The sequence below is a fragment of the Phoca vitulina genome, unplaced genomic scaffold (assembly GCF_004348235.1).
Source record: "Phoca vitulina isolate PV1807 unplaced genomic scaffold, GSC_HSeal_1.0 scaffold24, whole genome shotgun sequence".
Classification (NCBI taxonomy): Eukaryota; Metazoa; Chordata; class Mammalia; order Carnivora; family Phocidae; genus Phoca; species Phoca vitulina.
The window spans coordinates 2,634,444-2,706,532 of NW_022589727.1; the positions used below are offsets into that span (position 1 = coordinate 2,634,444).

Here is a 72,089-nt window from a genome sequence, read left to right on the forward strand (position 1 = left end):
AAAAAATGTATAAGTAGAACAAAAAGTAAATTAAACATTTTCATATTTGGTTACACCACTGTCTAGTTTTTTGTATTAATTTTACTATTCAAACAATGGACAGTAGCTGACATTTTGGGGATTGGGAAAAAGATAAAACAAAAAATACCCCCAAACATTTCTTCTACCATATTTATTCTACACTCTGTATAGCTGTGCTCATAGAGACAGCTTCTTTTATTTCTCTACTGCTCAGGAATTCAGTTGTATATAAAATTGAACCTGCCCAAAAGCTGAGAGAGACTAGAAATGATGGGTCCTTACCCTGGGGCATCATCATACAAGTCAAACAATGGTGCAGCTACCAGCTTACAGTTTTTAGGGTCTGCAAACAAGACTTCTTCCTGAAGTTGAACCAAAAACAACTTACGTTCCTTAGGTTGTGTAATACGTGCATAAATGCATGGATATTTAGGAGGTTCAAAATTTGGCCTCTGCCAGTTACCAATGCAATCATCAATGACCTTGACAGCCCGGTATCACTGTCATTAAGCATTTTAGTCCTTTCGCTTCTTCTCCTGGGTTAAGTTCACCACTTAACTTGGTAACCTAAAGTTGTTCCCAGCTGTAGCAGTATGGATGGGCCAGCCAGTACTCATGCACCATCAGAACCCCTTTTATGACCCTCCTCTTTCCAATTTTATCAAATTCCTCACTCATGCAATGAAATCTAGCTGCAACAGAGCTGTCCTTATAGAGGGATTTTTTTATAACAAAAGTATAATCAGTAAGACGGTCCAGGTTGATGGCGCACTCCAGGGTAAGGGGCTTGGTCATCTGGATATACTTGTTGCCCAACTGGTTGACACCCCCACCTCCTCTGCCCCTTCCTCTCCGCTTGGGGCCGGCCAGTCTGCAATTACTGTAGCACCATGAACATGCTGGTAATTTCAGGCATTGGTGGTGAGCTGAAAGGGGGAGGCCCAGAAACTTTCCCTGTGCTGGCAGTGGTATTCTGTGTTCTGCTCAGCAGTAGCCACCATTAATATGAGAACATCAGTAATGTTTGATTATCATAGATGCTCATCAAATATCTATCGATTTATTGATGGACCTTTGTCTGACCCAGTAACCGAGGTCAGAATGTTGAATTAAATAGCTACTAAGTAGGCATGAGCAATACATTTTTTCTGATAATCTGAAAGTATTTTTTTTCCTGATAATCCTTCATTTTTTTCAGAGAAACAATGAAATCTCCATACTGTGGTATATGCTGTTTACACCCTTTGGCACTTAATGACATTCGTTTGTATTTTTTTTTTAATTATTTTATGTGGTTGTGTATATCTCGTGTCCCCAGGTGGATGGCAAACTTTGAGAAGGTGGGAAAGTTATATTTTTGGTAGTTCCTCTAACATCTAACATAATATTATAAATATATATTAAATTCAAATATTTGTAGAAATGAATGAATATACATCTAAAAGAAAATAATTTTATGTTGCAGTGGCTTATGATAAGAATTCCTCTTGATAGGAATAAGGATTTCAGTTTATTGAATATTTACTGTTAGGTATTCTGCAATGTGCTTTACTTATGAGATCTTATAATTCTCTTAATGACATTATGAAGTAGCTGCCTTCATCCCTTACTTTACAGAGTGGAGCTCAGAAGAGTCTAGTGACTTTCTCAGGGTCACACTGTTAGGCATGTCAAAAGTGAGATTCAAAGACATCGGACAAGTATGCTATTTCTCTTCTCACATAAGAAGCAGGTGGGATTCTAAGTTCACATCCTCTATTTCCTATGTGGGGAATTCATAGGAAAGACATCACTAGCATTAGACCTTAGCTGAAAAGATCAAAGAAAACTAGAACTCTCCTGGGAGATCCTTTGAAGAAATTTTATTTTCCTCAGTTTTTTTAATTTGGGTTACATATGACCAGTCCCCATGGGCTTTGGGTGTCTTTACAAAACCTTTGAAGCCAAGACACAGCTTCCAGATGGTATTGCATTAACATTATAACAAAGTGGCCATATTTCATATTAGCTAGTGAGATCAGGTTGAGGCTCATGCTTTGAACTCTCCTTTTTCTAAAATCCTTTCCTGATTCTCTCCCTTCTTTGATCTCTTTCTCTCTAGCATGTTTTGGTATTTATTACGTATTTGACATAGACATACACTAGTCTATGGCTACTCACAATGAGAACACAGATGCCAGCTTTGGTATCCTTTCTTCCTAAATCTAGGTTGGCCTTTATTCCTGTTCCATGCCCTGCATAAAATACATTGCCCTCCACCAAGATTTTGAAGAGTTCAAGGGTAGGTTATATTATCAAGGTCAGTGTCTAGCTCTAGCTTCTTGCCTTCTCTGAATTCCAGATTTTCCATCTTGTATTTTCTCCCTGTTTATTTCCACTGTGGCCTCTATCCAAGCATGGATCTTAGTCCATTTTTCTCATTTCCACAAAAATAACAGTTTTTTTGTTTGTCTTTTGCATTTTTCAGACTTTACTGACAGTTTAGGGAGAAAAAGGGAGTCTATATCCTAGCAAAGCAAAATCTTAGAATCAAATATTAGGCTGTTTTTCATCACAAGTCCTTCTCACCCTTCTGTAAGTTGCTGGGACATTCTCTCTCTTCTTCCTTCTTTCTTCTCTCTACCCCTATCCCAACAAAATCTGGTATTTCCCTTCCCCCCCCATTTTCTTATGTAAAAAAAATCGGCTCCTGTCTGTCCATATTTCCAAATTCAGGTCTTGGCCCTTCTTTGTAAAGCCAAGCACTCTCTATAGAGCTTCTTAATTATCAGATTCTTTTGGAGAAAGTAGGAACTTCTATTTTCAGTTATTTATTTATTTATTTTTAGTTACTTATTAATACAAATACAAATTTTCACTCCCTATTTACAGGCAAATTTCCTTAAGTGTAAGGACAGAATTTTCCTTCTTTGCTACTCCTAGAGAAAATTTAGAAGTTAGTTTGTTTACTCGTGTTTGGCTGAATAGACAAGAGAAATAGGTATAGACATGAAGTGGGGAAGGAAACAGAAAGAGAAACAATATGGTCTCATCCCTTCACCTGTTACTTGGCTGAGCCTGGAGGCCCTATCCAATAGTGTCCTTCGCGTTTGGGTGAGGGTTGACAGACAATAGCTTAATTCCTTTTCTGCTCAAAATGCTTCTTGCGGTCTACCTTTCCTGTTGGATTCCTATCTTTTCAGGTTAGTTTCTGTCATCTTTCCTGCTAAATGCTTTGCCTTTTAGATATGAATTTCTCTTCTTCTATGGGAAAGGGGAAATCTGAAGATCCAGAGTGGGAGGCCAGAGAATCATCTGAATCAAAGTGGACCACAAGTTAAGTTTTGAAGTCAGGATATGTAGCTGAGAATTTCAAAATGACATAAACAAGGAAATGGAAAGGGATAATCTGGGTGGAAGGGAGAGGTCGACATTATGGGCTCCAAGCAATTTTTAGAACAACTATTGTTTTTCATAGGTTTGTTTTGCTTTGTTTTTGGTTATGAGCAGAACAAAAGATATTTATGTTCTAGCTGAAAAGGTACAGGGTAGGATAGATATTGGTTACCCTTTCTTTTGAAGAATATAGATGAACAATGTTTATTAAAAACAAACTATGTCTTAGAAGTTATGTGAGATTTTTGCTCTTTTTAACTTTTTAACACAAAAAAATTATGCATACTTAACAAGTTTAAACAGATCATATAGATTATATGTGCACGCACATGCACACACACATTCACAACAGAAATATGAAGTATATGTGCTGCCAAAGCGAGCACAACAGAAATACGAAGTAAGAAGTTCTTTATCTAAGTACCCTTCTAGCCCAATCGGTTTCCCCTATGTAGAGCCTCCACTGTGAACAACAATGTCACTATTGCTAAGACTCAGAATATTCCATTTGTTTGATGCCTTCGAAGGGACACATTTTTCTTTTCTGATCACTAGAGGGACTTGTCTTTTGTTCTTTCATAAAATAATCTCAAAGTTTCCTTTACTCATGACCTGTGTTTTCAGACAACAAATGTACTCAGATTCACATCTTTGGGCAGTCCTCAATATATGAAAAGTGCGCATGGTTTTCTGTGCTATTTTGTTTGTTGTGATACTGCAGGTTCTATATGGGTGGGACCAGGCTATTTCATGCTGTACTGTTCACAAAGGGAAATACTGGGGTCATGGGAAGTTGTTTTACAGGTCAGCCAAGCCATAGCATATAAGCACTACTCTACTGATGCCTTATTATGAGCTACTGACATAGAATAAAAGAAGTGATTCTCTTAATGAAGATGAAATGCATGGTTCATTGAAGGAAGCAGAAATGTCACTTGCTACTTTCAAAATTGGACCATTTGGTTGAACGTTTGTGTTGCTTTATTTGCTGCTTATCAAAAGATTTAGATGGGTCTTGCAAAATCCTTACTGAATTTGGGAGTGTAACCATAGAAAAAGAAAGTTAAAACAAACAAACAAAAAAACAAAATAAAACTTAAGAGACAAATTTATATCTAGAAGTCTTTGTGATTTCAAGAATGGTCAAGCAGGCAACATAGTTGGTGGGAGAACCAAGTAAACCTGGACTAAGAGACAAAGAAGAGTTGATGGCGCAGAACCCCAAGCCGTAAAGCTGTTACTCAATCTCTACAACCTTCATGTACTACTCCCTGCTTTCCTCCAAGTGGTTTGTTAATGCCTAACTGGGAAGCTTTGGATTTCGGTATTTCTTGTACACAATCAAGAAACTATGGATAAAATAATTGCGCTTTACCTCCATCCTTCCTAGAGACAAAAGAAATGGGCTTATATCATATGAGTGAATTAGGTTTACTAGGTACTAAGCTTCTTGAGATAAAGACTTGGGCTTTATTTATTCATTTTTTAAAATGCCCCTCACACTTAGCACAGTGATGGGCACCAGATAGACAGTAATATATATTTTGGGTTTGTTTTCATTTGCCATTGTTAAACATAAAGAAGATTGACTGACCATTTGATTAACATGGACTGAGAGCTACTGAAAAGTAGGCAGATTCACATTAATCTGAGATTGTTTAGGTGGGTGCTATATGAAGTCTGTGGAAAGAGCCAAGTGACCATTCAAACTCTCGTCTCATCTAAAGAGTCTACTAGCCAACCTAAATATTATGATAAACTGTGGAATAGGAGGAAACAATCATAAAATGACCCTTTTCCAATTGCTTCAGAGACAAGCAAAGTAACACTTTGTCACAGACCCATTTATTTTAATTGTTCTCTCCTTGGTAATATCAAAAAGTCAACATGGGTACAGGAAATAGAAAAACAACAACAACAACAACAACAACAACAACAATTTGTTCCTCATTAAATGTTAGAAAAGTCCAAGATAAACTTATTTAAAATTGATCTGATAAGCCCTGAGAACCATGATGCACTGATGTGTTTTCCTTAGCTAATGGTCTTCAGCTAATATTTATCCATTGCTTTGAGCAACCATTAATCTCTTGTGTTGAGAAACTCCACAAAGGCAATTTCTAGGGCATTTAACCTTTCCATGTTTGCTGTCTCTTGAGTTTGGGTGACTCGGTTGTGGTGTATACTCAATTTCATTTAGTTTTCTTGAGTCCCGATTGCCAAGATAATAGCACCAACTCCATTTAAAATTAGTCTTTCTTCTTCCACAACACAGCGATATGTTTCTGAGGTATAATGAAGTTAAATTCATTTTGCCTTCCCATACTTACATTCTTACCCATTACTACCTTCTCTTCCCTGCAATGCATTCCCTGCTATTTTTCTCCTCTGTAATTTGACATCAGGAATGGCCACACAGGAAACAGCTGAGCAGCGTAAATGCCTTTCTAATGATCTCAAAGCTTCACCACAAGCTTAACAATATTAATGTCCTCGGTTCAATCTTTAGTGGTTTTATTTTTTTATTTATTTTTCTAGTTTGCTGTTGTTGAAAAATTCCCATAAGCTTAAATATGCAGCCAACTTAAGTTCACTTTTTAACCTAAGAATGTCAGTTCCACCCTTTCCCTCCTCCCTCTCCTCTTTTCTCTCTCCAGTTACCCTAGTCTGGGGCTGACAAGTAAAGCTCTTGAAAAAATGACCATGGTTCTGAACAAAGCCTGTTGTTGCAGGTAATTGTTGAAATATCAAGGGTATTGCATCCTCCATTACTTAAGCTCTCATTTGTGGTTTTCATGGTTTTGAGGAATGTTTATGGCTGACAGTCCTTTCTTTACAGCTCTATCCTTCAAGCTCCGGCTGATACTGCTGAGAATGACCGCTTGAGTGACTGATAAAATGTCAAGATGCCATTATTTCCAAGAGAGTGTTTGGGAGCAATAAGATCTGTTTCAATTTATCTCATCCACCTGAATTTAAGTCTTCACGTTTAACTTCGTTGGCTGTTACAACCAAATTGTCTCTGGGTTTTTGAGAGAACAGCCATCATGGAATGCAGAGAGGGTTATAATAATGGTCACGCCATGACATTTGTGTTGTATTTCACTGTGCACATTGGTGCAATATTTTGGACTTAATTAATACTCTCCAGGAACCTCAGTTTATGGATGGCAATAACCATATTTTAGATCATGTGAAATACTGCAACAAAAATTCAATTCATAAGGCAGATGGCAAAGCCTAGTTTGAAGAACAACAAAACAGGAAGATTTACAGTGAGTTTCAGAACTCTTCAACTGGAATCCAGCCGCTGCCAAAGCTCTGTTATTTCACTGGAGGGTAACAATCTGTGAGGGTCATTAGTGTCCTCATAAAAACTGAGATTAAAAAGTAGTCAAATGAAATGAATAAATAGTTGAGGCTTTTTCTGTGCAATAGAAGTGGAGTTGTTTAAAAAGTAAGCTTTCCAAATGTTTAAAAAAATCATTCCGTAGTCATTTGTTTTCAACCTGGAATTTACTAAAGTAATAATTTTTAATGGAATGAAAAGGATCTTGTTACATTCTCAAGTATGCAGTATATAAGAAAACATTTCATAAGCAGGCATCTTTTCTCTCTCTTTCAGAGCTAAGAACTCAATGTGGAAACAGTTATGATGGAGAAGAAAGGCTAATGAACAGAATGCCAATAACTCCACTGCCTAGTTGCCTTGGTGTTTCTGATTTTGGCACTGCCACAAGCACCATAAAAAATAAAGTATGGTTCGCATAGGTTTTAATCAGATGAAGCACAAAGTTCATAAATAGTTTAGATGCCTTTAAGTTTTCTGAGACTAGCGAGGGAAGGCTACTGAGGTGGAGATTTGACTCAGCAAGGACCATGCCTCTGCCTAAGGGCTAAAGAATTTGGTACAGTGAAATAAATTTTTAAAAATTATTATAGTAAGTGAAAGCCAGGCAACATCACAGGGTTTTAATTATTTCAGAATGGACTTCTATGATTGCTTTTGTGTGTGTGTGTGCATGTATGGAATTTGCAGCAGTTATTCACATTAATATTTTTTCTATTCTAAAAATCATAATTCTGTTTAGAATGTTCAGATGTTATTCCTATAAATCTGCTATTTGAGTGTCTGTACCCTAGGCCAGAGCTCCCCCTTGATGTGGACCTTGGCAACACTGAAATACTGTGAATGCTAAGACACTGATCCCACAGCCTTCTTGGGAGCCAAGCAGGCCTGAGGTGGCCCCAGATGGTTGCCTTTAGCTCTGATCGGCTTTTCCAGATAATCCCATCGTTTCATAAAAATGTATCCACTTTCTATGTTGTTATTACATATACATAGTTGCGAAGTGCTGCTCTAGACCTCAGTTTCCGATGAAATGAGGGGGGGATTGGACAAATTGATTCCCATGGTCCATTCCATCCCTATAATTCTGTGAGCATATATCAGCCTGTAGTTAAAATACCCAGAACTCCCTGTTCCTTTAGCCATAGTTCCCTCAGCCACAGAGGCTCATAAAAATTGAATTAAAAAACATGGAAAAATGTAGTAGAGTATATTTCATGTACTGGAAATCTACTACCTGATTTTTATTGGACTCTGTGCACAAGAGGCAATCCTTGTTTTTGTGGTAGCAAAGGAGCCCAAGGAACTATAACATGATCTATTATTTAAAAATACTGTTATATTAAAAGACCTGTGACATATTTCTGTGATCCATCCAGTCCTCTGCCTCTTCTATCTGATTTGTTGTTTTTGGCCATCCCCAGTGGTTAGCTAGATGAGCTCCCCAATTCTATGCAGAGAGGACCTGGAAGGAGAAAAATAAGTATTTGCCCATTTCATTCATCATCATGGGTGAGTGTGTGAGGAAAAAGAGGAAGACAATGGAACTGCTGACTCCTACATGGTCAATAGCAGTCTCTTTCTAAGAATCAAATTTAATTATTTGTTGAAAAGATGCAATAATTTTCTTCTAGATTCAGGGCAGTGAAGAAAATCTTTTTTGTTTTTATTTTACTTTTAGTTGCATTTCAGAATTCCATGTCAGGTTTGCAATCATCTTCTGACATCTTCAAGATCCTGCTTATTCCCTTGGAGAGACATCGCTCTTTATAGATCTCATAGACAAAGACAAAATAAAATGGTATCATTTTCACTCTACAAAACTTTAGCACACAATTACTTCTGAAGCCTTCCTTGACTTATTAGAATAAAGTTGGTAATTCATTCCTTCACATATAGCTCCAGCATTTTTCAATTACTCTGTGTTCCTTAGTATATCTTTTTCTAAGGTAAATGACATAATACTTATGAAAGAGCTTTGCAAAACATATGACATGTTAGAGACATAAGACTTCATTATTATTATCATTTAGTTAATTAGAATATAAATATAATAAAATACTATATTAATTTGTTCAATATTTTTTCCTCATTTTGCCATCATGCCTATTTCCTTTCTTTGTTATTTTGTAATTATTTTTTTAAACTTTTTTTCTTAAAGATTTTATTTATTTGAGAGGGAGAGCTAGCGTGTGCGCACACGCACAGACATGCACACACAAGCAGGGGAAGGGGCAGAGGGACAAGCAAATTCCCTGCCGTGCACGGAGTCTGCCTGCCTCTGGGCTTGATCCCAGGACCCTGAGATCATGACCTGAGCGGAAATCAAGAGTTGGCTGCTTAACCTGAGCCACCCAGGCGCCCCATTGTTTTTTAATTATTTCATGTGTCTTTGTTTAAAAATATAGAACAGGCAAGGGCAAGCTCAAGACTCTTATAAACTGCCTGGTCAAGTATTTCTGACTGTGTTCTCATTGTATGCACAAGAGAAGGAAGTGTTTTCACTGCCCTTCTAACCCACAATGATACATTTAATTGAGAAAACAAGATCAACATATATGAAACCATCTTAGGAAAACATGAGAAATAATTGATAAAGTTCTAAAGTACCCTGAACATTTGGTACCATGGAAACTTGAGAAGACACGATGACTTAGAGATAGCTGTAAACTTGGGGGATGGATCAGGGGAGACCCCTCTGAAGTTGGTGCTGAGCTAGGCTTTAGTAGAGGAATAAGATACATATTTACAGATATGGGAAGCATGCATGTGGCAATTCTTTTCTTAAAAATACCATGACACATTGTTGCTACCCAAATGTCCACTCTTTACATAAGAAACATGTCTTCCTGGGATGCCTGGGTGGCTCAGTCGGTTAAGCGTCTGCCTCTGGTTCAGGTCATGATCCCAGGGTCCTGGGATCCAGAGTTCCACATCAGGCTCCCTGCTTAGCAGGGAGCCTGCTTCTCCCTCTGCCTGCTCTGCCTGCCACTCCTCCTGCTTATGCATTCTCTCACTTTCTGACAAATAAATAAAATTAAATTAAAATTAAAAAAAAAAAAAGTCTTCCCAAATTGCTACACATTCATAAATTTTTTGGAAAGAATATTAATAACAGTAGTAGGGTATATATGAATCTACTGCCAGCAGAACATGAATTAAGCATCAGTTAAAGTCAACAAATACTTTCAAGCACTCACTATATATAAGGGTCAGCACTACATGTTATGAGAAATATAAAGTTACAAATATAACAATAGAATGCTTGATCATTTTATTAAAGAGCTAATAATCTAAAAGGTTGGAAATATTATTTCAATAATAATGGAGAAAGTGAGGAATCAGTTAACCTGAATTTTATCTCAAAATTTTCCCTGATTTGTTGTTAGAACATGGGGAAAAGCTCTTATCTTTCTGAGGTTTTAGTTTTCCCTCTTACAAGTGCAGGAGTTGGGTTAGATTAATTTCCCTTCCCATCATCATGGCCACTGCTCTTGGGCAGTTTCTTGCCATCTTTGGGATGGACTATTACCATGGATGCCTAATTGAACTCCCTGTTCTCCAGACTTGCTCTCCTCTTCTCTACGTCCCATATACATGCCATGAAAATACATTATAGCTCTAATATGACCATGGCATTCTCCTTAACCACTCTTAAGGCTTTCTTTAGGGTCTCTGTGGGGCAAAATCCCAGTACTTTAGCATGGTACAGGAAGCTCCCTATAATCTCTGCCCTTCTTCAGTCTTCTAGTCCTCTAAAATTTCTGGTTTACATCTGGGTAATACTGAAATACTTAGAGTTTCCCAGAAGAGCCATTTTGCCTTTTACTTCTGGGAAATTTGTTTGTGCACGTGATCCCCTTTACAGGGAACATCCTTCCTTTTCTTTCCATGCTCGGCTCACTTATTTCCTAACTCCTTCCCTTCCTGCCATCCCTTCTCAGTGTTTCCGTGAAGATCGATAATCACTGAGCCTCATCTTGCCTATATCTGTCACCCCCTTCGGTCAGTAATTTCTTTCAGGTTGGGCACTGTATTGTATTCACTTTTTCTTGGTACATAGGAAGCACTCAATAAATATTCTGGAATGAATGAATCCATGAATGAAGAATGTGTATTCTATATGCTTTGATAGTAGAAAACTAACAGAATACAGGTATGGAAAAATAATTATTATGAGACTAGAATGAAGAGAGTGGTTTGTGTTGGGTAGAGGGATTGAATCGGTTAACTTCTGATGAGTGAGTGAGATTTTAAAAGAATAAATAGGGAGGAATAGAATTCTAAGCAGTTGAGACAGAAAGGAAAGCAAGCTTATTTAAGGAATTTGACTTATTCTGAATCATTCCCAAACTCAGTGGTTTAAGAAATAATTTATTGTTTTCTATCATGGTTCTGTGGGTTAACCAGGCTCTCCTAAGGAGTTTTCTCTGGGGTACCTAAAGCAGTTGTCTTTAGAGAATAGCTGGGGCCAGATCATCTGAAGGCTCAACTGAACTGGAGGTTCAAATGGGTGGCATTTCACTCACATGTGTGGAGCCTCAATACCTTTCAAGTGCCTATCTATCAGAGTAGCATAGACTTCTTACACAGGCTTTAAAAGGCAAGAGTTGGAAGATGACAGTTCAGTTAAGGATTATGCCAGGAGGGGTCACAACATCACTTTGTCCTATTTGATCAATCCAAATTGCCATAGGGTCCAACCAGATTCAAGGGGGTGGAGAAATAGACTCCATCTCTCACTGGGGAGGGGCAAGATCACGATGCAGAAGAAAACTTGAGATAGGAGATATTGCTGCAGCCCTCTTGGAAAACACACTCTACCAGAGGCCTTTTTTTCTGAGAATAGTAAGGGGTATGCATAGGTCACAGAAAGGGAAATATGGGCTCTTGCACAGGAAGAAAAGTTAGCCTGACCCCAGAGAGCTTTGCATGCACAGTCTCATTAAAGTTTTAATAAAAGGTGTGCCCGTTCTATCAGTAGGCAGTTCATGGGGTTTTTCATTCTGCTGGAGTAGTTTCTCTCTTTCAACCCTCTTGAAACTTTTTGTTTTAATATGGGTTTGTTCTACATTGAAATATTTTGCTGAAATTTTGTACCTTATGATAGGATATCAAGATGTCTCTTTATTTTTTATTTTTAACACGAGACAAATGGAAGCTGAGCAAACTTATCAAATAGGAATATCTTCTGTATATTTGATAGGTTTCAGTGAAGTTTAGTACACATGTAGGGGTTGTAGAAATAACAGATTGCATTGGGGGATGGCTACAGTTCACTGAACTGCTAGGGTAGCCGTCTCTGAATACCTTCCAAAAAATTGCTTGCAGTAATTGATGCCCTGGGAGAAGCTAATGTATTGGCAGAGGGAATAGGAATTTAAGAAAACTATGTAGTGATTTGGTTGATGACATAGCCAGACTATATAAATTTAGACACAACTGCCATTTTAGTGAAAACAGGTTTTGTTTTTTTTTTCCCCCCTGCCAAAGTTTCTAAATAATTATAACTCTACTTCAGGGTACTTAGATAGGTATAGCTTCTGGGTCCAAGAAATCTTAGGAAGATTTTCAAAAAGCCAGAGCACTGTAAGTAACAGCCCATCTGTCCCCTAATTTTAGAGTACTTTTTAAAAAAGAAACATCTCTTTCAGTTTTATGACCACCTCTAAACTGTAATGCCAATGATTCAGCAGGCTACCCTGGTAGATGATAAACAAATGTTACCTGCTAATTTCCTGTTCTATTGCCTAATGTATCCACACAAGTAATGGTAGTACCACAGAAAATGGTATCCCTATGTTGAACTTTAGTGCTGTGTCAATGAGCACACTGAGAGACTTTCTAGGAAACAGTCCTATGAAAATCATTAATGCTTTCATAATGTGAATTTTTTAAAGATGTTCACTGCATGAGAGTGTTTTTCTGTGAGGACTCTGCTCTTAGAAGAACCAATTTCTCCTGTGTACCTGGCTTGGATTTTATCTTCCAAACATTAAGTGATGTGACTGTTAGCTTCCCTTTTTTGTTGTAGTTCTCTTGGAAGCTTGGAGACAAATTTGTGTTCCATTTCCAGTAAATGCACTGTATTATACTATGTATGCTTTTGAATTCTACTTTAAATCCTTCTAGGGACAACCAGGTACAAAACAAATAATCAATCACATAGTGAATTTATCTCAAGTTGATTGATCCAGGATTCATTTGCCATAACACTTGTTTAACCCTACCTGTGGACGTCAACCTCACAGAGTTCTTGGAAGTCAGGAAGTTGCAATCCCCCTCTTTGATTCATGCAAGTTCATTCATCTTTAAAGTGAGGCAAAATAGAAATGTGTGGTTAGCCTTCACCCTAAATAATGTGTGGTGATGGTGATGGGTTAGGAAACAGCCCAATTGTTTGAAAAATTGTGTGGGAATGTAATTAGAGTTTCTGGCTTCTACACATGGGTACTTTACTTCCAAATTGACTTCAGTTGGTAAATATTATAGAAAGCTGAATTCTAGCAGGGGCTCTGAATTACTTTTCTGTTTACTGACAGAATGTCTACACTAACCCCACATTTTTTATGGATTGTTTCACATATCTCCCCTGCTGAGTCTCTCAGGGAAATCTGTGAGATGTGAGGCCAAGAATGGTGTCCTCTGCTAAATATGTGCCAAATGAAGGTGGAGAGTTTTGATGGCACATATATTTGCTCCATTGACTGATATAAGTGAGGAAAAGGTCTAGATTAAAGAGAACAGACCCTCTGAATAAAATACCCAAACTTGGATACCAAAACATAGTACTCATTCCAGAGTGTTCATGTCTTTATTTGTAAAATGTATAAAGTATTCCCGTTGTTTAGCCTATGGTTTTATGCACATTGTAAAAACAACAAATAACAATTTATGATGGAAATAAAGCATGTTTGTGGTTCACTACCACCCAAACAGCGATGACACTGACTCTCAATCTCTTTGACTTTGGATTCGGAACACAGTTAAAAATACTACCCAGCTGTCTGTCAGAAATAAATTTCTGGATTAAATCAACAGGGCTTCAACTCAATCCGGATAAAATTGTGGCAATGTTGACAGCATAAGGGCATGACTCTGAGGAACTCATCTGAAATGATTCCTTATCAGAGACTCATGCAGGAACATCTCGGAGAACCAAGTAAATGCAAGTGAGCCTGGGTTAGTTTTCTGGATAAGCAAGTGAATACACTCCGCTCTCCACCTTAAACCTGTGTTCCATAATAGGGAACATGCACAGTTTCTCTGTGGAAATCCCTTGTGTGTGGGACATGAGTAGAACTTTGAATCAGTTAATTACTCAAACAATGACTAAGCTGTAAGTGCCTATCAGGACATAATAGACATCTCAGTGGCAGATACAAACATGTATAAGACATTATTCTTCCCTTTGACCTGTTTAACATCTACTTGGGAAGATGAGCTATGGGCATAAGATAGAAGCAAATTAAAACAGTATTGGGAGGAAGTCTCATGGAAGTTTATAAACAGGAGAGGAAAAACCTGGTAAGGCAATGAGCTATGCCTCACAGAAGAGAAAGTGGATTTTTTTCTACACCCCTGCCATCTCGCCCTTGCTTCACTGATGCTGAGGGATTACTTACCTCTGAACTTCTTGTGAAATAAGCACTAAATAGTACCCTTAAAATTTGAGTCACTTTTAGTTGGGTAGTGTGATATTTGCAGATGAAACTGTCCTGCCATGAAAATCAGCTATTCTAGATTTAATTTCATGAGCGTTCTGATGTACTCTGGCTTGTGTAGAATCATATAAAACATTCCTTTGGGATGTTGCCATTTTTCAAATACTTTGTTCTTTGACCCAGTTAGAGCATATATTTACTAATTCATAAAATACACTTTTATTGAATTATCTTCTGTGAGATAGGCCCCATGCTGGGCACTGGAAATTTAAAGATTAATGAGATGTCCTTCCCTTCACAGAGCTCACAAGCTACTAGGTGGGGGGTGGGGTGAGAGGAGACACAGAAAAAACTAATTTTAGTGAATTGTGCTAAGTTCTGATATAAATATAAGATGCTCTGAGGAATGAAAGAGAAAGAAGTGGAATGTAAGGGAAATAGTGGGAATGGCTTCCTAAGAGAAAGTTTCTCCAGGGTATCTTAGGAAGTCTTTTTAATGATGGGAATTGTAGACACCATGGCAGGATGGAGCCATGATTTGACAGCATCTTTTTCTCTGTTCTACAAATAATGCTTTGTGCAGGGCATATGGAAACATTTTCCCTCAACAAAGAGAGAAAGAACTCTCAGAGATGAGGAGAGCCCTGAATACAAAGTTATGAGCTACAAGGATTTGGTCCCATCTCTGCCATTCACTTACTCTGTAATGGTGGTGGTTACTTCTGTTCTTAGGTTCTTCTTCCCTCACTTCTAAAGGGAAGACCATTAAGCCAGCACTCAGGTGCAGGTGTGAGGCTGGCCTGAAGAAAAGGAGGGGATGCCAAAAAGGGTGTTCCTAGTGACAGAAAGAGGTTCAACTGGGTGTGAGTATGAGCAGGAAAATTGCAAGGAGAAGAAATAAGCCAACTAAAATAATAATAGAAAAGGCCAACAGAGTTTGTCACATGCCAGGTATTTATCTAAACTCTTTACTTATATTAACAAATTTTGTCTTCACAATAATCTTTTGTGGTAGATGCTATTCATATCTCAGATGAGAAACTGAGACCCAGGGATATTAAGTATCTTACTCCAAGTCACACAGTAAGTATTGTAACTTAAGCATATGGGCTGCATTGTAACCTTTTTTTTTTTTTTAAAGATTTTATTTATTCATTTGAGACACAGAGATAGAGAGAGAGAGAGAGCATGAGCAGGGGGAGAGGCAGAGGGAGAGGAAGAAGCAGGCTTCCCGCTGAGCAGGGAGCCCGATGTGGGGCTCGATCCCAGGACCCTGGGATCATGACCTGAGCTGAAGGCAGATGCTTAACGACTGAGGCACCCCATAACCTAAGTATTTGTAAACTTTTCTGCACCATGAGCCCTGGTTGACTAATACCATGAAGGAAGTAAGACTGTGAATGAGCTAGAATATAAAACCCCATTGCAAAATTAAGGATACCAGAGTGAGGCAGACACTGTTGTGATGTTCTTGAGCATCTAGCTTCATTTGTAATCTGTAAGCAATCTGAAGATCAAGATAAAGTAACTACATAGAACTGTAACACGCTTAGGCTGATGAAAATAATTTGGCTACAGGAAGAAAGTTATGACTGCATTTTGTATCTCATTCTACTCTATCTTCTAAGGGTTAAGGGTGGAATGAAGGAAATAGTCCAGGTGAAGGAAGAGGGTAACCCGAATTAAGGCATCAGCAGTGGGGATAGAAGTGGATGGGTTTGAGTTACAGAGGAAGGAAAAGCAACAGGATTTAGTGATTAGTGAGGTGGGAGGAGGGTAAAAGGAGAAAAAGAAGAAAGAATTGGGGATCACTACCAGGTTTCTGCTTCAGGTAAGTGGATAGATGGTCTTATGTTTCACAGAGATAAGCACAAAAGAGGTATATTTTTGGGGAAGTGGAATAATGAGTTCATTTTCTGACATGTTGAATTTGAGGTACCTCTAGGATGTTCAAATGGAAGTGTTCACCATGATTCCGGAGCTCAGGAGAGCTGAGCTGAGCTGGAGATTGTGAAAATCATAAGCACACAGGAACTTCTGGAGTCATGGAAATAGATTAATTTTCTCAGGTAGACAAAGTAAAATGAGAAGGGAAATGAAAACAGAACCCAAATATTTAAGCAAAAGAATTTAAGTCCTTGAAGAAATGGCTAGAGAGGTAGAAGAAAACCAAAGAATGAGGTTTCCAAGAGCCAAGGAAAGTGAGCACAAGTGTTTCAGTGGAGGAGTGGGAACAATGTCTGTCGCTGCAGAGAGGGCAAATACTTACTATCGACTGAGTAAAATGTCCACTGGATTTAGCTGCAGAGACCACTGCTGACCTTTGGGCTAACAGATTAACTGGAGCAGTGGGGTAAGAAGAGGCTGGAAGTTGAGAGGAAGTGAAGACAATGGTTGTGGATAACACTTCAAGGTACTGAGTGGTGAAATAAGACAGGGAGGTAACTAGATGAAACAGACTTGGGCATATTTAATGCTGATTAGAAGAGCCAGTAGCAAGGGAACTTTTAAGGATAGAGAACACAGGGGAGTATTCTGAATAATGAGAAAACAGTTGTGAAATAAATAACATTGACAAGTAAAAAACAAGTTATTTTTATATATGCCTCTGTATCCAGACATCAACACCCAGGGAGACTTCTGTCCTGGACTGCTTCCCTGGGTGCCCCAGAAGGACTTGTAGTAATGGTACATCAGCATGCTTTAGGGAACACAGTTTCTCTCTCTGAAGAATATCAGAAAACCAGCCCCCCAATATATTTATGGTCTTCTCTGTGGAAGTGAAGGGGGTTGGGAGAAACCTTCCAGCACATTCTACAAAGATGAGTGCAGGTAAGAAAGAAATCAATATGAGCAGGGGTGCCTGGGTGGCTCAGTCGGTTAAGCGTCTGACTTCCGCTCAGGATGTGATCTAGGGATCCTGGGATCCAGCCCCATGTTGGGCTCCCTGCTCAGTGGGGAGTCTGCTTCTCCCTCTCCTTCTGCCCCTCCCCACAACTTGTGCTTTCTCTGTCTCTCTCTGACTCTCTCAAATGAATAAATAAGAATCTTAAAAAAATAAATCGATATAAGCAAAGCTGGTTTATTAGAAATGCTGACTAAAACAATAAACAAAGAAAGGGGATGTGTAAAACTATCAAGTTTAATGAGTCTGGTCAGGCAAACCTTGGGTCTGTGAGGTAAAGCATAAATTGTGTTTCTTTGGCAACACAAAGATAGTCCAGTGGGCTGTGATGTAAAGATGGCTTGGGGGGAAAACAAACAAAAGAAAAACAACAACAACAAAAAGTCCCACAGGCCCTGGGATGGAACACCAACTCCTGAGCAGCTGTAATATCTCTATTTTTAAGAGAAGAGTGCTAATCTACTCCTTTTTCCTCATTTATTCATTCAAGCTAACATTTAATTTGGCCCCTGTCTGCATTGTGTTGGGTTCTAAGGACTCAAAAATTAATATAGCCCCATTCTTATTTTCATGGTGTCACAGTTTCTGGGGAAAGTCAGAACTAAAGATAGTCCCTTTGCAATGTGGTAACTGCTGTCTGTAAAAAAGATTTGCAGAAGGAACCATGGATGCCTAATCATTCCTGGGCTAAGGAAAAAATTCGATGGGAGGCAAAAGATCTTCCCCTTATTTTGAAACCATAGAAATAAATGAGTCTATTTCAGTCATGCTTTTTCATAAAGGCGCTTTTCCCATACTTAAAAACACCTATATATTTTTTACCTCCATGAGGAACTCCATTTATACTTGCTAAGCATGTTGGCATGAATGTGTTTATCAAAGGATCACCGAAATCCATAGCAGTCATTCTAACCTGAGACCTGAGCAGTCATTCTAACCTCTGTACTGTTAATTGAAAAGAGTCTGTCATTATTCAAACTGTTATCAACCATATAAATCAGCCCTTACCAACCTACTCTAAAATGGTTATTTCACTTATTGTGTAGTATTTTCTACTTATACACATATGTATTTGTATGGTTACTGAAGTAAAAATACAATAAAATATTTTTCTACTATTATTTAACATTGAATTAGATTTTTTCCATATTATTATGGTTTGCGTAATTTTCACTAGAATGGCTGCCTGATAGTCTATTGTCTTGATCTACCTTAAGTTACTAAAAAATTCCACCACTTTATAGGTAGAGAAACTGAGGCCTGTTAAGGTGCTTCATGCTTTGGGTCTCTGTGAGTACTTTTTTCACACCATGTTGTCACTTTCATATAGAAGATGAGAGTTTTAGCTGATTCAAAATTATTGGCAAAAAATCCTGTGAGGTTGGTTTTCTTAATGCTGGTGTATCACTTGGTATTTGTAAAAGATCAAATCATAATGAAAATCAGGTATCTGCTGAAAATTGAGGAGACTGGTCAACAGACAAGGGAATATGGGTCACTTTTTCCTCTGATCCAACAGTAGCTTCTTCTGCCATGTTGGACAGATTCCATAGAGATCCTGTATTCTCATATATGCATGTTAATGGACAACAGGAGCTTGCCTCATGCCTCAAGTACTTAAAGCAGTAGCAGGTTTCTAAAGAGCTGGGATAAATAGGGGTAAGACTGAAAGAGGTGGAAACTAGTAGAATAGGTCGCCCATGAGAAGCTGTTTTAGGAGGTCATGTCATGGAGGAAGAGAACACTACTATGGGGGAAAGGAGGGTGTTGGAAAGGTATGGAGTTACTTATAGGAGGCCCCAATCTGACCCCCAGCTACTAAAATGTTGGTACTGGAAGGGACATTAGAGACCATTTTCAATTCATCAAATGTCTAATTTGATGACAGGGGGTGAATTAAAACTCAGATATCATAATATCAAGTCCAGTGCATTGTCCATGTCCATCAAAGGATGAATAATACCAGTGACAAACTTTTCCTCCTTTAATTACTAAGGACTTTTGAAATACGTGTTTTGAAGTGTCGACTAGTTAAATAGTCTAGTAGTATCCTCATTCAGTAACACCTCTCTAAATCTTACTTCTGAAAATGCTGAGCTAATTGGGTCAGGTTTGAAGGAACATGCAGATAAAAGTTGGAAGCAGGAGGAAAAGGAGTGGGAAAAGTTCCCCTTCTACCAACCCAAAGGATGTGTGCAAGTAAAACAACAGAATAATAGAACTGCACTTTAGAATTACTATCAGAAAGCATGTTATTTAACATTTTTATTTTATAGATTGAAAAACTGAATCTTAGACTTGTTCGGGTTTCAAGAACTTATCAACAGCAACATAAATCCATGCTTTCTTTTGACTCCAATCTAGTGCTTTTTGTCAACTAATGAAATAATTATTGTTACTACTGTTGCCATGAAGTAGGATGAATATCACTGTGCCCAAAAGTAGGAAACATTACTATCTTTATGACTTTACCAATTTGGATTGCATTGGGAGAAATACAAAATAGACTCCAGAGCTTGATCCTGCATTCAGCTGGTAAGTCTGAGAGAAGTTCACAGAAGGCTGATTTGGAAGAAGTGGACCTTGAGGAGGTGGGACCTGAGCTAACCCCTAAAGGACAGGATTTGAACTGGCAGGTGGTAGTTGAGGGCGAGTGCATTTCAGGCACTACATATCAGCATTGCCACAGGAAGAACCGGTGACTACAGAGAACATTCATTGCATTCTTTTTTTTTTTTTTTTTTTTAAGATTTTCTTTATTTATTTGAGAGAGAGAGTGAGAGAGAGAGCACAAGATGGGGGAGCGGGAGAGGGAGAAGCAGACTCCCTGCTGAGCAGGGAGCCCGATGTGGGACTCGATCCCGGGACTCCAGGATCATGACCTGAGCCGAAGGCAGTTGCTTAACCAACTGAGCCACCCAGGCGCCCCATTCATTGCATTCTTTACAATAGTTTTAATATTCTCATTTTAATCCATGTGAATAACTTTGGGCAAGTTACTTAGCCACTCTTGTCCTCTTTTTCTTTAGCAGCAAGGAGGGAATAACAAAGCAGGGCTGCATTACAGGGAAACCAGGAGGCATCGTGAATATGAAGCATTATAAAGGGTTTTATTCACATAAAGGGGAAGGAGAATATGCTCCACAAAATTCTACAGCCAGAATTTCAAAGCATCATTGTTGCCTAATGATGGTTTTAGCTTTGCCCTCAGTGAATATATAGTTGGAGTTTTGCAACTGAAAAATATCTTTGTTATGTTTTGCCCGGATCAAAGCACACATAAAGCCTGATCGAATGGAAAAAAAGGCACAAGATACAGGCGAGCGCCTCAGCATGACAAAGAGCGGCCCTCAGGTTTTTGCTAATGCCCTACCCGGTTAAAACGTTCTGAAACCTTTGTAAGCAAAGACTGAAAATCCAACAAAATTACCATATATGTATGTATCTTATCCAAAATACGTGCTCATGCATTACTGGAGATCAGAGTTACCACAGATAGAAAGACCTGAACTGTTCTTTCCAACAGGGTGTGAGGCCATGCCCCCAAAGAAATATTTGTTAGAAGAAAAGTGAAACTAGAAAAACTCAGAAGATTGTACAAGAGGGTGAAGATAAGGAAACTGGTTTAAATAAAAATGAGTCAGTGTAACAAAATCCAGATTTTTTAGTTTTAGGTACACAGTGGACTCCTTCAGATAAGGAAGTTTTATAAACAGAAGTATCTTATGAGTAATTTATCAATTGTTTGCCTATAAATGAGATTTTTAAATGAGAACCAGAGAAATTTTTCTTAGAATGAGTGAGATTGGTGTTTCTGTTAACACTGGGTCCAGGGACAGCTTGTTCTCCAAAGCTGTAGTTTCTAATGGCACCCATGCACATTAAAATTATTTTTTATCATGATTTGAGACAGAATTGAAAGCAGAAGCTGTTACCACTCGTTCTGTAAATTCCAACCAAACCTGGCAGAATCATATTGTGATGCACATTTCTAGCATTATTGGCATCTTATCTTCTTTACAGAACTAATTAATGTCTGGTTCTTATCTTTGTCTTCCCAACTCTTCTCTTTACCTTTTTCAACAATTCTATTAAGATCTTCTAGTGTCATCACATTTCTTTTTTTCCTGCTTAAAGGACAATGCTTTGGGGTCCTGAGGTCCCTTTGCTACATATGAGCTATGTATAATAGGACAGATGGAAAAGTAGGAAATTCAGTTTAGAAAAGATACATGGTTCTTGAACTAAAAACAAAAAATGAAACAAAACCCACCTAATTTGATTGTCTATCTTTTTTCCCACTGCAATGACTATTTATATAGTAAAATTCAACTGTATTGTAAGCTGAGGAAATTTTTCTTATGCTTTCATTTTATTTCTATCCCACACCTCAATATTTAGGATAAAGTCTTATCCTTAGAAAATGCTCAATAAATATAAATTGATTGAATGATTATTTACTTACCAATTGACTGGTTTGTCAATATGCCATTGATATTGTTTGACTTCTCAGAATATTCAGGGGTTTTCAGTGGAGACACGGGAGGGATGCCTTTATGGACCATGCCATATTTGTCTTCATCTCCTTTACACTGGTTAACCTCATGCTCTGCTCAGTGCTTCCTGTAGGTAGATGCTCCATTTCTGTTTATTGAATAAAAAATAGTTTCTGTTGTTGAGCAATAGCTCCTCAATTAAGTTCTGTTATGAGCATTTGTACCACCAGATTAGATTTAAAAACAACACCAAATTGTTGCTATATGACCTGGCCTTTCAGTATTGAGAATCTAATATAATAATAGAAGGTTATTTCCTTCAGGGTGTATTATCTCTCTACCAGATGCTCATTGTTGCATGCATGACAAGCTCCTTAGAGCGAAAAGGTTCTCCATGTGGATGGAGGAAAAAAATGAAAACCACTTACCTGGTCAACATTATTTCATAGGGTGCTGAGGAATAAATCAGGCTTGGCATGACCTTCATTGAAATTTCAGATTTATTTACAGAGGTTTGTGCTGATCGCTTTATCTACTAGAGGCTCGGTTTCCCCTTGGTGACTCATAAGTAATGTGGTCCATGCAAACCCGTGTAAATAGAGCTAATATTTCAAGGGAGGTCATGCTATATACTCTTCCCCTGAGAACAGATGATGGCTGACTGCTGGGCTGATGTGAAATTTATCTTTATGAAGGAGAAGAGGGAGTATGTGGCCTAGAGGGCAGTATCCAGGGTTTGTGAATCCTAAGAGGGGCTGAGATACACTGGGTCCAAGTGTTTGTGTTGTGTGCTTCTACTGATGGGCAAAGATTAACAAAGGAAAACAAAATAACTCACTCAAGTCAAGTCTTCATTGATTTTTCTCACTTTATTTGTATACATTTTTCCCTTTGACCCACTAAATCCAATGGTCTCCAAAGAAGAGTTTGGACCCACCAGTAAATAGATCTGTGAGCTGGTTGCCTCTATCAATTCCATTTTTTTACTTCATTCTGCTTTCAATGTCTCACTGCGTCTCTCTTTCTCTGCCTTCTAATGTATTTTGCTGGGATTTGTTGCACATAGTAGCTCCTTTTCCCCACTTCTACTTAGGTCTCTACAATCAGCAGCCTCCTAATTTACTACTCAGACACTTTGCCATCCATATGGAGAGATACTCACCCATCTATTTGCATCTACAAGGTGAATGTAAGTCTTTTGGAAAATGAAGGCAAGCTTCTCTTTGTAAAAGGTTTATGTAAAATATAAAATCCCATGCTCTAGGATTTCTTGCTTTATATGATTGTATTAAACTTTACAAATGTTATTGATTAAGATGTCTAGGAGGAAGTCAGGTAATTGTATTAGAATTAATGAAGAAATACATATTAAGGGCACTCTATGACCTGAGTATGTTGCTGCTTGCCATGTGAGATAAGTTTCTCGTGTAGCTTGCCATGTGTTTGGGGAAACAAGACTAACACTCAGGAAAAAAAAAAGTACTGAAAAACACAGGACTGTATAGAATTTCCTGTGTGGTATGGACTTAAGTGACATTCTAAATACATATGTGGTCATACCACTCTCTTTAAAATAATCCCAAGGGATAAAGTCCAGACCCCCTTACAGTTGTTGGATTCATAAGAGCTTTGCAACCTGGCTCCAGCTCACCCAACCATGTCTCCATGCTAAGAGACTCTGTGTTCCAGTTTCACTAAACACATCTAAACCACTATTATATTTATTCAGGGATGAAGAAGCTAAAGATAAATAACTTATATAAGATCATAAGGCATATTAGTTATAGTTACTTGACATGTAAGGTCCTTTCCAAATGTATTATCTTATTACCTTTATCTTCCTTCAGCTTGGAATGTCTTCCACCCCACTCTCTGACTGGCAAATATTAGTGTCTCAAATCATCCCACAGCTGAATGAATTATTTCTTCTCCTGAGCTCATATAGCACTTGCTTCTACTTCACTGCCTTTTAAGTCATCTCTTTAACATTCTCCCCCACTAGACCATGAGCTTTTTGAGGGCAAATACTGTGTTTTATTCACTGTGGATTCCCCAGTGCCTAGCACCAGAATGTTTTATGGGTGTTTTAAGGGTGAGTAAATTCTCAGAAAGTGGCAGCATGATCTCCTAAATGAGTAGGGAATGCAGCCACCTCATGAGATCTGAGAGCTACCAAATAGAACTTTCACATTAAAATATCCCCACCTCATCCTGCCTCTGTAGCAAGAGAATCCATGCATAACCCTTGGGGCTAAGGTTGCTGTAGTTCTGATCCAGTGACCTAGGGCAAATTATCCTTACTTTTATCATAGTATTTTGTATTGCCATTATCTGCATCATTTTCAACAACAGCAGCGACAAGGCACATGTCTATGGGGCCCTGTGCCAGGTATTGTGGGTACAGACAGTCATAAAACCCGTCTTTGCCCTGGAGAATCTAATATAATAGTAGAAAACAGAAACAAATGTTATAAATAGCACAGACCTTTCCGTGTAACACAGCTATCTCAGAACACTTTATTTATTTATTTATTTGACAGAGAGAGAGAACACAAGCAGGGGGAGTGGGAGAGGGAGAACCAGGCTTCCCGAGGAGCAGGAAGCCCGATGCAGGGCTCGATGCCAGGACCCTGGGATCATGACCTGAGCCGAAGGCAGACGCTTAACCGACTGAGCCACCCAGGTGCCCCATCTTGGAACACTTTAAAAATGAGGAGTGCTTTGGCTAAAAGGTGCTACATCTGCTTTCTGCAGGTTTATAATGTACAGTAACAGGATAGAAGCTTTCTGAAGTGTTGTGATAAAAATATGTTTAATCTTTTTTAATATCTCTGTAATATCTCTTTTGATTGAGATATAATTACATACAGCAACATATACAGTTTTCTGGTACAGAATTTAAATTTTGACCAATGGATACACCCTTGTAACCAAAACCCTAAAGAAGACCTAGAATATTTCTATCACTCTAGAAAGCTTTTTCATGATCCTTGCCAGTCAATCCTCTCCCCCCTAACCTGCCCCACCCCTAGGCAACCACTATCCTGATATCTACCCCTATGCATAGAGTGGATTTGCTTGTTCTTCACACTTACTAGGCAATCCTTTTTTTAAATGTAATATTTATTAATAGTACACATTTAGGGGTGCCTGGGTGGCTCAGTCATTAAGCATCTGCCTTCGACTCAGGTCATGATCCCAGGTCCTGGGATCGAGCCCCGCATCGGGCTCCCTGCTCCACGGGAAGCCTGCTTCTCCCTCTCCCACTCCCCCTGCTTGTGTTCCTTCTCTCGCTGTGTCTCTGTCAAATAAATAAAATCTTAAAAAAAAATATTACACACTTATCACATTGTGAAATATACTTTGAAAATGCTAGGTCATCATTTTTTAGCTTTTAATGAATTTTCATATTCATTACCTGATTTAAAATTATAATATAAGGATACTGTAGGCGCCAAATGAGTGATTCATTCAGTGGTTGCTATAGGAGTTGAGATGAAAATCACTTAGGGTTTGTTTGAATTGGGACAGCTTCCCAGTGATTAAGAGCCAAACTTTAGCTGGACCTTCCCTACGGTAGGATGTAGAGAAGTGGAGAGAAGAGGGGAGGAAGTTCCTGGACATAGGAACAGGGTGGGCATAGACTTAACAAGGGCCATGTATGTTTTGTATTAGAAGAGCAACAAGGAGAATTAAGCTCTGGGAATAATGCTGCAATTCACACACCCTAGATCCTGTTCCCCAGCCCTGAGGGTGCTTTGTTACCTGCAGTGGAAGGCACTGTCGCGGGACCTGGGTAAGGTTGGCTCCCTGCACGGTCTTATCAGAGGGGTTTTCTTAGCAGTGCTGACGTTACCGTAACCTCTTCTTAGGGACTGAGCTCACCTTGGATTTGAGTTCTGTTTTTCTTCTCATGCTCAGGGACAATATACAGCTATTGCTGGAAGAATCTGTGAGAGAATGGGACAGCGGACTTACACAGGAGCCGGACCCCGGCGGGTTAGAGGGCTCCTCGCCGGCTCCCTGACCTCAGAAGTTGCAATCTGCCTGTCCGCCCTCGGTGAGAGCCATCTTCCAACGCGCAGGCGTGAGCGGGCACTTGGTGCTGAGACCCTCTGGGCGCATGCGCCTTGGTGCCCACTTCCGGCCTTCTGGGCGCCCTCCAGGCTCCGCGAGGAGTAAATGCTTTCTTCCGCGGGTCCTCCACCAGCGAGCCTACCGGGTGAGTTCCCTGCTCCTGAAACCACCTTCTTCAGGCCTGCGGGGCCGGCCCTCTCTCCAGTCCGTCCTGGCCCTCCGTGAACTAGGCCAATTTGGAGCTGCACCCTGGAACTCCTGAGGTGGTGAACCATCAGCTATCAACAAAATTTTCCTCATGTTCATTGCGCTTTTAGTAAATTTTATATAAGGACAGAAGCTGCTCCCAGCTTGTGCTTAAATTTTATCATAGGGGAAATGTTTGTAAAGGTTTCTTGTGTCTTAGAAATCTTAGGAGTCCAGATTTGCCCAGGGCGGTTTCTTTTCAGACCACTGTCTTCACTAGTCATAGGGCTGTCCTCCCAGGGGTGTGCGAATCTCCCAGCTCTGGGCTGCCCCTTGCTCAGACCTCCTTTGTTCTTCAGAGGAGGGAGATGTCAGGCAGGGTAAAGAACTGTGGACTGAGAAACTGCGCATCTCCACGGGTAGCTTTCTTGGCCCATACCGCCTGCTTCTCAGGGAATTCCTCTCCAAACAGGTAGGTGGGACTTTTGGTAAGTAATTTATCCAGTGGGATCACATCATTTATGCTGAATCACTGACTCTGACAGTTTTTGGACAGGGCCTCATATTTGTTTTCCGTTATTAAAACTGGTAGTAAGAAAAACAGAAGAAAACATACAGACACTACAATGTGGTCAACATTGCATGAAAGAGGTGCTGTGTTAAATAGCAGGAAAGAGGAAAATGGATACAATGTAGAGTTAGTTTTTGACAGAATAAAAACTAGTTGCATTTGGCAGTTTTCTGCCATCCACACACACTCCATCCACCTGAGCCTTTGTGCCCTTTTATTACCTCCCGAAGTTGTCTGCATCCACACTGCCCCATCCTGTGGTGAGAGCAGCAGAGAGAAGACTGTGAGGAGATAGGATGGGTGGTCCTTTTAGATGAGGTTCATGTCCCATCCTTTATTCATCTATTTATCATAGACATGACAAATACACATAAAATCATAAAATGTTAGAAACTTTCCATATTATGTATCCTTTTTTAAAAAAAAATATTTATCTGAGAGAGCGAGCGAGCGTGTGTGAGTGGGGGGAACATGTGTGGAGGGAAGAGCAGAGAGACAGAGAAGCAGACTCCCCACTGAGCAGGGAACCTGATGCGGGGCTCGATCCCAGGACCCCAGGATCATGACCTGAGCCTTCTGGCAGATGCTTAACTCACTGAGCCACCCACACATCCCCTATATTATGTGTCCTACCCTCGTTTCACAGACAAGGAAACAGGTATTTAAAAAAAGGAAGTGCCTTTTTAAGTTCATAGTGAGTTAACTGTAGGACCAGAGCTAGTACTCAGCTTCCTGGCTCCTTTATAGCCCATTACCCTGTACCCTGGTGACTCATGAAATAGAGAGGCAGTGGCCTGCGTGCATGGTCTTCTCCCAGGGGAACATACTGTTCCCTCCCTGTGGAACTCCATCCCCCCAACCTCTACCTAGCAGACTCTCTTCCTCATTTCCTGTGCTTAAGGTAAAATGTGACTTTTTTTGTAGAAAGCAACCCCTTAGTTCCAGGCTGCCTTCCACACTCTTTAGAAGGGCTCTGACTTGCTTTGCCACATGCTATACTTCTAATTACCTGTTAACTGTCTTTCCTCCCTGCTCTACTGTGAGCTGCATGTGGGTACAGTGCCTGACACATAGGTTATGTTCAATGGATATTTGTTGGTTGAATGAATGAATATGGATTGAGCCCTTAGGTAGGCCTGTATGTTTCAGACACTTTGACAAAGACACACTGCATATAGCATATAAGCATATTATTGTTAGTTTTTTTTTTTTTTTTTTAATTTGGTTTTTGTTGTTGCTCAGGCAACTTTGGCTAACTAAATCAAGAATGAAATTTAATGGAAGGATATAGCTAACTCACAGAGAAGGCCAAGAACCAGTCTTGGAAGAAGACAGGAACGGAGCTAGCTCTGGAGGAGCAGAAACAGTAATGACTGAAACAGTCTCCTAGCAGGGAGAGCTGGGTCAGGGGCTGTGGCTATAATCAGTGAATTCCTACTGTTTAAAATCTCTTCTGTCACCATAAACAAGTTTCATGTGTCAGGGAAGGAGCACCCAGTTAGCATAAGGTTGAGTCTGCTCCTTGGCCCATTGGGGAAAGAATAGATTTCTCAAAAGAAGATCCTGTTAGGAAAGAGGAATGAATGCTGAGTGACTAAGATGGAAAAGCAAAATAAGACACGTGTCCACTCCACATATACATAGAAGAACTGCCTCAAGTTTTTCTGTGTTTTCACAGACTGGGTGAGGTGTTCCCCAGCATGTTGGGCATCTCTCACACGGGGGTGCAATTCTGCCAAAATCTCTGCCTTCCCCATGAGTGTGTGAGTTCCTGAGGCCTGACATATAGTTGGTATATCATAAATGTATGCTGAATGAATGAAAGGATAAATTTTATATAGGTGGGATGGTGATCATCAGAGACAGCTCTCAGAGAGGATGCCAGAGACAGTGGTATAAGGCAGATATGGGCAATAATAAACATTCAACTTCAGGTGTATATTCAGTTCTCAATTATTTCCCATAACAACCTTGTGAAATAGGAAGGACAGTTATATTCTTTTTGTTACTGATAAAGAAATTAGACTTAGAGTAAATGATTTATTCAGGGTCACAAAACTAATTATTTGCAAAGCTGGGATCAGAATATGGGTCACCTATCTCCTGCCCCAATGCTTGATATAATGGTTGAGTAATTTTTTTTTCATGTTTTTATTCAAATGTTTGGTGATGGATGATAAGTCAGAGATGAATATGGGGTTTTTTAAGGGAACAAAAGAAGCCTGAGGACGTTTGAAAATAATGAGCAGTCTTGGAAATGAAGCTAATGAGAAGTACCATGTTTACATGTACATAAGGTATGAGAGCAGAGAGGGTACTCTGTGTGTTTGTGTGTAAAGAGGAAGATACAGGTAGAAATTCTCTTGAAAATAGGACTCTGTGAAAGGGAGTAAAGAAATAAAAATGTTGTGGAGTCTTTTTTTTTTTTTTAAATGTTGTGGAGTCTTTAAAAGTTCCATGTCATTGCTTCTATTTCTGAACATTAAGGGTTTTTTTGTTGTTGCTGTTGTCATTGCTGTTGAATTATTACATCTCAAGGAATTATTATTGAAATGGATGCCTTTGGTTTTAGTTTATACAACCCCACCAGCAACAGAAAATGAGCAGCAATTATTAAAAAGAGAAACTTGTAGGGGCGCCTGGGTGGCTCAGTCGTTAAGCATCTGCCTTCGGCTTAGGTCATGATCCCGGGGTCCTGGGATTGAGCCCCGCTTCGGGCTCCCTGCTGGGCGGGAAGCCTGCTTCTCCCTTGTGTTCCCTCTCTCGCTGTGTCTCTCTCTATCGAAAAAATAAATAAAAATCTTTAAAAAAAAAAAAAAAAGAAACTTCTATTCTTGGAGAAATTTGTTTTTCAAGATTTTATTTATTTGAGAGAGAGTACAAGAGCTGGGGGAGGAGCAAAGGGAAAGGGACAAGCAGACTCCATACTGAGTGCAGAGCCTGATGTGGGGCTCGATCTCACCACCCTGAGATCATGACCTGAGCCGAAATCTAGAGTTGGACACTCAGCCAGCTGTGCCACCCAGGCACCCCTCGGAGAAACACATTATGAAGAGTGGACTCATAAAACACACATTCAAGATATTTTAGATTGAGTAGTCCTGTGGTACACAAATATTGCAATGGAATGGAAAGCCCCTTATAGAATACTTGTGAATACCCTGAATATGGGCACAAGACTTTTGCGGGGGGACCAGGAAAGTTTCTAAAATGCCTACAGCAGAGTTCGAGATCTTACGAGTCTCCTGGATTGGGGCAAAGTGGATTTTTGCCCTAGCAGCTCACGTGGGTGGGTTACCTCACCTCCTTTTGTTGTTAGCTGCTGTTGTGAAGGTTTAATGCTATGTAGAACCCTCACATCTCCCGGCTTTGGCAGGAAAAACAGAAAGCATTTCAGTTCAAAAGTTTATTTTCTGGCCAACTCATTCTCAACTCCTTGTTCTAGGTTAGACCTGTCATCTTCAAACATTATTTAAAAATCTAGATTCATACGCTACCTGTGAGGATTAATCTAAGATGAAGAAGGAACAGTTGACACTTTAGCTTTTTCCTGATCTCTGTCAGTAACTCCAACATGCAATATCCATTTTAGTGAATTGACTTCTGTATATAAGAGAGAAAGGGGGAGTACTAGAAGAAAGCAAGAACAATGAGTATAGTTAGCCCTAATTCTCCAAGATCATAGGACAATAGTATGGAGGTTTTTCAAAAAATTAAAAATAGAGCTACCAAAAAAAAAAAAAAAGAGCTACCATATGTTCCCGTAGTCCCACTTCTCGGTATATATACGAAGGAAATGAAGGTAGTATCTTGAAGAGACACCTACACTCCCATGTTCATTGTAGCATTATTCACAATGGCCATGAAATACAAACAACCTAAGTGTCTATTGAGAGATGGATAAAGAAAATGTGATACACACACACACACACACACACACACACACACACACACACACACTTATTCAGTCTTAAAAAAGAAGGAAATCCTGCTATTTATGAAAACATTGATGAATGTGGAGGACATTAAGCTCAGTGAATTAAGCCAGCACAGAAAGACAGCTATTGCATAGTCTTGCTTATATGTGGAATCTAAAAAAGTCAGACATAAAAACAGGGACTAGAATGGGCTGGGAGATGGGGGAGTTGGGGAGATGTAAGTCAAAGGGTATAAAGGTTAGTTATATAAGATGAGTAAGTTCTGGAGATCTAATGTACAGCATGATGACTGTAGTTAATAATACTGCATTATATACTTGAAATTTGCTAAGAGAGTTGATATGAAATATTCTTACCAGGCACACACAAAAATCATAACTGTCAGGTGATGGATATGCTAGTTAGCTTGATCATGATGCTCACTTCACAATGTATACATGTATCAAAACACCACATTGTACACCTGTATAAGTATATATAACTTTTATTGGCCAAGTATACTTCAGTAAAGCTAGAAAGAAAAAAAGATTGGGGCAAACCAATTCTCAGTTAAGATATTCCTGGAAACAAAAAGGTCAAGGAAAAGGCAAGAAAGAAAACCAGAGGCATATGGGGACCTCAGCATGAGGTGGACATGACCCGTAGGCAATAGCCCTGGTTGGAGAAAGGACCCCAAAGAAATCTTCTGCTGGAACAGGAAAAGAAAATCATCATGTTCCATTGGATCCTTGAGAAACTCACCTGAAGACTGTACTGTTTAAGGAAGGGTGGTGTGGGAAAGAGGAAGAGGAGGAGAGAAAATGTTAGAATTCACTGCTGGCAGCATTTTGATAATGAGAGTGATGATTCTATTCAGAGGTTCAACTTCAAATTAAACCAAAAAATGGGTGTTCTGTCATTTGGCGGTAGGGAAGTTTGGTAATTAGTATAAAGAAGGAAAAATCAACACTTAAAAGTGGTGTTTTACTTTCTCCCCTCGGTTCTTTTAGCCCTAGTTTTTCTGAGGCAGAAGAGGAAAGTCCCATTTCCCCTAAAATTCTTGCAGACTGTAAATGTAAAGAGGAAAGGATTCCTGAGATGGATGTTTTGGCTTTCTATAGAGAGCAAAAATTAGCATTCAGCCTCCTTGTTACAAGTCCCATTTTGATCTTTTTTTAATTGCCAGGGAAAATGTAATGAAGAGCAATTCTAATTTAGCCACAAAAATCCTACAAATGATAAAAAAGGCTGAGCTGACAGGTGCACTGAAAATGGTCATGTAGTTCCTCTCACTTTGAGGCTAACTACAGCTAATAATGGTCTAGAGTCATCCTTTGAACTGCTCATGGTGTCTTTCATCTGGAGAGTTCAAAGCCCTTTACAAACAATAAATAATTAGATCTCAACAAAAGTCCTTAAAGTAGGAACATGAGATTACACTGTACCCATTTTACAGTTGAATAATGGATCACCCCAGGCCCAGAGCTGGCCATGGAAACCCAGTCGTTTGAGTCCTTTGCCCTTGACTTCTCTCTCACATTGAGGCCTTCTCAACCCCCCAGGAAAAGCCACCTCCACATTCTCATTTTTACCCTGTGCCAAGCCCACTGATGTGAGCACCTTTCCTCCATCTCTCGTTTTTAATCGTCTCTCTCTTGCTTCTTGAATAATCATTGTCTCTGCTGCTTTGTGAAAATTATTATGTCTCTGGTGTTCCCTGTACTTGTGAATTAGAATAGGGCTTCTACTCCTTTTTAGAAAACAGTTAATGAATAAGTGTTTCTTGGTTATCTCCGATGTCTGCAGCACTGGCCCGAGCACTGCAGGTGCTACCAAAGGAGCATAAAGCACAGATCTGACCTTGTGGCAGCTTCAGCTGTGAAGGGACAGGCCTGAGATTCAGGGTATAGCAAGGAGCCAGGCCCTGAATCGAAGGCTTTATTGTGGATTACTGAATCCTAGGGATCCAGGAATTGAGAAGGAAGGTCTGGGGAGTCAGATAGGCTTCTTGGAGGAGCTTAGGTTTGGTGGCAATTTTGGAGACTGGGTGAGTAGATTTAGGAGAGGCTTTCCAGGTCTAGGGCCAGAAAGTGCCCTGGGAGGCTGGGGAAATGAGTTGTTAGGGGATGATAACAGAAAAATTAAGTTTTTCTGTAGCATGCAGCATAGGCCCTTGAACATGTTAGCTACTCAAGGAAATGGGGTGTGTGACTGATACATGTAGTAGCGGCTACAGAGCTCAGCACAGCCCTGTTCACAGTGGTTGGAAACTTAATCTAGTAACCTGCAAAGAGGAGAATTGCTTCCTATCAGGCAAACTAAAGGTAACCTTCTCTTAATGAAATTGTTTATTCTCATTTTATTTTAACTTCAGTCTAATGGTTGGGATCTTGAAGCTTGTTTCATGTATGTCGAAACAGAGGGAGGGCTCTGCTCTATAGCAGTATCTCTAAGTATAAAGCAGTCTAGGCCAGGGTTCATATATAAATGAGTATCTAAGCAAGAGAATGTTTCTTTTCAGGGGGCTTTGTTCAGTGCTGGTTTCTGGGAGGAGATAAAATACAGGCTGAGCTTGGGTATGGATTGATAGAGAGCAGGGTCCTGGGAAGAATATAATGGCAATAGGGGGTGGTTATCTGTAGAAATATGCAGCACTTTGTGGTTTTCAGAAACTTTTTCTGTCTACAGTATTTTGTTTGATCCTTTTGACATCTTTGAGAAGTAGGCATGGCAAGTTTTATTATCCCATTTTATAGATGAGGAACATGAGAATGGAGAGTTTAGGTTTTCCTTAAAGATGACATAGCAGTCTAGCAGCAGTTTAGGTCTAGAATCTGACTTTTGTCTCTTAATCCAGGGTTCTTCCTGCTAGTGAGCTGTGGCAGGCTTGGAGCAGGGTGGGGCAGTGCAAACATCCTGCACTAGTCAGGTGTCAGATGATGTTTCTCTTCCTGTCTCTGGAAATGGAGACATAGCCAAAGAATCCAGGAGGCAAAGCTGGTCCAGGCTCGGTTGGCTGGGACCTCTGCCTGAGCTAGTATTTTAACAATATTTCCCTGTTAGACAGCGAACTTAGTGCAGGGCCACGCACACAGTAGGTGTTCCGTAAATATTTGTTGATGCTGTGGACTCTACAACTGGCTCGCAGCAGGCCCACCGTACCTAATCGCCTCAGAAAGGACTGGAAGAGATTGAAAATAAAAATCTCATCAATAATAGAATCTGTTGTTTTCCCTTCTCTGCCCAGGGAGACTTTGGTTCCTCAGTTGCATTTCCAGTATTTTAAGATGGGAATAATTTTCACAGTGGCAGGTTCAGCTGGTGAGATGCTGTTTTAATACAAAGGAAAATGCTAGAATAGAATTTAAGAATATTAAGAAGGGATTTGGTTTCTGACAGAAATATTAGCTGTAAAGGCCGGTATGAAGATTTTAGAGAAATTTAATTAAAATTTAATCTTCTTTCTAATTAAAGTTTCCTTTAATTAAACTTAAAATTAAATTTGCTTTAATTGGAGGAATTTAAAGGGTATTACCTTTTGAGTGTCAATCATTTTGAAAGAAAAAATTATGCTGCTTTGTCTAGTTTAAAATGAGGATTGGTATCAAATTTCCAGAAAAGTAATAAAAATATTGTATTTAAATATAAATCAGCCTTCCTTGGTATTTGGTTCCCCTTTTGCCTGGTTCAAAAACATTTGGCTTGTGTTGCAGTTTCCTTCTATGTGGGAGATCTCTGGAGAAGGTCAGGTTTAGACCATCAAGGACCCCAATATGACAGTTCTACATTTCTCTCTTATTCAGGCTCCCCAGGGAGCTACCTCCCTCTGGCTGCATTGCATTCCTCATGCCTTTTTTGGAGAACCTGCTCAATTGATAAGTCTGGGGAAGTGATTGCCCCCTGTCTTTTGATGGGGCTCCAAACCCCTTTCATGCTCATTCCTTTCTCAAAGCTATTTCTATGTGATATATTAGAATCTTTTCAAGCCCCAAATATCATCCCTTCAAAAACTGAGGCTGAAAGTGAGGGATGGCTCCCACTTATGACTTCACCATTTCCAACAATAGCATCCTCATCATTTGATAAGGCCTTCATGGTAGCCAATGGCCATAGCTTCAGTAGGCTCTTACCTCATTTCTGGATGGGTGAGAGCAATAGCTTCTAATAGATTCTGTCTGCTCCCCATTCTCTCTCCCATCTATACTACATGCTATTGTCAAATCATTAGTCTAAAAATATCTCTCCTTGTCTCCTGAATAAACTCCAAACTTCTAACCCTGGCGTTGAAGGACTTGACCAGTTTGGCTTCAGTTTACCTTTTCCACATTCATCTCCCTCAACTTTGCTAACACACTTTTTTTTTAGAGGGAGAGGGAGAGAGAATCCCAAACAGACTCCATGCCCAGCATGGAGCCCAACTGGACTCGGAGCTCCATTTCACAACCCTGAGATCATGACCTGAGTCGAAATCAAGAGTTGGACGCTTAACCGACTGAGCCACCCGGGCACCCCTTTTACTTTTTATTATTATTTTTTTTTTTGAGAGAATGAGAAAGAGAGAGAGGACTTTGCTAACATACTTAGCCTGCTCCAGCCATGCTAGTTACTTCTTGCTCCTTAAACATACCTCAAGCATTTTGGCTTCTGTGCTTTTTTCCATACCGTATATTCTTCCAGCCTGAAATCTTTTTCTCTTTCTTTAAGATCCTGATGAAATTCTAAATCATTCACAAAGCAACCCCTTATCAATCTGGCCTGGCATGATGGCTCATTGTTCTGTAGCCCTGTAATGTTTATTCTGCATACTAATGTTTATATCCTTTATTCATATGTATCCTATATTTGACAATTTCTGAAGCTTGAAATGTGTTACCTTCCCATTTGATCACTTGAGCCAGCTGTGACATATGTCACAGAAGTAGTATTATTTATATTTCATATTTGACCAATATGAGGCTCCAAAGGGTTTTGGCATCCTTAAGATCTTATAGCTAGTGAGTGACAGAGTGAAGATTAGAACTCAGGTTTTCTCCATCCATACAGTTTCCAGCAAAACTGGGTTTTGACTGTTCTGTTCAAATAGTTTAAATGCTTCAGAAGAGAGGACAAAAGCCTTTTAAGAACTCAGATTTGAAAACTGTTAGGATTTGCTGAGCTAGTTATACAGATAATCTTTTGCTATTTTATTCAAATAAGTATGGCACAAAGATCTTCAAAAGAGGATAAATGACTAACTTGTCATCACTAATGGAGAGATACGCTTTTAAGGACATTTCTCTCTCAGTTTCCTTCCCTCCTTCCCTCCCTCCCTCCTCTTCAGTCCTTCCCCTTTCCTCCCTCTCTCCCCTTCCTTTCTTCCTTCCTTCTTTCAGAAAAGAACAAAGGTAATTGCAGGAAACAACACAGAATGCTGCAGTAGGTAAGGTAAGTGGTTAAAGCAGTAGGTAAAATGAACCAGGCTTTTAGGACAGTTCTTATGTAGTTGCTGGGGTTTCTGCTCTGAGTGTTGAGCACCTCAGAAACTGCTCTCCTGCTTTTGTCTGGACCAAGGAATGGTCTCAGTCCAGGGCAGCCATGGAAAGGCTAAACATATAGGAAGTTAGCCACTGTACTTTGTGGAATAAGGCATCAATCCAACCAGATAGTTTCTCTTGGGGGAATGAATGCTATGAGCACACAGGGCTGGTGGCTTGTCTGAGGTCATGGAAAGTCCTGGAGTAGATGAACTGTCTTCCTTGGAAGTTGGAAGCCCTAGGACCCAGAATGGCTATACTGCTCCTGAGGCAATTGCCTTGCTGTCCTGCTTCCCTTTGTGACCTTACAATGAATGATCATTACAGAAGACATCTGAAGATGTCTTAAATCTAAACACTTAGGATCCTGATTATGTTACTTTATGTCTCAAAATCCTTAAGAGTTTTGGATCCAGTACCTTTCAAATTATGATTGATCAGCCTGTTTTGAAAACTGCCTGTCACTTACATACCCTTCTAAACATTCTTCTATTACTTGTCTAGACAGGAGTCAGTACGCTTTTTCTGTAAAAGGCAAGTTAGTAAACAATTTAGGCTTTACAGGCTTCACAGTCTATATTGTAACAACTCAGTTCTGAAAGTGTCTACAGATAATACAAAATGAATGAGCATGACTGTGTTCCAATAAAACTTTATTAATGAGTACTGAAATTTTATTCAAAGTTTATACATTTCATATCATTTTCACTTATCCTGAAATATTCTTCTAGAAGTATTTTTCAGTCACTTACAAATGTAAAAACCATTCTTCAGTCACTGGCTGTACAAAAACATGTGGTGGATCAGATTTGGCCCCCTGAGGCCTAACTTTACCATCCCACCATCTCCAAAGATATTGTGCTCTTATCTCCCTGGGTCCCCTGGGGATACCTCTTATTTTCTCACTTCGGCATCTTTTTTGTTGTTGGTTTCTCAAACTGAAAAATCCTACCCTCAGCCTGGATTTGTTGAAATTCTGCCTATGTTCCAAATCTAGCTCAAATATAGAATTCAGATTATATTCTGGACTTCCTATTCTCAATAGGAAGTGGTTAAGACTTTGAAATCACACTACCCGGGTCTGAGTCCTGGTCTCACTGCTTACTAACTCCATCATCTTGGGTAGCCTAATCTTATTAAACCTCATCTGAAAAATGGAGATAATAACAGCACTCAATTCACAGTTCAGAGGGCTATTGTAAGGATAAAATATTATAAGCAAGTAAAGAGCTTAGCACAGTACCAGACCAGGATGAAGTAATCTGTTCACGTTAGCAGTTGTCAGCTCTTTGTCCTGGGTCCTGCGCTTAATGGTATACTGTCCTTCTGCAGTTTATAGAAGAAACAATTTTGTCATGAGAACAAGCTCTATGTAGTATTCTCTGTTTTAGCAAATGTCTTCATTTTTACACGTACATTCTAATTTCTTCCCCTTGGTTTAGAAATAACTTAAAAGAACAAATGTATTTTTTCCTCCCTTGTCTGTACTCACCTCCACAAAGGAAATGTTGTAATTTTCTCCTTTCTATTTTTTTTTTAACTTTAGGTTTGTTTTATATGGTGATAGAATTTATGTAGTTTCTCCCTTTAACAAAAATTTATGCTCTCAGAGTCTTATCCTACCACCACATCTTGGTTTGGGTACTAGAACCATCAATTTATATCAACCCAGTTCCAGGAATAATGTTGGTTTATTAATTCTTTCTGTAGAGTATAGAAGCAGGACCAGGAAACTCTGCAGAAAGAATTTATTTCCTTTCACTTGCCTTTTGATAAAGTGTAAAGAACATTAGGTAATTAGGAGTAGGAGCATAAGATTTTTTAAAAATTTAAACTCATTTTAAACCATGTCAGATACAAGTTGGAAACCAGTTTAAACTTTTTGAATTCAAGTGTAGTTTTTCATAATCAAGGATATTTGCCTTCTATGGTTACTTCATCTATCATTTCATTCATTTAGGGCATTTAATGAACACTTAGAGATCACCTTAGCTAGGTTGTCTAGGGGAAAGAAGATAAATGAGGGATAGTCATAATTAACTCAAGTAGCTTCCAGGCCACGGGAGTGCAGAGCCATACAAACAATGAACTATAACATCAGGCCGAGTAAAATGCCTGGGTTAGGCACACAGCCACTCTGTGGTAGGAAGGAGTAGCTAATAGTGATGGTCCAAGATGAAAAGGCTCAAGGGAAGTAGGGTATGTCTGAGGACTGGTGAAAGGGCTCCCAGGCTAATGGAACAGCATAAATGTGAAGGTGTGTGGCAAGTTCAAGAAACAACAATGGTTTGTATGAAAAGAGCAAATAACATGCACGGGGATATAAGGAGAGATGGGTTTGAGAAATTTACACCCACCATTGAAAAGCTCATTGCATCCTTCTTAGACGAAGGCAAGGACACCCAACTGAAGATGGTAATTATCTTTTTAATTCAGAAAATGTTCAGAAAACATTATAGAATCAGATATGGAAATACGAAAATTCCTGACTTTTCAATGGTGAACGATGGGAATTGTGATCACCAAAAGCAATTTCTAAGAATGAAGCACACACCTTTTGAAAAACATTGTCAAGTTCTCTGTCTCTGCTTTAAGCCAAAGAATCATAAAAGCTTAGAATAGGGGGTTGCCTGGCTGGCTCAAGTCAGTAGAATGTGACTCTTGATCTTGAGGTCGTGAGTTCAAGCCCCATGTTGGGTGTAAAGGCTACTTAAAAAAAAAAAAAAAAAGCTTGGAATAGAAAGGAACCATTAATGGCCTCTGATCCAATATAGCTAGACATTTTTTTATGTGAGGATTCCTTAAGAATACCATAAAATTTCTTAGATTCTCCACATAATACTTGTGCTCTATGATGAAAAAATCCATAATTACAAAAAGCAACCATGAATGTAGTTGAATCTTATTCACCTTTGCAAATATGTAATTTTGAAGAATAATGATCATAAAAGTGTATATATAAACTATATTATTTATTCAGGCTATAGCAAAAGCTAGGGCCCAGTAGATTTGTGATCTCCTTGCATAACTTGAAGAAGTGTCCTCCCATATCCCAGGCCTCTAGGCCTGTCACCTCTGCTGAGTCTCCTAAGTGACTCGTTGCCTGGTTAGCTAGTGGTACAGTCAGGGTAAGACTCCAGAAAGATTCAGTTAAATTCAGCTTTCACTGATCAAACACTTCTCATGTTCTTAGTATTGTGCCAAGGCTCTAATGCACATGGAAGAGAGCCAGCGGATGGGATGCTTGCCCTCAAGGAGTGTGTGCCTTGAGTGTTGCTGCTCAGTGGGTATCCTTTCTATAGTTTTCTCTATGAGGATTCAGTACTAATTAATGATGTAGATCAATAAGTGGCAAAAAACATTGGAAAATAGGCCTTTTGTCGAACCGTGGATTTATTAGCTTGTGACCAGAACCTTCATACACAACACTTCAGTTTGCACATTCTCTATTCTGCCTCCTGTGCAAATGCCCTGCCCCAGACTTCAGGGATAGCTTTGCTCTGGCTCACCACCAGTTTCAGTAAGGGGTGCTTGGGCAGTAGTGTTACTTCTTTTCCTCACCAAAGATCACTTTTAATGTTGGTATGTTGGAATTTAAACGGAGTACAGGAGCAGTGTTGAATTGTCTTGATGAGGTTGGGTGAAGCTTTTAAGGACTCAGGGACAGATATTAAATGAAACTCAGTGGAAAATCACTTCGAAGCAATTATTGAATCAACAACTTATGCTGTGGTGGAAATGGCATGGGACTAGATGCTTGATGACCTAGACTTTCTTCTTGAATTTTGAGTTCTTTTATCTGAATGGTGGTATTCCAAAGTGGTGAAGAGCATGGTGCTGATGACTGAGACCAGTGGGATGCAAATCCCACTTCTGCTCCTTACTAGCTCTATGGCCTTGTTCTTTGATTGTCTCTGTGTGTTGGTTTCCTCATCTGTAAATGTCTGTTATTCATGCTTGCATCATAAGCTAGCTAATGTATGTTAAGCACTTAGCCCAATGCCTATTGCATGATATCCAAAAAGTTAACTATTACTATGTGGTACAAAATAATAAAGTCTTTTGGATTCTCTGACTTTTGGAGCCAGAACAGTGGCATTAGGTGGGTTTTAATTCTAGCTCTGTGACTAGCTAACTGGGAAACTTTAGGTAAGTTTTTTAACCTTATTTCTCTAAACCTCAGCCTCTTCTGTAAAATGGGGGAAATAGTATTACATTGCTCTGAAGATTAGACCCAATTTCTTAGCACATTCTCTGACACATAAACAATGATTTGTAGTCATTTCCATTTATAATAACATTTAATGATAGTGAATTTTGGACATATTCATGATTGGCTACTATATAGAAGGTCCAATGCTAATAGTTTTGAGGAATAAAATATCCTCTGTCCTCAAAGAACTGACTTGCTAGCAAGGGAGGTAAGAAATGCAAATCATCAGGGGCCTCAGTCAGTTAAGGGTCTGCCTTCAGCTCAGGTTGTGATTCTGGGGTCCTGGGATGAAGCCCAGGGGCGGGCTCCCTGCTCAGTGGGGAGGCTGCTTCTCCCTTTGCCCCTCCCCCTGCCCATGCTCTCTTTCTCTCTCTCTCTCTTAAATAAATGAAATCTTAAAAGAAAGAAATACAAATCATTAACAATAAAAATGGTGTATATGTCATGTAAAAGATGGTACAAAACATAATATGATTAACTTCAGTTGTCTTATGAGTTCAAATAAAGCAAAGACAGAGCAGAGACCTGTGATTATGTAATAAATGAAGACTCTATCATAGAAATATATTTTTGGAAGATGGCAGCAAGCCAGATTTTACCCCTCATGAGTTTCAAGGGGTTCTTCATCTTGTACATTCTTTACAAGCACTGTATTGTAAGTGGAAAATGCAATGTCTTAAATAAAACTGTATTTAAAATAGGCACCAAAAAATGTACAAAAAATGAATAGCAGTTTTCCCCCTGCTCAAAATCTGAGAATGACAGATGTCCAAATTGGGAAATCTGCTGTTACCACATGCTGACCAAATTGGGCCCTGACCAAATTGAGCCCTTTGAATAGAATGTTACTTCCAGTTTATTTCAGGAACTTTGTGAGTTTGTCTTCAATGACCCTGCTGCTACTTCACTTGCCATTCCCCACAGAAGCCATCCTGCCGTCTCATCGACTCTTGGTTAGGAGCTCTTCCCTTGCAGTAGAGCATATATTTACTCTTTCAATCTCATTTCGTTGTTCTGATTAATACCCTCTTGGGTGACGTAGCACTATTTTTCACCTCTTTTGGGACTTGTGATCTTTCAATATTTGCCCACAGTTCCCTCCCCAACACTACCACCCCACCTAGATAACTTAGCTCTGATACTAGTATAAATGTTCCCAATTTAAATGCTCAATCACTAGGTTATTTTTAAAGACTCTGTGCTGTGAGAAGTGAGGAGGGAACAAGAAAAGGCTGTTGATTTAGAGGAGTGGATTGCAAGTCTGTAGAGGTGAATGACTGTGTGTGTCTTGGTGAACTACCTGCCATGTTCCTCGGCTGGCGAGGAGAGAGGAGAAGTGGCAGTAGTCAACAAGAGACCAATTAAAGTCTGACCTCTTCATCGGCACGGGTCCTGGCTGTGGGTATCTGGGCCAGGGGGTGGCCTCTAACTACCTCTCAACTTATGCAACTGGTTTAGAAGCTTCTATTCTGAGATTAGATGAAGGTGGGGGTAGAGGGGCATGCTGGAAAGATACTGTGGCTTGAGAATGGTTTTCAATAACATGGCCCCCTCTGGAAGCAGACAGTGAAGATGAGTAAAATCTTCAGAGAAAAAAGCAAGCAGAAGGTACTAGGAGGATAAAGTGCAAAGGAGCAAAGTAGGCATTGCCAATTTGTTTTAGAGAACAAGAGGGAAGAATTTTCAAGGACAAAGGGTGAAGAGCAAAAGGGGAAACAAATACACATCCTGAAAACACACCACACACACACATACACACACACGCACACACCCCACATTCAGGGGGGTTCTCTGATGTTCCGTGAAGCAGGATTGACCGGTTCTTGTCTGCAGGCTCTCTTGTCATCCGGAATCTATCAAACAGGCAGTTGCAAGAAGGCGCTTTTCTGGGATGACAGTGTTAATGATTAAGGACTTTCTTGTTGAGTTTAGCTTTCCTGACAAACTGGTGTTATCATAATTAAATTCACAAACCTCCCTCCTACCCTTCAAATTACCATTGCATGAGGTTATTTTTTTTGTTTGCTTCAGTTGCTCTTGGCACCTCTCCCCTTGAACTCCTTCCTCTGAGAAAAATTTCTACAGGATTCAGGATTTTTTTTCCCTGAGAAACTACCTTGTTTTCTTAATCTGGCTGAACAGAAGTTGGGTTGTTGAATATTTCCAACTCTATTGTGCTAGAGATTTCTCAGGCTGGCCAGGGCACCTTGTGTCAAAGGTGAACACCATGCAAGGCCACGACCAAATTTCTGAAATCATATGCCTTGACTCGTGAGAGCTTCAACCTTAATCATTAATTAGTTCTGCATTTTGACCCTATTGAGTAGGCATGTTATAGCATAAATTAGTAAGAATGATTGATGTTTTAATTTTAAAACAAGGACCTTACCGTCTAGATTTGTTTCTAAAGTCTTCAGATTTATTTCTGAGTACCTTCCAACATGTTCCTTTTGATAGAATGAGGATGGTTTCTGTGAAGTACAAACATTTTGGGCTTCTGGCCTTTGCTCATTGTAGTTCTCTGCTTTCACTAAGTTTATCCCAATTCCACCCTCTCTGAAGTACCAAATCAAGGTCTGCCTCTTCTTTTTTTTCCCCAAGATTTATTTATTTGTTTGAGACAGAGAGAGAGAGAGGGCATGAGTGAGTGTAAGTGGGGGGAGGGGCAGAAGGAGAGAATCTTCAAGCAGACTCCCTGCAGAGCGGGGAGCCGGTCTTGGGGGATCTAATTCACGACCCATGAGATCATGACCTGAGCTGAAACCAAGAGTCTGACACTTAACTGAGCCACCCAGGCACCCCAAGGTCTACCTCTTCTAAGAAGCTTTCTGTGACTTTGCCTATTTTTGACAGGTCATTCTAGATGACTTCCTGTATCTATATCTATCTATCTATCATCTGTCTCTTTACCAATTAAATAGACTTTTTTTTTTTTTTACAGCAATTTTAGGTTCACAGCAAAATCGAATGGAAGGTACAGAGAATTCCCATTGCCTTTACACATGCACCCCATTTTTCATTTATTCAGAACATTCTTATATATTTTATAGCTTTTTTGTATATATGTAACTTTCATTGTCCCATTAGGGAGGGTAGGAGTTTTGTCTTCTCTTGGAGTGTCCTGGGTGTTTCTAGTGCTCAAAAATGGCATGTTGGTTGATAATGCCATTATTTTTCCTTAGTCGTAGAAAAGGTAGAAATTTATGGTACATTTCTTTATATGGTTATATCTTGCTTTTCAGTGTTCATATTGTTTTTATAATACACTAGAAATATAAACACAATGCTAAATGTTCATAATGTACCATATTTCTAGCCAGATTTAGTCTTGGGGAGACACCAACCTGGTCTTTCCTAATCATTTGAAATAAAGAGCTGTTTGTCACAAAAGCACCTATTTGACAAGAAACTGTGTAGTTGGTTCTCTTCAGATCCATCCGTCCTTTCCCATCTTCTGGAAAAGGAACATCAACTGATGTTCCACTCATGTTAGAGGGACGCCTTTGTATACCAATGATTATGCCAAATGAAATGAAAAGTTTCAGAAAGTCTTCTTGATCTCTGCTTCCTCACCTGAACAGATCTCTTTAATCTATTTATGCCCAGAGTGGAGGAAAACTCACTCATCTAAGAACCTATGACTAAGGGTATTGAAAGGAAACTTCAATAATATGATGCCCTCACAAGGGTAGGATCAGAAATGAACTAATTTTTGAATCTTATGCTCCTGATGGGGTAAAAAAAGAAATTCTCTATCCAGACAGCTCTGTTTTTTTTTTTTTCAGAGCAGGAGTTCGTGAAGTAAGTCCTTAAAATCACATCTGTTCACCTTATGTGACGGGAAGGAGAGGCGACTTCTGAAGCAGGGTGATTGAAATGGAAATACATTCAAATAAATGGACTCTGGAGCTCCACTTTGTTCTAAATAACCTCTACTGTAAGTGATCAGCTTATTTGAAAGTATGATGGGTGGGCTATCGGGGCAAGGCTGTATCTGATTTTTTTTTTTTTTTTTAATCATTAGTCTATCTTTCCTTTTTATTCAACCTTTTGGAATAAGGTCTTACACTCAGGGCAGAATAGGGGGTGGGGGAGCTGAGCCTTCAAAGGACACTCTGCACATGTTTCTAATGGGTTTTCAAGTGCATTCTTCTCCCCTTGGACTATGTCTCTTTCAGAACAGCTAGATTTGAAATTTGCTGTATTATCACTAGGTGGTCAGAAACCAAGGAATGCCATAAGTACTGATTTGTATATAAGAGGAGAAGAAATTAGAATTTTTTTTTTTTAATCAAGAAAGCCATGTGCTCAACACCCTGCATCACTAACAATTGCACCTTGCATAGCACAACTGGGTACCATGGTTGAATGTATCTGAGCTGCATGGGAACAAAGGATCAGTTACAATGATACGTACATATTTGCATATGATCAGCTAAGATTTTTCCTTTATAACCTCTGACTATACCTTAAATTAGCCTCAAATTTTATTTAGCTTGATCTGTATGTTGTCTCTGTCACCTGAATTGCCTCTTCTATATTTCTGCTCAGTTGAGTGTCCTTTTTTCCATTTTTTCAAGCAGAAAGGTTGAAGAAAACTTTCCTCTTTATTAAAAACATGGTATATTTTAGGTATTATATTTGGGGCTTTACATTCTGCATCTTATCCTTTCAGCAACCCTAAAAAAATACAGTATTATCCTCATTTTATAGTCAGGAAATTTGAGGCTTAGAAAGGATTGAATGAATTGTCCAAATTTATATAGCTTATAAGTGGTAGTATCAGGATTCCAATTCTCTATCAAGGCTCAGTCTTTTTTTCTAAATCCGATCTATGGTTTTGTTGTTGTGTTTGTTGTTGTTTTGGATCTATGTTTTATTTATTCACAGATTCAGCTAGATTTTCAGTTCCTTGACAAAGCTGTTTGTCTACCCTTCCTCCTTTTGTGCTTGCTTCCCTTCCTCCTCCCTCTTCCCTTTAAATTAATTATATGCTAGTGGCACAAAATTCAAATAGTCTAGAAATACAGAGAGCAAGTTTCAAGTCTCTTTATCTCCTTGTCCCATTCTTTTTCCCATCTCTTGAGGCAACATTTGCAACATACTGTGTGTCTCTCAAGACAATTGTCTTTATACTTAGGCATATAAAAAAACATATGCATACATACATATTTATAGTGACACGCATATATATTTCTACATTCACACATACATTTATAGCTTGGATTGATATTTTTCTATAAATGGAATTATACTGCATATATTGTCATGAGCCCTGATATCTTTCATGTAAGGTATCTGTTCCAGCTATTTGGCTCCATAATAAATTACCCCAGAACTTAGTGGCATAAAACAACCATTTATTATGTTCATGGATTCTGTGGGTCAGAAATTTAGAAAGAACATGGTGTGGAAGGTGTGTCTCTACTTCCCAATGTCTGGGGCCTAGAGGACTTGAAAGTTGAAAGCTGGAATCATCTGAAGGTTTATTCAGTCATGTGTCTGAAGGTTGATATGGCTATTGGTTGGGGGCCTTAGTTCCTCTCCACGTGGGCTTCTCCATCTGATCTCTCTTTGTGGTGTACTGTAGGCTCCCCCACACAATGGTGTTGGCTTCCTCCAGAATAAGTGTACCCAAAGTAGTGAGAACCAGGAGGATGCTATATCTTCTTTTATGACCTTGACTGGGAGGTCACACAGCATCACTTCCACTCACCACTGTAGTCATAATTCCACCCAAATTCAAAGAGAGGGAACATAGCCACATTTCTAGATAGGAAGAAAGTCAGAGTTACATTGTGAGAAAAACATGTGGGATGGGAGATGTTCTTATCTTCATGTAGGAAAAAAAACAACAAAACAAACCATCTGCTACAATAGGTTAGACGTATTTCTGTATCAGTCTGGAGTCCTATATAGTGTTTTTATTTTTTAAAAGATTTTATTTATTTATTTGACAGATAGAGACATAGCGAGAGAGGGAACACAAGCAGGGGGAGTGGGAGAGGGAGAAGCAGGCTTCCCGCTGAGCAGGGAGCCCGATGTGGGGCTCGACCCCAGGACCATGACCCGAGCCGAAGGCAGACGCTTAATGACTGAGCCACCCAGGCGCCCCCTGTATATTGTTCTTAAATGGCTGCATAGTATTGTGTTATACATGTACTAAAATTTATTTGACCTTCTGCCTATTAGTGGACATCCAGATGGCCTTTTTTTTTTTTTTTAAGATTTTATTTATTTATTTGACAGAAAGAGAGAGAGAGAAAGAGACTACAAGCAGGGGGAGCAGCAGAGGAGGGGGAGAAGCAGGCTTACGCCATGCAGGGACCCTGACCCAGGGCTCGATCCCAGCACCCTGGGATCATGACCGGAGCCAAAGGCAGCCCCTTAATGACTGAGCCACCCAGGTGCCCTGGCCTCCTTTTTTTCTTAACATAAAAAATGCTGCAGTGGGTATCTTTGTCAATGTAATTTTGAGTATCTGTGTATTTCTGTAGATTTGTTTCCTAGAGATAGAAATTTGGGGCCAAAAGGTGTACGTATCAGATAGTGTGAAATTGCCCTCCTTAAAAGCTATTCTAAACTTTACCCCACAGGGTATAGGTGGCCTGTTCCCCTACAGCCTTATGAGGACAAATATTTTTGATTTTTGCATATATACAGTACAAAACAGATTCTAGTCGTTTTTAATTTTTAATTTGCATTTTCCTGCTTACTAGAGAGATTAAATATTTTCCTCTTACTTTGTGCTTATTTTGTGAGTTGTCTATTAATATATCTTATAGATGGAAATAATTTTTATATATTATAGATATTAATCCTTTCTTTGTTATATGTGTTGTACTTGGCTTAAAGTCTGTTACTGGTCTTCCCCTAATGTCTTAAGGGAGTTTATAAGTTATATGATGTAGTCATATGCAGTCATATAAGTTGTGAAGTTCTCCTCTGTGCCTTCTGAGTTTACTCTTACAAAGGAAAATCTTTTCTACCGCAGTATTCTTCTGTGTGTTCTTCCAATGTTATTTATGGCTTTGTTTTTATATTTTTATATTTGGCCCATAATCCACTTGCATCACATATAAGTGGGGAAAGTAAGTAATCAGAAAAGATTTCAAGTTTGTATCTACTGGTACATGTTTTCTCTCAAGTCTTAAATGCTTAAAAGCTTCACACCTAAGTTCATGGCCATTTAATACCTATTTTTCTTTTCTTCTCAGAAATTAAATTTAGTAGTTAGAATGGGAAATGCTTTTGGTGATGTTTTTAAAGGTTAGGGATGTTGGCATTTTTATTTTGAACATGCAGATTGTTGTTTTTAATTTTTTTAAGTTTTTATTTAAGTTCCAGTTAGTTAATATACAGTGCAATATTAGTTTCAGGTATTCAGTGTTGTGATTCAACACTTCCATACATCACCTGGTGCTCCTCACAAGTGTACTCTTTAATCCCCATCACCTATTTCACCCATCCCCCCATCCATCTCTCCTCTGGTGACCAGCAGTTTGTAGAACATGCAGATCTTTATAAGAAGCTGGCTGGAAGAGGACATGGTATTTGAGTAAGAAAGACACTCACTAGCACAACAGTAATACCTCTGCCTATCAACCATATGCTTTAGGTCTGAATTATCTTTTACCAGTTTGCGCTAGAAATAGAATGTCCTAATTTCTATTCTGGAGTCCCATTTCACTGTTCTGAGTTATCCTTTCAGTTTTTTTGTTGACATCAATAGGCCCTTGAGAGAATCACAAAAAATCTCTAATAAGGGCTAAAATCTCTTTACAACTAGGACCTTTAACATTCTTTTCAATCGGGGAAACAAGAACTCTGTTTTGTTAAATGTGAATGTCATTTTAACAAGCATCTTCTGAGCAATGTTGTTGCCCTTGCATCATGGGAAGGGTGGTTTCACCTTCATAAGCCATACTCATTCCCTAACGAGGCTCAGACTGCTTCTCCTGAGGGAAGGTAGAAGTCTAAGTGGTAATCATAGCTATGGATCTCTTAGTACATGCCTGATGTTTCACATATACCTCCACCACCTTTCTAAAGTTGCCATTAATATCCTCATTTTCAGTTCCAACGACTAAGGCTCTGAAGGTTAAGTAATGTGACCTAAGTTGTGTAGTGAGAAAATATCAGAGGTAAAACTCCAAGTCAGGTCTGACTCCAAAGCTCACTGTATTACGTATTGCCTCTCCTAGTCATAGACTTGGAAATTGTTATACCTATAAAAATGAAAACGATATGGAATATCTACTGAACACACATTTTAAACTTTTTACATACAATAACTCAGTCAATTTTTATAAAATAACCATGTGAGGTTGTTATTATCTTCATTTGCAGATGTGGAGCCGGAAATTAAGCAGCTAGCCTAAATTTTCTTAGCTAATAAGTAGTAGAGTGGCATTCTAAGATAATATGGTTCAAACACATAAACATATCTAATAGAGTGGGTTAATTCATGAATTATAGCTCTGTAAACTATTATTACAGGGATGTTGATCTTGAGGCTATGCTGTTACACTGTGTAACTGTTATAGTGCCCCTCCAAATGCCCCACGGTGCTGCTCTTGGAGGCAGAGTTCTGGCCTGGATGGATCCAGTATGTCAACATGTGCATTATTCAGTTCTGAAGTTAATCATAAACCTGAACAGAGGAGTCTGGTTAACTCACCCACAAATCTGCTTCATCTTGAGCAGCAGGATTCTCACCCCTTCTGAAGCATCTAATTAATCTGCCCAGTCTTCTCACTGTGGCCAGATAAACACAGCCTTGGCAGAGCAGAGAACCACCTCCGGCCTCTTGGAATGTGGGGAAAGAGACAGGGCACCCTGGAAAGGACTTGTTTTGGAGGTCAGCAGAATTATTGGCAAGCAATTTCTCTAACAGAGGGAGGGAATTTGGAATTCAAAAGTTTCTCCATTCTAAGAGAGCACACATTACAAGGAGGTAACGTCCAGTCAGGGCTGATGGTTTGGATACCCCATTTATACCTCAGCATGGGAAGGGCCCTGAGGCAACACTGCTGCTGTCGACTCAACTTGTGAAAGAAGTTGTGGAGGAGCAGCTACAGGATGTTGCTTCTGGGGAAATATCTCCAACTGCAGACATCTGGTTCAAGAATGAGTGCCCATAGAAGAAGAGCAGTGAGTTGAGGCAGTGACAGGAGCCATTGTTCTGTGGCCTCAGCCACAGAAATCTCCACCTGGGGAGGAGGAGAGGTTCTGAAAAATCAGAAGTTAAAAAAAAAAAAAAATGAACAGTCTGCACAAGTTTGTATAGGAATTAAGTGGTAAAACTAGACAAGGGACCCAGCAGGTGCTCAATAAGTACTTGATGAACTACCAATTTTAATAAAAGCTTCCTGTAGGATCAACTCTGTTCTCCATCATTCTTCCATTGTTTAAAAAATGTGAACCCTGCTAATTATAACATAACAAGTATTGGTATTTAAAATCATGGCCCTGTGAAATAACAAGGCTGTGAAGTATTATCTGATTTGTTAAAGATTAAATTATATCCAGCAAAATCTCTGGGTCAAAATGTATTATTTTTCTGAAGATTTGTAATCCCTATAGAGCATAAAATAATTCAGTTAATCAAAGTCTGATGAACTAAAACAGTCCATTCCAAGCAAATTGTGCAAAGAGTGAAGTTGGTTAAATTCTAAAGCTACATTTGGGATCCTCTGTTAGATGACATATGAACAAGATGGAACAAATCTGGACACCTTGTACCATATTCTTTCTTACAAAGAGACCTTCTTCAGGTATAACCATTGATGTTAGAAAAAATAATACATATGGCTTAATTGGTTTTTATACAAATTTGGTTCTAACAATGGTCCAAAATAAAATTGGCTAAAAGTATATAGGAATCAGTTTCTCCTGTGCATGAAGAGCCAAGCTGGTCTGGAGGTTTTAAATGCCCATAAAACTATAAGGTGTCTAGAAAGGTTGAGAAAAGTCCTTATGCTAGAGCAATATTATTGGGAAAGATTCTTTGCCCCTCTCACCTACAGCATATCTCCTTCATCCACGTATTTCAAGCCAGCTGTCTATATTTTCATTATTTCCACAGGAATAGACTTTACCCTTTTCTTGAGGGCACAACCCAGAAGTTGCCAACAGCAGTTGCATTAATATTCCATTGATGAGAACTTTTTGGTTGGGAAAGGTAGTCCTAGCTAGATGGCCAGTTGCCCTGCTGAAAATTCAACTGTCATGTAAGAAGGAGAGAAAAGATAATGAGAGATGATTGGCAGTCTTCCCCATGATACTCTATTAAATAAGAGTTACGAGTATTACTTCTTTCTTCATGTCACTGACAGCTTCTGAGTATAGGCCATATAGCTGTCTGTTAGCATAATAGAGATATCTGTGCAACTAGCCCTTGTTCTGGTTCCATGGCATTGAATTCAAAATGTACTTGGAAGACTATACTATCCTAGAGGCTGAGAGAAATACATGAAAAACTATGCTTGAGGGTCTGTATTGTCCTGCATTGAACCCTATAGTCATGGTGTGTAGGCATGACCCATGATTGCTGAGTGTATCTGACTCAGGTGATGTGGTCTCTTTGTATCCATCTGCTACTACTGAGAGTCTGGTGGGACTCTCTTACTGACTCAGGTGTCACTACTCATGGTTGTGTACCCTGTTAGTTGAGGGTCTGAAACCTTATACTTCGTGTCTGTTGCTGAGCTTTCTGCCCTGGGTCCTGAACACGGTTACTTCTTCCTGTGTCCTTTGGTTAAGTGTATTACTCAGGATTCTCCAGAGAAACAGAATCAATGGGATATCTATATAGATATATAGAAAGAGATTAGGTGTATAGATAGATGTATATAGAGAGATGAGGACAAGTCCTGCCATCTGCAAGCTGGAGGCTCGAGAAAGTGGGTGATCTAGTTTAAGTCCAAACCTAACGGCCTTAGAACCAGGGGAGCCAATGGTGTATGTCCTCGTCTGAGTCTAGAGGCCCCAGGAGCCGTGAGTACAGATGTCCTAAGGCAGGAAAAGATGGATAGCCCAGCTCAAGCAGAGAACAAATTTGCCCTTTCTCTGCCTTTTTGTTTTAGCTAGGTTCAAACGATTGGATGGTGCCCACTTGCACTTGTGAGGGTTTCTTCTTTACTAAGCCTACCCACTTAAGTGCTAATTTCTCCTGGAAACACTCTCACAAACACACCCAGAAATACTGTTTTACCAGCTATCTGGGCATCCCTTAGCTCAGTCAAATTGACATATAAAATTAACCATCACATTAAGTAAATCTGGTCTGACCCAAGTGGTGTCTGTCAGATGTCAATCTCATTTGTCAAGATTTTTTATGTTCATTTGCACAGGTTTTTGTTCTTAGAAAAGAGTTGGTGGGAGGGAGCTCACAGTGTGACTTTTAAAGGACAACTCTGAGTTCAGATGGTCCTAGGGTTCTCTCTTTTAGTTTCTCTGTGGAGCAGACTTCTGTATAAACTCCAAGGACAGGAGGAAGTCTGCCTGGCTCAGTCTGTATCCTCAGCATTTAACACAGGATCTACCATAAAGTAGAAGCACAGGAAATATTTGTTTATTGAATTTGTGGTACTCAAATATAAGAACATTAGAGAGGTCACCTGGAGCAGTATTAATGCCCTTTTAATACAACTTTTTGTTTCTGAACAAGAATTTGACTTCAAAGACCCTAACATTCCCTTTACATGGATGTTGTATTTATTTTTATTTGTCTAAACTTTGCCAGAAGCCTATTTATAGGGGTAAGAATTTTTAGTATTTATTGTTTGGAAAACAATGCTGATTAACCAGTGCTGTTTTTACCCCAGCATTTTGACAGTGGTGATATTTGAACTCTGTGTAAATAAATCAGAATTATACCAACTGATGTATTCTAATCAATGAATTTTCACTGAGAAAGATTTTTGAGGGTGAACTCAAAACCAATTTAATGCCTTGGTCAGTTTTCTATAGAGTACAGTTAAGCCATTTACTTTTTCCTTATTTTTCTAATTCTATTAAAATTATTTTCTTCAGGAACAATTCTCCATGCATAAAATTTATAATAATGATTTACTTCATCAGTCATCTATGAAAAATCTTGCAATAATGCTTCTGCCAGTCTGAATTTTCTTTTATGGCAATTATTTCTACCATATCCAATTTTCCTGGATAAGATTCTCCAGATCAAAATTTGGGAAAGAAAATTAGATTCTTCTGTCAATTTTTAGTCAATAACACACTTTTCTATAATGCAGTTATGGCCATTGTCAGTTTTATTTTGCAGTGATTGTTTCTACTAAGTCATATTTTTCTTGGTCAATTTTAGCAGTTTGGAACTTATTTTTTTTTTAAAGATTTTATTTATTTATTTGACAGAGAGACAGTGAGAGAGGGAACATAAGCAGGGGGAGTGGGAGAGGGAGAACCAGGCCTCCGATGGAGCAGGGAGCCAGATGCGGGGCTCGATCCAGGACGCTGGGATCATGACCTGAGCCGAAGGCAGACGCTTAATGACTGAGCCACCCAGGCACCCCATTGGAACTTATTAACATGGTGGGATTTTTCAGTTGATTTTCTTTTAATTTTGTTGTGTGCAATGTTAGCCTTTTTCAATTTTAACTTTGTTGAGGTTTTTTTTTAGTATTTATTTTTGGAACAAAAATCCATGATAGATGAAAGGCATTATATGGTGGAGTCAAATGATGGGGTTAAAATGGTAGCATTCTACCTCACCTAGAAGCACCTCCAGTTCTGATGGAGAGATAGAGATAGTCTTTCTTACACAAGGCTCATGGTAATTATTACTTTGTGAATTTATGTTTAGCTATCCCTGAAGATAGAATTGGGAACATTCAGACCGAGGAGGTAATTTTATTTCAAAATAAGAAAAAAATGTCTATCAACTAAAATGGTGCAAGTTGAAATGGAGTTGGTAAGCTTCCCCCTAGTACTCAAAAACTGTGTAATGATCTGTCAGCGATGCCATTGGGTTTTCTGTATTTTCTTAAAAAGTCCATATCAAATAATATTTTATCAATTTATATTGCATATAGCTTAAGGGCAGATTTGAGTTTCTCTGTCCATTTAGCCTCCATCTTTTTAAATTGTAGACAACTAATTGGTTTAATCTAGTTTAATTTTAGGTCTTTCATGATAGGTGCTTGTTTTCTCATCTTGCCCCAACCCAAACTCTTAGATCTTGTCCCTGGATCTCTGAGAATGTCGCACCTTCTACTTCTCTGTCTACTTCTACCCCACCTTTCCCTGACCCTTCTGTCCTTGGCCTTCAGAATTCTGCTCACCTCTTGGTAGCTCTGAGCAGCCTGCCCACTCTGGCCTTCTGAAGGCAGGCTAGATACTCCTCCAGTGTTATTCAGATGTTTAGCAACAAGTAGCATTGGATCATCTGGATGACTGATTGATTTTCAAAAGTTTTATTATGAATGTATTGTTGAAATCCAAACAGACAGGTATGACACACTTTGCCAGAATTACACAAAGAATTTTGTGTGGATTAAGTGAGGCCTGGTATGCAGTCCTTCTCTAAGGGCTCCCGTGCTAATTGAGGAATCAAAATAAATCTTTGTAAACGTTTAGAAAAATTACAGGACACTGATTATCCAAGTACTCCATGGGTGTTATAGATAAAACTTGCTACAGAAGTTGACGAAATAAGGATTCATGTGGGCAAGTGTTATAAAAGAAAGTTTAATGGAAGAGGTAAAATTACTAATTTTTTATAGGCAGCTTTGATATTTGTGCTGTATTTACCACAAAGAGAATTATTGTTCAGGAAGTCCTGCCAATGTTGTGATTTAAAATTTATCTGAGTTATAGCCGAGTAAGCTGTTAAGTTTTCAGCTTTCCCTTGGAGTGTGTGACAATCACACACACACAAATCCTCTTTTTATAAAAGAGATATTAGAAAATCTAGATTATAAAGAAGGAAATTGAGAAACTGTGGCTAGAACTCTGGTCTAGAGCAATGGTGGTTGAATCCTAAATTTCCTGGGAGAGCTCAAAGAACAGTAGTGAAGAGAAATCCCAGGCAGCATGGGATTCATTCATTCATTCCTGTCACAAATATTCACTGAGTATCTGTGGTGTGTCAGGTGCTATCCTTTTTTTTTTTTTTTTTTTTTTTTTTTTAAAGATTTTATTTATTTATTTGAGAGAGAGAGAACGAGAGACAGAGAGCATGAGAGGGAGGAGGGTCAGAGGGAGAAGCAGACTCCCCGCCGAGCAGGGAGCCTGATGTGGGACTCGATCCCGGGACTCCAGGACCATGACCTGAGCCGAAGGCAGTCGCTTAACCAACTGAGCCACCCAGGCGCCCTGTCAGGTGCTATCCTAATTATTGGGGAGGAAGAAATGGACTAGACAGAATGCAGTTGGGACTTTTCATGATTCTAAGTGGAAGAAGCATCCACATTTCCCCCTGCTCCTATTGCCTATTTATAATGCTCATTCTGCCTCCAGCTCTACCTTGCATGTAAAATGTTATTTTGTCGTGAAAGAGCAAGTGAAGCGGCCTAGGGGAAGGGTAATGGGCCTAATAACCTCTGAATGTCCCATCTAGCTTGAGCAATCCATGATGCTCTCCAGCTCTTCATGAGCCATAAATCTGGAGGGCTGATCATCTTTCCCTGGTCTTCTCTGTGTTACACTGGAGCTGCGGCTGTTCCCCTGCAAGGCTTGCAATTGGCAATCATTTAATAATGCCCCTTTGCTCTGAACCTAGGATTGCTCACTTTAAAAAAATGGATCTGAAAACCCATATGGGGGATTATTCTCACTTTGTATGTATATATTTTCCCTTGAAGGTGGTAACATATGGAGGAATAATTACAGCAAGATTTTCCTCTGTCATTATCGTATTTAACATTTTTCCCCCACATGGAATATTCATTTTTAAAATCCTTGGCCAAAACTCAATGTTGTCCTTTTAAATGACTAAACCTTTGTTGAGTTCTCATGTGCTGTGTAATATAGGCTTAGCTAATCAGCCTCACCCAGCTCATATATCATAGCAAAGTGTTTCTCAGAGCAGCTCAATCTGGTGGCAATGATGATGAAACTATTGAATTTAACAGGCCCATTTCAGATGCGCCCTTTCAAACTGTGGCTGTGATGTCTGGGACACTAATCATCTTCCCCTTCCACTCTTTCCCCTTCCTCCAGTATACCTCTTTCTCTTCTTCGTCCTCCTCTTCCTTCTTCCTACTTTCTCCTTTTTCTCTTCTTCCTCCCTCTGTGCCACAACACAAAGCAGGCAGGTATTACATCCTTGCTGATAACTGTCTTTAACTCATAAGGTGTCGTAAATTATGTGAATTCCCTGCTTCTTCTAACAGTCTGAATTCGGGTAAGCTTTCCCTAAGAGCTATGGTATTAGTTCCTTCCCACAGGAAGGTTGGGACCAAAGGGGAAGAGTTTCCCACCCTCCCTCCTGATTTAATCCTCGTTCACTTCTTCCATTTGCAGAATTTTTCCTTACTGCTACAAATGGACTGGCCTTCTCAAATTCTGCAGCCCTGAATGTGCTGCTTGCTTAGGTGGTTCTTGCCATGTTCTCTACTGTTATTAATCAGCTTCCTCATGGATAAAGTTTATTCTACCTAGGGAATGAAGAGGAAGATAGCTCATGGTTTTGAACTTCTGTTGTAAGCCAGGCAGTGTCAGAAATGGTCATGTACGTAAGTTACCTCCTTTAATGTGAACAACAACCCAATAAAGTGGGTTTCATAATCCCCTTTCTAAGTTGAGAAAACTAAAGTTCAGTAGGATTTGAAACATTCGGATATTGCTATTTGGACTTGAACTAGGGTTTATTGACTTCAAATGAAATGCTTGTGTTTCTAAACAAGTTTGTTTCTAGCCATGTTACCTGAGGACATAGACTTTTTCTTTTCAATTACTTATATCTAGCATAGCACATTTATTTAGGAAGTATCCAAACATTAATGTAACTACTTCTGCATTCTCCAATATCCCAATAGTCTCAAAATAGGTGCCCTCCCCAAGTAAATATTGATTAATTAACCCATTGATTGATTTTTTTGCATAACCTTTAAATATTCCCAGATATCATAAATTTTTAAGATACATGTACTGACTATCCATAAAATCAACATTGCCTACCTATTATTTATCACAAAAATATTGTTTGTCATCATGCCTCTTTCTGGGTTTCAGATAATCTCCTTAAATAGGTACCTTATATTTACTTTCTCCATTTCTATGTTTTTAACTTTGATCTTGTGTTTTATAAATCTCATTTCAGTCCTTATCACTATTAGGGATTGGGGGGGTTGTTTGTGCCTCAATATACCTCTGGAATTACTGTAGGACATAGATATACACAACTAACCATAGTAAAAATGCAGGACAAAATATTATTCTGCTGATACCTGTGCTACTATTTCCAAATTTCCAGTGCAGTGCTCTAAGGAAAGCTGCACATGACTTGGACCAGAGTCCAAGTTGCTACTTCCATCCTCTCCTCTCAATCTCAGATAGTCAAGCATTGCCAAAGTGGTTTTGGATACAGAATGTTTCCCAATCTGTTCCTTCCTTGCCCTGGTTGTAGCAGATGCAGCGAAGGAAGTTAGAGAAGAGTAGAATGGCTGTTTCTAGGAAGCAGGCCCTAAATACTCCTGGTTAGCATATTAGCCATGTAGAGAGTCAGAAAGGCAGACAAGGTGCAGGATGGCTGAGTAGGTCCAAAGAAACAGACCCTGCACTGGAGGTTTAGCATGTGGGGCAGGAAGTAGGAGCTCTGTCCCCATACTTTGGCATTGATGTGTAACACACAGTGACCTTGATCACTAGTAAGAAAAAAATGGCTTTATGTTTCAGACTCTTAGCAATCAGACTGAGAGCTGCTCTTCCTTGTTAGAAATTAGTGAGGATGAAAAAAAAAAAAAAAGAGATTAGTGAAGATGATAGTAAGAGTCCTGAGTGAAAGTTTCCTTTACAGTAAGCACTAATTCCCAGTGTTCTCTCTGTGCTTGCTGGAGATTCTTCAAGAGTTGGGCATTTTAGAGGACAGCTGCCTTTTCTCTGTTAACTTCTAGAGCAAACTGCATTTGTTTTTATCTGTTTGCTTTTTGAGTAGGGGAATGGAGAGAGCAGCAGTTATGCACTGATCCTTAGGTGTGACAGCACCATGAGCTCTAACTGTGGGGATTTTCCTGTTAACAATGGCCAGGTCATCCTAGTCTGCTGTCCTTTAGCAAAGCCCACAAGTCTAATCCTTGTTTATATGTGTCATTACAATACTGTATTATAGGTGGATATTATTCTTCAACAGTGGGTTAAACAGTGACTAGAGAAATCAGCCAGATGGAAGTCAAGGAGAGATGGCTATGTAGATTTGGAGCTGTGACTTCAAGAATTTGAGGCAGGTCTGAGATCCAGGACAGCCACTCCTTGATTTCTCTTGTATCCAGGCCTTGGCATATGCCATTTGCCTTATGTTCTCTGTCCCTCCTGCTGGCTGTCTTGAACTCAATAGCCCACATTCCCCTCTTGAGTCTTCCCTGAGCATCTCTTTTTCTGCTGCTTCCTAACTTCTCCAGGCTGGACTAGGGAACTCCTGCTGTGTCCATCTGAGGTCCTGTTCTCATCTCCAGCTTGTAACTGCTTATTTAATTGCATTCCCTCAACCCCAACCTCCCTTGGCTGTGAGCCCGCTAGGGCAGCTCCTGGAATGGGGATTAAGGTTTGCGGAGTACCTTCAACTTGCCAGACATTGTGCCAGACGTGTCCTATCCATTATCTTAATAAATCTCTACACCCTGCCCTGTGAGGTGGATTTTATTATCTTTATTTTATGGATGGGTAGATGGTGGCTTAGAGATATTAAGTAGCTTGCCCAAGGCCATTTATTAAGTGGTAGAGCTGGGATTTGAAACCAGTTTTCTCTGACACTTCAGCCCTTGCTTTTCTCCTGGTGTTGCCTTCAGATCCTGTGGTAGAGTTCACGGGCTCTACTGATTCCTACATTCACTGCTGGCTCAATTAATGTTGCTGTCTTTATTTTGCTTTTCTGACCTCCTATCAGGGGCACCTCCAGCCACGGCTGAACCTGTCGACTTCTCCCTCTCCCATTTCAGCTTCTAGGTTTCCCCTGCTGACTAGAAGATTTGCAACTTGAGTGACAGAGAGTGACTGATATCATCCCCACTCATTTCACTGTCAAGGGTTGGGCCTGTCAGCAGTTGGTGAATAATATGCTGGTGATGGGCACTGATCATAAATCGTTCCCCATTAGCTGTCATGGTCAAACTCACCTCCCCAAGTTATGGAGTTCCAGATGGGCCACGTCCTGCACTTAGGCTTTAAAAAAACCCTTCACTACTTGGTCATTTGGTTTTTCACTCTGATTCCCTACTGATTTGCATTTCTGTATTCTAAGAGGAAAACGTGGATCATTCATGATGGAGCACATATTCCTTTCTATGCTTATCATGAATTGACAGTCATCAGATTAGAAAAGCAATTAACAGCTCTCTTCTCTCTAGATATCAAGTCGGAAAAGAGACCCTATTTCTGCTTGTTTATTTTTCTTGCTATTCTCTGTTTCCTCCTCATCACCATGTTCTTGGTGGCACCATGGCAAGATGTTCTTTTGCCAAATCTGTTGTAACAATAATTTATGCTCATTGAGTGTTTCAGAGGTACCAGGCTTTGGTCGAAGAGCCTTATGCAGACCAACTCATGTAATCCTCGTACCAGCCCTGCGTGGTAGGAGCTATTCAAGGCAGCTGAGTAGAACCTCTCTGGACATGTACTGCAGCCCTCTGGGGTACCGTGAACATATATGCAGTGTGAGCACTATCCCTGGATCTGTGTAGTGGCCACTCTTCTGGCACTATTATTATCTCCATTTTAAAGATAGGGAGATGGAGAAGCAGAAAAGTTCAGTAATGTGCTGCCTCACACTGCTATGGGTAGTGCATGCTGGGGTTCAGACTCAGGTAGCCTGGCCCAGAGTCCACCTGCTTTCCTCATTGTACTGCTTCTTTTACTCTCTGGGTCACCACTAGGAAATAAAAGATTTTGTTTGGTGACATATTCTGGGTAACTGAGAATAATAAAATGCTTTTTTGCTTTAATAAACATCCTTGAAAATCTTTCTAAAATGACCCGTTTGACTCTCTGCTCTAATGAGTTAAGTCCTCAGTAAACTGTATTTTTATCTGTGTAAGTGAGGGTCCTGCAGGTGCATAGGTTCATTCTGAAACTCCACTTAAAGGTCAGAGGAATTTCCATGTACATGGAGAAAGTATAGGAGATTAGAAGAGTTTCTCCATAAAACTGGACCTAATTTAGACATTTGACTTTAAAAATTAATTCCTTATTTCCATATACAAACTTTACTGGGCCCACTAAAATAATAGATTTCCTTATTTTGACTGTTAGGCTAGTTTGTAGCTGACCACGGAGTTGATTTGATAGAACTTTTACTCCAAATTACCTTTCAATATGAATTAAATTAAGTGTATATACTCCAATGATGGGATAGAAACATTTTTTAAAAAACCATTCCTTGATTATAGTACTCCAGGGTACCTTAGATGTCCTATATTTTAACCTAAATTAGAAATCACTTTACCACTTATGTGCATTTAAAAAAATTATTTAAATTCAATTTAGTTAACACATAGTGTATTATCAGTTTCAGGGGTAGAATTTAGTGATTCATCAGTTGCGTATAACACCTAGTGCTCATTACATCCAGTGCCCTCCTTAATGCCCATCACCCAGTTACCCCACCCCCCTTCCCCTCCAGCTACCCTCTTCATTTCCTATAGTTAAGAGTCTCTTATGGTTTGCTTCCCTCTCTGTTTTTATTTTATTTTTCCTTCCCTTCCCCTATCTTCATCTGTTTTGTTTCTTAATTTCCATATGAAATCATATGGTATTTGTCTTTCTCTAATTTATTTTGCTTAGCCTAATACCCTCTAGTTCCATCCACATCGTTGCAAATGGCAAGATTTCATTCTTTTTGATGGCTGAGTAATACTCCATTGTGTGTGTGTATGTGTGTGTGTGTGTGTGTGTGTGTGTACATCACATCTTCTTTATCCATTCATCTGTTGTTGGAAATCTGGGCTCTTCCCATAGTTTAGCTATTGTAGACATTGCTGCTATAAACATTGGGGTGTATGTGCCCCTTCAAATCACTATTTTTGTATCCTTTGGATAAATACCTAGAAGTACAATTGCTGGGTCGTAGGGTAGTTCTATTTTTAACTTTTTGAGGAACCTTCACACTTTTCTAGAGGGACTGCACCACTTTGCATTCCTACCGACAGTGTAAGAGGGTTCCCCTTTCTTTGCATCCTTGCCAACATCTGTTGTTTCCTGACTGGTTAATTTTAGCCATTCTCACTGGTATGAGGTGGTATCTCATTGTGGTTTTGATTTGTATTTCCTTGATGCCAAATGATGTTGAGCATTTTTTCATGTGTCACGGGGATCTCACCACCTCTGACGATTGTACTGGTCCATTAAAAGGGCATTTGCATAGAATAATTTGTGGATCACCCAATTCCTACCACTCTTGGGGAAAGAGGGGTTTCTGGCCTAGGCCATGTGCTGAGAGGACCCTAAAATAACAAACACATGCAAAATTGATCAGTTGCTTTAAAAGTGCTTGTGTGCCTCCATCTCTTGGGGTCTGATGCAGCATGGCTTATGACTCTAAACATCTGCTCTCATAACTAACACTATTCAGGCCTCAGGGAAAGTCTTCTCCTCATCTCTTTCTCTAAGTCCTCAAAATACCAAGCACCTGTGTCTGAGTGTCATGGAGGCTTGTAGATTGAACACTGTGGAAGCCAGGGGCAAACATTGCTTTGGAGTATGGGAAGGATTTGAGCGGAGAAAGCATATAGTTAAGATAAAAGACAAATTAATTAGCTTGTCAAGTCTTCTCTCAGAGGGCATGGAGACAATCAATTTCTGCAGTAGAGCTGGGGTCCATTTCTTATTGCTCTTCATGTTCCACATCATGATTCTGGAGGTATGCACAAAGTGCCATGGTGGCTAGGGAAATTTTGCCATATTAAACAATTTATATTATTTTCAAATTAGTATGTATAAAGTTTTAGTTATGCATAACATACATGAAGAGTAAATACTGATTCTTTACCTTGACAATTAGATGGACATTGAAAGCTAGTATAGTGAATGTTTTTAATTTTTAAAAAAATGTTTAATATATCTTACTATATTTTCAAATTATTAAATCATTCAGCTTATGAAGATAATAGTTCCAAAAATTTTATTCACTAATTATTACTGATATTGTATCTTTTAATTTTTAATACTTTAGGAGAAAAATTTTAAAAATATACATGAAAATATTTTTATGTGATATTTACATTTGGTCAAAATATATTAAAATATATATACTTTGAATATATTTACATTTAAAATATATAGATCATTATGTTCAATAAAATCCAAATTATGTGAAAATATTGGTAAGAGCATGATTAGTAATTTTATTAAAATGAAGTCAAGAAAATACATTTGGTGGAATAAATATATAACTTATGAATTATTAACATACTTTTGAATATCACAGGTCCATCCATAGAACATTCAGACCTATAATTATAATTATTAATAATAATTAAATTCAGCCATCTTTTATATTTTGCCAAATTTTAGTCATAAAAAAGTATATATGTTTTTGACATTGTGGTTTGAAGATACATTTTCCAAGGGAGGAGGGAGTTAAATACAGAGCTTTAACTGTTTGTTGCTTGATTTATAACTTTTAAATATTTTTTAGGCATAAGGTATGTGGGCCTTCAGTTGCATTCTTGCCCTGAGTCCTGCAAATGTGATAGCCTTAGGACCACAGATTAATCTCTGTAGGGCTCAGTCTGGAGACCATGATCTCTGGTGGCTGTGGTGAGAGTTGATATGCACATCATAGCACTTTGTAAATCCCAAGGCACCATTCCCATATGTAAATTATTATTGTCTAGCATCACTGACTAAAAACACTTTTTTAATGAATGAAAATCTATTTCCGCATAACGTGGAATAACAGAATCTTCAAGTGGAAAGAAACCTTACAGATAATACAGACCACTGCTCTTTTCTTCCGCACTTTCTGAGACAGCCCATTTTATTCTTTGATAGCTCAGTTTTTAGAGAGTTGAAATGTACCCCTCCTTCCATCTTTGTAATCTGCCCTTATCAGAGGCATCATTACTGCTACACCTTTTTCTTGCATGTTACCTCTCGCCTGCCTTGAAAATTGAGATAATTTTCAAAGACATAATAAATTGCAATTTAAAGACACTTCCACCTCTCGTGAGTCTTATTCCCTTTAAAAAGCACTCACCAGAGCACCATATCTCTATTTTCCTTGACATCACATTTTCTCCCCAAATATACATATCCAAGTGCTCCTCTCTTTAATGTCATGAATTCCAGGTTGACACGATTACTTTCTCTCCTGCCTTATTTCTAAACTATTAGTTTATTTTTCTTTATTGGTCAGAATTAAACCCAGAATAACAACTTCCCTCTTTGCTACTTCCTCCTTCAGAGCAACCACATTCATCAGTAAGACCAGCTGAAGGTGTATCAGATACTGTACCTTTAACATAATTATATCATTTCTTTTGTTGATGAGGATTGTGCATATATAAGCAGCCTATGTGGGGGAGTTACTGAAATGCTGCATTAATTTTCATTTCGTACAACTGTGAAATCATCCGTATTCCAGTCTAGTAGATGTCCTGAGCAAAGAGAATTGAATGTAGTAAGAGTAATGGTGGGAGCCCTATGATGAGTTAGAGAGATTTCTAAATATTTGTTTTAGTAAAATTCCTGCCCAAACCTTGAAACACTGTTTTTTTTTCCCCCTACAGAACATTGTAGCCAAACATCTACATGAAATAAAGAAAAGTACAATTGTATTATATAGCTGACAGTGTGTGTATATAATATTAACTGCGTGGGGTAGCACTGCAGCAGTTTAGAGTGGAGTTATGGAGGCTCATATCCTCCTCCTGCTGCCTCCCTTCCACATTATCAAGTGATAGATCATTTGAAGTCAAAAGTAAACCCTGTTGAGTTTCTATATCCAACTTAGGGTTGTACCAGAATTAATTATATCTTCTGCTACTTTGCAAAGGATTGTCATCAATAAATTCTAATAAACAGGAGTAGAAAGGTTTTATTCATGCCATTCCAAAGAAATTAGAACATAGTAGTGTTATTTAGCAATGCATATGTTATATTACTGGGTTGTTTTTATGAAAATGGATATGACATGGAGAGGTATATCAAATGAGTAGGAGAGAGATTTGAGCTGGGCTACTGTTTTGATTATGCGTATTTATTCGTAATGCAGAAGTCGCTCTATGGAACCTCTTCTCCTAAGATGAATTACCTATTTTTGGAAACCATATTCTATTATTTTTTAATATTTAGATGTGTCCATACCACCCTGGTACAATATTTATGAATGCCTTATTTAAATTGTACTTAAAAAAAATAAATTGTACCTTAATTGGTTTAGTCTCCAGAATTTTAAGACATGATGCTAATATCTGGTATCCAAGTGAGCAGGGGAGATAATGATGTGATACTGTTGGTTGGCTGCTCGGGAATGGGCCCACTGTACATGGTCTGAAAACAGTAATTGCACTGTGACTCTGATTTGTTGTTTTGGGCATAATGTTGTTTTACCAGTAGATCACCTCATTTTCTATTATGATTACTCTGTCAAGACCATATCCCAGTGCACATATTTTATTTTATATACTCACTAGCAGTATGCCAAAAAAAGATCGATGTTAACCAACTGACTAAAGAATTAAAACAATTAGATCACCTCCATGCATTCATGTGCATGTATACACACACACCCCATCCCTCACTCTTTTCCCCCACTTTTTCTGTGTGTGTGTTTCTTGCTTGAAGTATTCATCACATCGTTGTCAAAGTGATTTAGGGAGTACTTTGAATTATCAATATCATGAGCCAGTATAATGACTCTTTCTTCAGTGGAATAGTCACACCCAAGAATTTCATATGTTTTGAAAAGAAAGATAAAGAGTAGTAAGTTTTTATGGACGGAGAAGTTAATGTCTTCTAAGTTAATATCCTATATGGGGCAGATTAGAAGGATCAAGAAAAGAAAGGGACACCTATAGTAACTTCGCAATTCATTTCAACTTGGCACAATAATTACATCCATCCTTAGAATTGGTACAGGTCCTACACACTTTTTATAAAACCATATAACTTTATACTCTAATCTCATCCCCGCTTTACATTATTCCTCATCTCATCAAGCTCAGAACATGACATGTCAATTTCAAGTTTTTCTAGTTACATCACACTTGATTCCAATATGCTGATTCTTCCAAGCCTACTCAGTCTAGTCCTCTAATCTAGTCCCTTCCTATTTTTCTATGTCTGTAATGCCCAAGGACTATTGCATAGCTTATAGATCCAGTGATAGTTCTCCCATGTGTCTCTTTTATGATTGATTATACCTAGCAACAAGGACAACCAAATATTGTATAACATTTTATTTTTGTGTCAAAAGTACACGTTTTAAAAATTTCTACCTTCTCTAAGGTGAGAGAAGGGAAGAACCTAGTTGAAAGACATACTCCACAATTTCAACCCTCTGATGGTAGCTGTAAACAGTCAAAACAATGCATGGGGACCAAGGGCCTCTCCTGCCATCTCCAGATTCTCTCAAGACTGTGGTTCATCTTCCTGTGGGCAGGGGGCAGGCACCATTTCTCCTTATGTGTCCCCATGCTTGCGGTTGTCAGGCCCGTAGTTACCACTTTGTCAAGATGCCCTGAAGAGAAGATGCAGCATCTGCCTTTTCATGAAGTTTTTGAGGGTGTATCTTTGATTTTTACAAGCTACCAGCAGATGTGCCCAGGTGGTTCACTTCTTTGACAATTGAATCATTCTAATTAAAGATTCAGGTTCACCTTGTATCATTATAAAGACATGAGAGAAAATCTGAAATTGCTGCAATTAAGTCTTCAATTGATTTAGTCAGTGGGATGGTAGCCACCATCCAAAGGGGTCTTATTATATGGTTCATAAAAGCGAAGAGCATGGAAAAAATCCAAGGCCAGAGACATTTTCTTCCAGCTGTATTTTTGTTACTTCAGGTCCCAAATTCTATCTTTTCCCTAATGCCTACACTGACCATTTCAACTTGCCTACTGTAGGCTTTAAAAGCATGTACTGCCACTCAGTGATTTTGCCCTTCTTACATACTGCACATATTCCTAGTTACCTAAATAATTTCTGATGTATCTTTGCCTTTTCCTCTCACTTAGGATGTAAGTAACTTGAATGCAGGAAATTATTATGATTCTTTTTATTCTATAAAGTCACCCAAACTGTGATTTAGCAAACACTGAACCACAGTTTCCAGGGGAAATTGATCAGAAATGTTAAGTGACTTGCTTGAGACCACCATTAATAGGTGCCAGAGTTGTGATTCAAACCCTTTCCACTGGCCTCAGAGCTGGAGCTTCTTGCACGACACTTGTTGCTTCCTACTCTCTCCATCCTCTGGTCATTTCTGTATGAGAGCTGGAACAAGATGGCAGAACTTTGTTTTATTTGACCTCAGCTGGGAAATGCAGCTTGGAGTCTTGAATTTTTCACCGCTCTGGGCATGTCCATGCATGTCTGCAAGTTACCAGAAAGCCAGTGAGTATTGATCTTGGGATTACACATCAATTTTAGCAGTAGGTGAATTTGCAAATGCGGAATCCATGAATAATGAAGATTGATTGTATTTGTCATATTTCTTTGGATGCCCCAAACACTGAATATAGCCCTTTGCTGGTCGTGATTGCTCAATAAAGGTTTGTTCAGTGATGGGCTGGGTGAGTGAGGGAGTCAACAGCCCCAGAATCAAAGAGCTAGGTTTATTTCTCATTCTTTTGTAGTATACCTCCCAGTGTGTTGAAAGACATATAGTGAAAGAGTTCAGAGTGTGGACTTTGGAGACATAAGGTTTGGATTTGAGTTCTAACTCCACCATTACATCTACCCCCGTGACACTGGGCCTCAGTTTCCTCATTTATAAATGGGAGATAATAATAGTATTGATCTTAGGGAGTTGTTATAAGAATTAAATGAGTTAATATTCAAAAAGAACTTAGAAAGTGCCTGATACAAAGTGCTATATAAGTGTTTGGTAAAATAAAAAACATAAACAAAAACAAACCCCAATACCATGTTCTGAATACCTAACATTGCAATAAACTATTTTTACTGTATTTCTAAACATCAATATAAGTTTCCATTTTCCTATCCTTACTGCAGGTAACATCATCCAACTGCTTTCTTCGTAAGAAGACTAGGAAAGTATAATGAAAACTGTATGGAGAAGTATAAACTTAAAGAAATGCAAAATAGTACTATAAAAGTCTGGCCTCTTCAGAACCAGGATATGGTCTCTTGGGTCTGTCCTGGCGCTACTCTGAAACTCGTGCTTTGTGGTGCACCCAGTACATGGACAGGTAGCAATTTTGTTGTAACTTTCTCACCCTCATGTCTTTGAATGAGCTGACAGAGCTCACTGCTGCACTACCAGAAATAACCGCTTAGGGTGGAACTGTATACATTTCTTCCCTTTTCCACCAATCAACAGGTTGTAACTTAAGATAGAAATGAGGCCCATGAGTTCATGCGGAAATGGGGGGGGGCGGGGAGTAAGAAATGATAGGTTGTCAGCTACCCTGAAAAGGTGCAAGGCATCAGAACTGAAAATAAAGACTTTATTGCCTTGCAAAGAAGGCTTGGTAACATTCAGATATTACCTACATCTGCTTTAATGATTCCATTTAAGCTGTCATTTTCTGCATTTACCTTGCAGCATTCAAAAGCAGCTATACTTACATGTTCACAGCCAATGCATTGCCAGCATTACAAAAGTGGGGTCGTGGGGGGGGTGGGTAGAAAATGGTATATGATGTATTTCAAAGAACAGTTTCCTTGTAGAAAATTAGCAGTTATTTTGAAGCTACTCTTAAAAAGGAATAAAGTTTCTTTGGAGATAAAAAATGCTGACACTGAACAGAGGAGAAGGAGGTAGGGGGACTAAATTCACTCTTCTGTCCTTTCTCTCTGTATCCTTTTGCTGTTTGCTGGACACCTGGTCAAGTAGTTTAGTGGGGACTGCAAGGAAGCAGAGGATGAGGTCACCCTGGTTTTATTCCAGCATGACCAGTCCTGATCGATACAGGGATGAAATAAGACTGGTTTTTCTGGAGATTCACTTGGCTGCTTCTGGAATAGGGGTAAGGGTGGCTATGAAGAAGGTCCCAAGTTTTTCTCAATGCTCCTTGGAAGTCCCACAGTGATTTACAGTCAAGAAATGCAAATCACCTTGAATATGGCAATTTTGTTACAGCTGGTCAAATATTCTGAATCAAATGCTGCAATTTCTTTTCTATGTAGGCTTCATTTTTCAAGTTCCAGCTTAAATCTCACCACCAGTACTTCTGATGCCTCTAACTCCCAGAGTCTCTTCTTCCTTTTGGTTTCTGTGGTTTTGGTTAACCTGACTCCAGGTCTGTACTTTGAGTGCTGAACTAGGGCATTTGTTTGCTTGCTTGTTTCTGTATCTCTGTTTATTTTCTTAGCTCTGCAACTAAATTTTAATTTTGTGAATTCAGAGTTACACTTTTTGGGGTCACTCATGACTCCTGCATGGCACATTGCAAAGAGGAGGTACTTGAAACAATAATAGTCTGTTTGCTAATTTTTACTTAAGGTGAGCTCCAAATCCACAATTTATATGACTATGTCTGTTTACTTTTTGGACCCCTTCTTTTGTCTGTTTTGCCTGTTAGGGGATTCTACCCACATTAAGCTTCCAAATGGTTTCAAATTCATTATGTTAATGCTTTAAATAAACTTGAGCTGACAATTTAGATCAAGCAAACTAGGGTTCATAGAACACTTAGGACTAAGCTGACCTGGCCCATCTACCCATGATTCTCAACTATAAGCCTCTTCAGGACTAGCTAATGGTGAAGGCAACTGTGTGGTCTTCCTTAGTACTGAGAACACAGAGTACTCATGATTGTACAAAGTGGAACTTCATAAATCTCTTTTTAAAAAATGAATGCACTAATGAATTAATAAACAAATTCAGCATTCTTTCCCAATTTGCTTAGTCCCCTTTAGATCTTCTATAATCATGGGGATAATGCTTAGTGTCCTTTTAATCTGTTACGTAATTCAACAGATTTATGCTCAATTGTTGTGAGAAATAATTTTTAATCTTTTTTTGAAGGAGTGAATACTTTAAAAGAGAAAATTAGGGATTTTGAAATAGATGAGGTAGGATCAGAAACAGAAGCAGAGAGAGGAAATGTTTATTAATGTTCTCCAGTAGTATTTATTTTGTGGAAGGTGAGAGAACCCTAGGAAACATGGACTAGAGTTTAGTTATAAATTTTAATTATTTTCTTTCTTGCCTGAGGGGAGAGGTCTTGTCTTAATTTGCTTTTGCATTCAAGTGCCAAGCACAATGTCTAGAATATGGTAGGTGTTCAATAATTATGAAGGGTAGGCCAGGTGGATGGACGTCGACAGCCTAATGGAGAACATTTTATCTGTGTTTCTGCCTCTCTTTTTCCAGATACACTTCCACATGGGAGTTGGAAAGAGAAGGGAGTAAATTTTTTACTGCTGCCATTTTTATTTCGTATCTCTGCCAGGCCCTGGCTCTAATTCCTTGTGTTTGCAATTCGGAAAGGGACTGTGTACCTCACTCCACACCCACCTTCTCACTTCCCATGAACTCAGCTCTCTTGTGGAGAGAATTTAAAGAAATAATTGCCATGGAAGTGCTAATAATTGAATGCAAATTGTTTAGGTTTTCACAGATACTTGGCTTTACCAGGAAACAAATTCTGATACCAAGGATCTCATGTCTAATAGAATTCAAGATAAGATTTACCAAAGATAATTAATCAATAATTTTAAAAATATGCATGCATGTATTCTTTCTGAGGCCTGAATAAATTTGAAAAGGGTGGCTTAAACACAGTTAAACAGATTGGACTTCCCAGTTTTCTGTCTTTAATATACAAAAGCCCATGTGAATATCCACATTTCTCAAAGTTATTTTTCCATGGAGCTTTTTTTTTTTTTTTTTAATAGAGTGTTTTGAGATATTAGGATTCTATGCAGAATTCTTTATAAAAATTTATAATAAGTCACCTCCCAGAGCTCATTCACAGAGTAAGGGCTTTAAGCTTCAATCTGAAAACAAGCTGAAATAGAATAAATTTCTGATTCATTTTTTTCCATTTTGGAATTCACACAACATTATTCCTCTCAAGCTACAAGAATGTTGAGCACTACTTACCCTTCACCAAAACAAGAAAAAATATAGGTGTGTGCAAGAAATTTTGCAGTAAAATCACCTGCCCCGCATAAAGACTGGTTTAGTTATTGATAAGGCTGGGGAAAATAACTCTGAAATCTATGCTGTGACATTCTCATAAGCCATATCTCCCAAGTTTTTCAGCTGCTTCAAAACCATTAATTAATGAAGTGTATCCTGAATGCAATAATTTCCCAGTGAAAACCACATGTATCCAACTGAATGGATGCAAGCTGATCAAAATATAATGTTATGTTTCCCATAATGATGGAGGATTATTTGGTTAGTATTGAAATTTAGACTTTAATTTTCTGCCATGACCAAAAGAAAATTTTGTCCAAATGTGGCAGAAACTCAGGAGGCTCGGCTTGCCACAGGTGTTTAATCATCGGGGATGCTCTGGGGGAATAGCACTGATGGCTGGCAGGCCAGTGTCTACAGATCGGGAAAAGCGAGTGGGGGGTGGGGCATAGGCAGGTTAGAAAACTATCACAATCTGGACAAGCTCCAAAGAAAATCTCATCTCTCATTTCACACCTTTGCTATTTGCTGTCAGTCTCTCTGCAGAAGGCGTTATTACTTTGCAGTGCTCAACAGGGGTTGATGGGCAACCCTGACGTTTCCCCTCGGCTTCACTGCCTCACGGATGGACTTCTTCATTAAAGCCGGCACCACACTTCTCCCGGTTTAATGGGCATAAATATAGCTACTCAAAGAGGGGAAACACTTTCCTATCCATGAAGATATTACATCCAAGAGACGAAAGGAAAACCTGCTAATTGAGAATCGCACTTCGGTTTAATTACACAGATGCTAAAATAATGTAACTGAAGCTCCTTAAAAATATAATTATCCACTATGCAATGCTTGAGAGCATGTTTTATCTTTTTGCCTTTAATGCACACGATCAAGAAAGAGCCAACAAAAGAATCATTCCTGGGTAATTTGGGAAACTGGGACATGTTTGGGTTTGAAAGATGTTTTAGAAAATATCTTGCTTTTGGAAGGAATCATCAAAGGAATTTGTGAGTAACTACACATAAAATCCTTCTTTACCTGGATGTTCTTCAAAGGCACCTGGGATTAAAATAAATAATAAATTTTAGGGTAGCGTGAAACTGTATCCAATTATCTTCTCCAATATAGTAAAGAGTGAGGACTGCTGTACATTTGAAAAGACATACTGTGTTTGTGGTGTGACTGGAAGAAGGTCTAGAAAGTGCTTTTGACTGACTATTCTTTCCACCTTTCATTCCCCATCCTTAAGCCCCATCCTCTTGAATTTATTATTAGTACAATACTGGCTTATTATATATTTTTTCAAAGTATTTGCATAGAATGCTAATATCTCAAAACCCTGTTAAACATAAACCTGATTGTGTATTGTTTTCTGTTGCTATTTACTTTGTATTTTTATGTATGGTACTTTGTGTTTTGATGTTTATTTTCCTTGTAGATTCTGTTTCTATAGGTAGCATTTGACATGCGTCATATATAGTAAACACTGCCTGATTGATGCTAACATTGTGGGTTTATGATTAACATGGTGGGCATTGAGTACTATTGCTATCCTTCTAAGAAAGATTCTCAGCCAGAAATGTATAGTCAGTTAGCAAAGGGAGGGCTGATAAAGCCTACTTCCATATAGTAATCTAGAGATGGTACTAAAATCATTTCATAGACCCCGTTCTATCTAGCCTTCAAGAGCTCAGAAACTTCTAGACACTGGAAAGAAATGTGTGTAGCCCTGAGAGGAGGAGGAAGGAGGCAGGAGATGGAATACATGGAGCTTCTAAGGCCAATATGAGGAGGGGGACTGTGGGTGATGTGGTGCATCCACAAACCATCTTGGTTAACCTCTTGATAAATAGGCTGCAGAGGTGGGAATATGACAGGGAGGGAATGGAGCCTGGGCCAACTAGGTTTAAGCTGAGGGAGGTGTCGTGTCTCTGCCCCCCCCCCCCCCATGAATGCCTGGACCCTAATCCTGTCTTCATCTGTCACTAGCTGTGGACCCTCGGAAAAGTGACCCATCTGTCTAATACTCAGTTTCTTCTTTGTAAAAGAAAGTTAAAGTACCCACTGAGTTGAGTTGATGTGATAATTAAATGAAATAATCCAAATGACACACTTAAAAGAGTGCCTATCCTATTGTGAACACTCGGAAAATTAGCTGGCATCAGCTCTCCAAAGCCCAGGAGAATTATGCTTTACCAAACCATGTATACATTTCAAACACCGTATGTGTGAACACTCAGAAGGTGGTCTGTGGCTCTCAGAACTTTGAAGAAGAAAGAAGAATTCCTCAAAGTTTGAGAAATCTTGGATTTTAATCCAGTGTCAAGCCAGTCTGTCTGCTACATCCTTGCTCTGC

General features: G+C 39.1%; 1 pseudogene; it reads right to left on the reverse strand.

Moving 5' to 3' along the window:
* Nucleotides 1–239: 239 nt before the first annotated feature.
* LOC116642727 lies at nt 240–26,193 on the reverse strand (annotated as a pseudogene).
* Between the last annotated feature and the right edge of the window lie 45,896 nt (nt 26,194–72,089).